This window comes from Cyclopterus lumpus, chromosome 25, assembly GCF_009769545.1.
Source record: "Cyclopterus lumpus isolate fCycLum1 chromosome 25, fCycLum1.pri, whole genome shotgun sequence".
Lineage (NCBI taxonomy): Eukaryota > Metazoa > Chordata > Actinopteri > Perciformes > Cyclopteridae > Cyclopterus > Cyclopterus lumpus.
The window spans coordinates 10,977,248-11,039,583 of record NC_046990.1 but is presented as its reverse complement, the minus strand read 5'-3'; the positions used below and the strand labels follow the sequence as shown (position 1 = coordinate 11,039,583).

The following is a 62,336-nucleotide window of genomic DNA, read 5'->3' as shown; positions in this document are numbered from 1 at the left end:
TTCATATGGGACTTCAAATGGGATTCATATGGGTCTTCATATGGGTCTTCATATGGGACTTCATATGGGACTTCATATGGGACTTCATATGGGACTTCATATGGGACTTCATATGGGTCTTCAAATGGGACTTCATATGGGACTTCAAATGGGACTTCATATGGGTCTTCATATGGGTCTTCAAATGGGACTTCATATGGGTCTTCATATGGGTCTTCATATGGGACTTCATATGGGACTTCATATGGGACTTCATATGGGACTTCATATGGGTCTTCATATGGGATTCATATGGGACTTCATATGGGACTTCATATGGGACTTCATATGGGACTTCATATGGGACTTCATATGGGTCTTCATATGGGATTCATATGGGACTTCATATGGGATTCATATGGGACTTCATATGGGTCTTCATATGGGATTCATATGGGACTTCATATGGGATTCATATGGGACTTCATATGGGACTTCATATGGGACTTCATATGGGACTTCATATGGGATTCATATGGGTCTTCATATGGGTCTTCATATGGGACTTCATATGGGACTTCATATGGGACTTCATATGGGACTTCATATGGGACTTCATATGGGTCTTCATATGGGACTTCATATGGGACTTCATATGGGACTTCATATGGGACTTCATATGGGTCTTCATATGGGACTTCATATGGGACTTCATATGGGACTTCATATGGGACTTCATATGGGACTTCATATGGGATTCATATGGGATTCATATGGGACTTCATATGGGACTTCATATGGGTCTTCATATGGGTCTTCAAATGGGACTTCATATGGGACTTCATATGGGACTTCATATGGGACTTCATATGGGACTTCATATGGGACTTCATATGGGTCTTCAAATGGGACTTCATATGGGACTTCAAATGGGACTTCATATGGGTCTTCATATGGGACTTCATATGGGACTTCATATGGGACTTCATATGGGACTTCATATGGGACTTCATATGGGACTTCATATGGGTCTTCATATGGGACTTCATATGGGACTTCATATGGGACTTCATATGGGACTTCATATGGGTCTTCATATGGGATTCATATGGGACTTCATATGGGTCTTCATATGGGACTTCAAATGGGATTCATATGGGTCTTCATATGGGTCTTCATATGGGACTTCATATGGGACTTCATATGGGACTTCATATGGGACTTCATATGGGTCTTCATATGGGATTCATATGGGACTTCATATGGGACTTCATATGGGACTTCATATGGGACTTCATATGGGTCTTCATATGGGATTCATATGGGACTTCATATGGGATTCATATGGGACTTCAAATGGGACTTCATATGGGACTTCATATGGGTCTTCATATGGGACTTCATATGGGACTTCATATGGGACTTCATATGGGATTCATATGGGATTCATATGGGACTTCATATGGGACTTCATATGGGACTTCATATGGGTCTTCATATGGGACTTCATATGGGACTTCATATGGGACTTCATATGGGATTCATATGGGATTCATATGGGACTTCATATGGGACTTCATATGGGACTTCATATGGGACTTCATATGGGTCTTCATATGGGACTTCATATGGGACTTCATATGGGACTTCAAATGGGATTCATATGGGTCTTCATATGGGATTCATATGGGACTTCATATGGGATTCATATGGGACTTCATATGGGACTTCATATGGGACTTCATATGGGACTTCATATGGGTCTTCATATGGGATTCATATGGGACTTCATATGGGACTTCATATGGGACTTCATATGGGACTTCATATGGGTCTTCATATGGGACTTCATATGGGACTTCATATGGGACTTCAAATGGGATTCATATGGGTCTTCATATGGGATTCATATGGGACTTCATATGGGATTCATATGGGTCTTCATATGGGACTTCATATGGGACTTCATATGGGACTTCAAATGGGATTCATATGGGTCTTCATATGGGATTCATATGGGACTTCAAATGGGATTCATATGGGACTTCATATGGGTCTTCATATGGGATTCATATGGGTCTTCATATGGGACTTCATATGGGACTTCATATGGGATTCATATGGGATTCATATGGGACTTCATATGGGACTTCATATGGGACTTCAAATGGGATTCATATGGGTCTTCATATGGGACTTCATATGGGACTTCATATGGGACTTCAAATGGGACTTCATATGGGACTTCATATGGGTCTTCATATGGGACTTCATATGGGACTTCATATGGGACTTCATATGGGACTTCAAATGGGATTCATATGGGTCTTCATATGGGACTTCATATGGGACTTCATATGGGACTTCATATGGGATTCATATGGGACTTCATATGGGACTTCAAATGGGATTCATATGGGTCTTCATATGGGACTTCATATGGGACTTCAAATGGGATTCATATGGGTCTTCATATGGGACTTCATATGGGACTTCATATGGGACTTCATATGGGACTTCATATGGGATTCATATGGGACTTCATATGGGACTTCAAATGGGATTCATATGGGTCTTCATATGGGACTTCATATGGGACTTCATATGGGTCTTCATATGGGACTTCATATGGGACTTCATATGGGATTCATATGGGTCTTCATATGGGACTTCATATGGGATTCATATGGGACTTCAAATGGGATTCATATGGGTCTTCATATGGGACTTCATATGGGACTTCATATGGGACTTCATATGGGACTTCATATGGGACTTCATATGGGATTCATATGGGACTTCATATGGGACTTCAAATGGGACTTCATATGGGACTTCATATGGGACTTCATATGGGACTTCAAATGGGACTTCATATGGGTCTTCATATGGGACTTCATATGGGATTCATATGGGACTTCATATGGGACTTCATATGGGACTTCATATGGGACTTCATATGGGACTTCATATGGGTCTTCATATGGGACTAGCTATAGTGGAGAACAGGGATCAAACCGCCGCCGACACCCTAAGTCTACGCTTCATGTGTTAAAGCTGCATTCTCTCTCCTGACCACCAGGGGGCGACTCCTCTGGTTGTATAGAAGTCTATGCTTTGTGTGTTAAAGCTGCATTCTCTCTCCTGACCACCAGGGGGCGACTCCTCTGGTTGTATAGAAGTCTATGCTTTGTGTGTTAAAGCTGCATTCTCTCTCCTGACCACCAGGGGGCGACTCCTCTGATTGTATAGAAGTCTATGCTTCATGTGTTAAAGCTGCATTCTCTCTCCTGACCACCAGGGGGCGACTCCTCTGGTTGTATAGAAGTCTCTTGATTTATTCCCTCAGTAAACCGGGACACAAAGCAGTTAGCTTGGTGCACAATGTGAGCGAGCGAAGGAACCAGAGAGTCGGGGGGTGGATGCTCATTAATGCAGTCAGGGGAAAAGGTTTGATACCTGAGGATTTAACTTATTTCCCCCAGAAATCAACCATTAATTAGCAATAAACAATTTCTCCTCACTTTCTAATTGGCATCACATTTGTCAAGATACAGTTAAAGAGACTGCTTAATTAATTAAACATGAAATAGCACCTTCCCTGAGTGTTTGAGAATACAGATGTAACCCGGGATTCTTTTTTTTTGTTTAGCTCCACACGCACCGACACCTTCACCCCGTTAAAAAAAAAAAAAAAAGCTCCAGATTCGATAAGATTTGTTCTCTTTATCACTTTAATTTGCACCTCCCTCCTGTCCCCTTTGCAAATGAGGGCTAGGTGGGGAGGGTGGGGAGGGTGGGGTGTGTGGGGGGGGGGGGTTTGGGATTTGATGACTTAAAAATGCACACAGCTAACGAGTTATTCATACCCTGCACAGCTGTTAAGGCAATTTAACTGCTTCTTCTCCGTTCTCCTCTTGTTCTTCCTCCTCGAGGAGGGAAAGGTTCCATTATCCCGGAAGAGAAGCTCTCTGATTAAAAAATAAATAAATAGAAAAAAAACGGCCACAATTTTCCATCATTCACCTGTAAACAGATTCTCAAACTCGCCGTCTTTCCTGGCCGCCCTGCCCAAAGCCGTGAAGAAGTAGGGGCGCGTGACGCAGGCGAGAAAAGGTGTCCAACCCCCCCCACGAAAAGCCCCACACCTGCCTGCTTTAAAGCTGTTCCTGTCGAGAGCTATGAGCACATTTCCATGCACGCCGTATACTCGCGCGCGCCGCCATTGCCCATCTGTCGCCGTGCAATTATGATCAGAGGAAAGAAGTGCCTGAATGAAATACCCGCACCTCGGCTCCCGTGCAGATTGCCGACCAGGACGTGTCAACTTCTCCTGGATCAGCATCCCCATGATTGAAAGATCACAACTCGCATCTACAAACACTGACACAGATGCGAGCGCGCTTTACTTAAATCCGCTGAATTAAAGTTCAGTACGGTTAAAATATTGCTGAGGTTCTACGTGGTTTAAGGACATTTAGGAAATATCAGAGCGAATGGGAGTCTTCTCCCGTCTTATTTGAAGGAATTTTATTGGAGAGGCCTTTCAGGTGTGTACAGCTCCAAGGAGAGGTGTGTGTGTGTGTGTGTGTGTGTGTGTGTGTGTGTGGGGGGGGGAGTTTGGCCACTGAGATGCTTTCAGCTCCCACGCTTTCAAAAACAGCCCCAAAAAAAATAGATTACACACAATTCAGACCGATGAGTGGTTCCACTCGTGTGTTTTGGTCAAACACACGAGTGGAACCATTGTGCCGAGTGGCGTCCGCCGAGTGGCGTTGTTCGTCGGCGAGTTATTGCTTTGAAATGAAAAGCGGTGAGACGGGTTTGGAGCAGGAAAACGGGTTCAACTAGTCCTTCAGATAACAAGAGGGCACTTCGGCCTCCACGGACAGATGAGTAGATGTTCACTGTGACGCTTCTCTCGCTGCAGGCTGCACAGTCCGTTATGTTTCGCTCCTCGATTCTTCTTCTGCTCTCCCCCAAACAAAAATGTTTGCAAAGACCTTCGCTTTCTGAAATTCATTGCAACGATCGCCTCCCGGGATCTCCCCGAAAAGACTTTAAAATCTTTTATCTTTTAAATACACGGCCGAGTGGACGTTCAGCAGATCGTTTCACAGCATCCTGAGACGCTTGGATGGCGAGGAGGCGGACGGCGTCACGGCCGCGTGGTTGAGTCTGAGCCGGAGCAAGAGGAGGGATGTGAAGCCGGAGAACGGGTCACCCGACTGGAAACGTACCGAAAATTACAAGGTGTTAATAATCAGGATAAGACTCTATTTTGTCCATAATCACGCGAGCGTAATGTTGCAAGATGAACGTGATCAGAAGCTTCGTGTTTAATCTTCCCCTCGAAAACCAGAAGGAGCGCGAGAGGAGGTGAAGCAAGTCGCTGATTCATGTTATTAATTTCCACACCTCCAACCTTCTGTTTCCGCTTCTCCACATGCGGAGGTGGAGGAACCCAGGGGTTTGCTCTCATTAGAATAACTTTATTAGGCTTTCTGCTGCATTTCCTGTTTGATTCACTGCGCGGTCCCAAGGGCTCATGGGAAGGCACTTAGGACTCCAGACCGGAGTGTGACGTCCCTGTTAATCAGGAGCCAAACGCAGCAGAAACATCAGCGAGGTGCTGCCCAATGAATCTCTTTCAGGGACTTTGACACTCAGGTAACGACCACTGGTGGTCATGCACAGGATTATGGGTATGTTTATGGTTGTGCTCTGTCTCTCTATATAGTGTCTAATGGCCATGACACGTTGAATAGCAGGACTTTGTTTGGGGGGGGTTGTTCTGTCGTTGACTTTCTTTCGGGGACATTAAGAGACTCCGGGATCCGGGGATGGATTTATACTTCGGGTTAATTGTTTGTTGTGCTGTTTGGTTTCTTTTATGACTATTTCACATTTCTTGATGGTTTCAAACATATATTAACACTCAATATCAGATCCGCCCGTTCCCTTAGAATGGCGTTCCCCTTAAATGTGATAAGGAGAATTGTTACGTCGCCATGGCGACGACCCTGGTCCAAGATGGCCGTCATGACTACTGACTGTCTCGTGGCACAAGACTAGAAACCAAAAGCGAACCATGTTTGTGGTCTTTACTGTCCGGTGTTTACAGACTACAAACACCAACCCCCACCAACATCTCGCTTTTATTTATTTTATTTTTTTTACAATTATATTTCTTTTCCTGGACTCTGCTGTAGTCACGGGTATTTAGCTCCAGCTCCCTTTTTTTTGTTTATAGCACATTGAAGTGATTATAGAAGAAATAAAATCAGCGGAAAATAAGAGTATCGCATGTTTCATTTCATAAAGTCTTTCGATATGACCGGGTCAGTTTTTAACCTCCATGTTTTTCCACATATTTTATGTCCCGATGCCTCAAAAAGCTGCGGATCTCCGCCATGAACGAGATCCCCTAAAATAATTAAAAATAAATATGGAGTCGGACAAAAAATAATGAACCCTCCAGGGTAAGAATAAAAAGGAAAATAAACAAATGTACAACTGTGAAACTCTTCTAGCATGTTTTTAAAGTTTAATTCTGGGTTGTTAAGTGATGTACAACACAGGCTGGGAATAAAACACACACACACACACACTCACACACACACACACACAATGTGATGCTCACTTGAAATCTGGTCTCATGAAGCCCAAACTGCTGTATTTCTCCAGTATTCCCTCAAGTCATCTGAAGTGTTAATGTAAACGTTGATTGACATCTTCGTGACTCCTCTGGGGGGGGGGGGGGGGGGTCGAGTGGAGCGTGAAGTGTGCGCTCATTAAGTGTGTGTTCTTTAAGTGTCTGTCCTTTAAGTGTGTGTCCATCCTGCAGACGTGCATCCAGGCAACGGGGGAGAAGAAAGGTGCAAATAAAAGAAAAATTAAAATAAAACACCAATGCAAATTATCGGAATAACTATTATTATTTCTATTCTATTTTTATTATATATTTAAAAAAACAAGTGCACCACTCATTTGTCAGTTTTTACTTTTCTTACTGTAAGGACTATTTTGTTAATGTACACAATTTGATATCATTACATTTTTATATTTTAGTGTTGCTGAATGATATATATTTTACTAAAACGAGGCATCTATTATTATTTATTGCGACATTACGAATTTCTACAAATATCTCGAGAAGATGTCGATGTCGTTTTTTCTCTTCTTGCGTCGTCTATGAACGCTTTCTGGGAAACTTGAATCTTGTGTAGCTAATTAAAAAGTCTGCGATTCATCAGTCGCCATTCTTTGTCGTAATTATGATTTCTATTTTGACATCTGGGGGAAAAAGTCTTTTGAAGTGTGTTTGATGCAGTGGAGCCGGCGAGCAGCCGAATGGAGGCCGCTGACAGTCAGTCGGTGAGCAATCACCCAGGTGCCCCCCCCCCACAGGGTGCCCCCCCCCCCCCCAGGGTGAGGGGAATACAGGTGAGGGGAATACAGGTGTTGTGTGAGGTGAATGAGAACGTGATGACGAGGAGGAGGACTTCCTGTTTGTTTGTCAGTGGCTTCTTTACCTTCTGAACACACACACACACACACACACACACACACACACACACACACAATGTTACACTCTGGCTTTTTTAATTTTTTTATTCATGAAAAACAGAAAAAAGAAAAGAGCAGAACATCAAGGGGTTCGCCGGCCAACATCGCTCAGGGTCGGTCACAGGTGAGGGGGGGGGGGGGTCACAGGTGAGGGGTAATGTCCTAAAGGGGCAGACGCCGAGGTCAGGACACCTGTGCGGCTTCTCTATCTTCACCCCCCCCCCCCCCCCCCCCCCCAGGCGAGCCGTGGCCATCAGTGTTCACGCCTCCGTTTTCCTTTATTTCAGATTCTCACAGGTGCGTCAGGTGCACTCGGTGGAAGTGGAGGAGCCCAGGTACAGTGGCGTCTGAGAGCGCCGCTCCCTCGCACACACTTCAAATATATTTACATTAATAAACAATCAACGATTCATAAGGTGTGATATTTACAGTTATTACAAATATCAGGTGTTCAGTCACGTCAGCGGCCGGAGACGATTTCTCTGAGCAGTGGATTTAAAAACAATTCATCTTTTGTCCGCAGAGGAGGAGGAGAAAAAAAAAAAGAAGAAGAAGAGGAAGAAGAAGAAGAAGAAGAAAAGATCCCACCCAGTCCGGTCAAGTTAACGCCAAGAAATGTGGAACAATACAAACAGTTTAATTGTGTATTTAACAATCAATCACCACTTCTAGTTAGAGCATTTCTGCAGAAAGGAACCGAGGAACACTTATAAAACAGTCGTAACAAAATAACCGGTGTTCATTGAAATAAACTGATAAAAAAAGAAACACTTTTATACAGAATATTTATACAGGAATAGCTTTTTTTGAATTGGATCGTGAACCAAAGGAAGACACATCGCAGACATCGATTTCCACACAGATTGCATATGTTTTTCTCTCTAAGGTGTTCTATAGGTTAGTCATCTTACCTAAGCTTATTTGCATGATAGTAAAAATTGCATACAACATTAAATTGTGAAGCTTGTAGCAATGAGTTGCTCAACATACAGCACTTTTTATAGGCAACCTTTTTAAAGCACATTTCTCCATTTAAAACGTTTAAGACACTTTTTGTTTTTACTGCCCATCGAAAAAATCACATTTATAAATAAAAAAGGAAGAAAAAAAAGTGTGGAATAAAAAAAAAAAAAAGATTAAGCCGTACATACATTTAAAAAAAAATAATAATAATATTAATAAACACTGCATGAACTGCAAATAAATAATGTCGGACAACATAAACGTGGGTGTAATTCACATTTCTAACTGTGTGGCTGAGTTACAGTGACAAAGGTTTTGCAAAATAATCTAACATCGGCAGTGCCGTATAGTACAAGGCATTTGTTGGCATAGTTTCTTTAAGACTGTATCTTTTTCTTTTTCCTTTTTCTTTCTTTTTTTTTTACACTTACAATATAATGTCTATATATATATATTTATATTTCCTCCCTAACAAATAATATGTAAAGACTGAGGCGGGTGATCCTCAAAAGAATAACTCGTCAACCGCTTGGTCCTCGATTTCATTCGTTATTATCAGTATTTATTTTTTTAATCCAGTTAAACATCACATACGTAAACACCTATCAAAGTCCAGGGGGGGGGGGGGCTTTTTCTTTTCTTTTTTTTTTCTCTTTTCTTTTTAAATATAGTCAGTAGCTCAAAAAGATAAAGTAAGTCAGTGTAAAACAACAGACATAGAGTGCAGTCAGCAAATATCCACGGCAACATACTTAGAATAATTTTTTGTGCTGATTTATTTAAACGAACGCATCAGTCTTTACAGTGAATAATACAAGTTTTACAAAATCCCCCCCCCCCCCAAAAAAAGTAGTACTCGAGTCTGAAATGGGCTTTCCAGTGTGTGAACCGTCTGCAGCGGATTTATATTTCGAGGCGCTCCTCGTGCGGCTAAAAACACGACTTCTCCGCTCAGCGTCTGCGAGGAGCTCTCGGCACGCGGCGGAAGGGGAGGAGCCTCCTACTCCTTGACCTCGCGCTCCGACCGGGCCTCCGCGCCGCGGGCCAGCTGCTCCTCGATCTTGATGGAGAAGATGGTGCTGTTGGTCTGCGTGCTGTCGTCCAGCTCCGTCAGCAGCTCTCCGCTCTCCCTGAAGTCCGTCAGCTCCTCCTCGAAGGCCGGGCTGCTGCTGCTGCTGGTGTTGGTGGTGGTGCTGCTGCTGTTGTTGTTGTTGTTGTTGTTGTTGCCGGGCTCCTTGGGCGCCTTGGCCGGGTGGTTGATGTAGAAGCGCTGGTTCTGGAAGAACTTGATGATGGTGAGCTTGGGCAGGTCCAGCTGGGCCGACAGGGTGTGGATGGCCTCCTCGTCCGGGTACAGGCCCACGTCCTGGATGAAGCTCTGCAGGATGCCCAGAGCCTCCAGGGAGATCTTTCCTCCGCAGGGGCGGGGCTTGATGCTCCCCCCGCGGCCGCCCTCGTCCTCCGTCTCCGCCGGGGAGGCGGTGGAGGGCTGGCGAGGCGGCAGGCGGGGGCCGGTGCAGGGCTGCAGATGCTGCAAGGGCTGCTGGGACAAAAAGGGCTGGGAGGGGTGCTGGAGGGACAGGGAGGGCTGCTGATGCTGATGCTGCTGCTGCTGCAGCGACTGAGCCTGCAGAGGCAAGAGAAAGGAGCCGGGGATGTTATCAGGGAACACTTATCGGCGCCTTAATAAGGCCTTTCATTCAAATCAATTGAGTTGTGAGGGAAAACGGGCCCCGCTGAGTAAAGAATACAGAACGGGCACTTTTCCACGAAATATCTCATTGAATGCAATCAGTTCTGCAGATACGATTTTATTTTTTTCACCCTCTTTTCTTTTGGTGGTGGGACATTGTGTGTCTCATTGTTGCACACACACACACACACACACACACTCGGGGGACACACTCAGTGGGAAACTGGCCTCTCTATTATAGCCTCTGCTGCTTATCGTTCTCTATTGCCAGGCAGCGATAAACAAGATCTCTGTGCACAATTCACGTCCGCGATGGTCCGGCTGATTTGCCGCAGTGTCGAGAACGCTATCGATGGCGTTCGCCGCGCCGCCGGACTCACGCGATTGTAAACACGTGACGCGCTGCTCGTAAAAAAAAAAAAAAAAAGCCTCATTGTGTGGTTGGAGAGGGAGCGAGTGGGCCACTCGTGGGCCCCGGTGACCCTGCGGAACGGGTGCTCTTTCATTCGCCAGCTGCTTAAATGCACCCAAAGATGTGATTCTACCGCCCCGATAAACGGAGCTATGATAGTTTCTTGTTGAGCGGAATGGGAGCTAATTTGGCTAACGCGCCGCGTTAGTGAAGGAGAGGCACCAAATATCCAAACACGAGTCTCTCGAGGACGGTGGAAACCCGCACCATTAAATCAGAAATAATCCTATTTCATCAATCTTCTGTTTGCATGCAAAGTAAAACTCCCTCGTTCCATATCTGCTGCTGAAACCGATTTGTTCAATAAATCCTATTACCTTATTTGAACGGACGCCTTTGTGAAACACCGGCCAGGGCTCCGAGTAACCAAATAACGCTGCGGCTCAGACTTTTAATAAAAAACACTTTGATTGTACTTTATTATTTCGACCGTTCAACCCACACACACACACACACACACACGCGCGCAGTCAGGCTCACCTGCGGCTGCTCGGCGGACATGTGCATCAGGTGCGTCGGCCGCTCGCTGTGGTGCTGCTGCCCGGCGCTGCTCTCCTGCTCGTAGATGGCGTCGCGTTCCACCTGGCAGAGGCTCAGGAAGCGGCGGATCATGGAGAGGTTCTCCCAGAGCGTGCGGTTCTCCGGAGACGGGTCCTCCTTCCAACGCAGCAGCTCGCAGAGCCAGCCCTGGGGGGCGAGAGAGAGAGAGAGAGAGAGAGAGAGAGGGGGAGGGTCAGCAAAAGAATGTATTATTAAATATGCTATCGCAGCTCAGGAGCTGCAGATGTGAATCATTCAAGGTCGAGCGACGCGGCGAGGGAGCAACGCTTCAACTCGAGGGAGCAACGCTTCATCTCGAGGAGCAACGCGTCATCTCGGGGAGCAACGCGTCATCTCGAGGAGCAACGCTTCATCTCGGGGAGCAACGCTTCATCTCGGGGAGCAACGCTTCAAGCAACGCTTCATCTCGGGGAGCAACGCTTCATCTCGAGGAGCAACGCTTCAAGCAACGCTTCATCTCGGGGAGCAACGCTCCATCTCGGGGAGCAACGCTCCATCTCGGGGAGCAACGCTTCATCTCGGGGAGCAACGCTCCATCTCGGGGAGCAACGCTCCATCTCGGGGAGCAACGCTCCATCTCGGGGAGCAACGCTCCATCTCGGGGAGCAACGCTTCATCTCGGGGAGCAACGCTTCATCTCGGGGAGCAACGCTCCATCTCGAGGAGCAACGCTCCATCTCGGGGAGCAACGCTCCATCTCGGGGAGCAACGCTCCATCTCGGGGAGCAACGCTTCATCTCGGGGAGCAACGCTCCATCTCGAGGAGCAACGCTTCATCTCGGGGAGCAACGCTCCATCTCGGGGAGCAACGCTCCATCTCGAGGAGCAACGCTTCATCTCGGGGAGCAACGCTTCAAGCAACGCGCCATCTCGAGGAGCAACGCTCCATCTCGAGGAGCAACGCTTCATCTCGGGGAGCAACGCTTCAAGCAACGCGCCATCTCGAGGAGCAACGCTCCATCTCGAGGAGCAACGCCCACTCGCACCCAGAGAGGAGGGGGAGGGACTCCCGTGTTTTAAAAGGCTCCAGCAGAGGGCCATGAAAGACACCACAAGGAGAACGGCTCCATTGGACCCCAGTCTGACCTCCACGACCTTGACGAGTGAGCGGCTCGTACGGGGGACTCGATATATTTACTATATATTAATACGAGCAGAAACGATTCAGGAGATCATTTTGATCCTCGTCTCGATCATTTCAGTATATTTTTAAACCCTTGTTGTCTCAGGTTAACTAAACAGTTTGTTTTTTGGACTTTTCACGATATTTGATTGATATTTTATAAACAATCACTTGAGAGAATAAAAGCTTGTTATAAAATGACAAGTGACCCTTTGAGCTTATAGTGTTCGACATTCGTTCATCTCCGTACTTGAGGGTGCGTTCGTGTTTTATCTAAAAGTCGGACTGGAGTGTGACTGGTGGTTTGGTGTGTGTGTGTGTGTGTGTGTGTGTGTGTGTGTGTGTGTTCACCGAGCTCGAGTGACAATCTGAGGATTCACGACTGTACGGACAGAAGGGCTCAGCAGGACTCGGGTGACGTGGTCTCACAGCCTCAGACGTGATGACCTAAACCTCAGCAGAGCGGAGCAGTGTGTGTGTGTGTGTGTGTGTGTGTGTGTGTGTGAAGGGAAATAACACACTGTAGTGCTGTGTGGGAGAGCGAAGAGGAGGTAGAGGCGGAGGAGGAGGGGTGAAGCTACAAGAGAGCTGTAAAGGGACAGAAGTGGATGAAGGAGGAGGGACGGCCGGGGAAGCGAGGAGGAAGCACAGCGTCAAAGTGAAGCATTGAGGTGTGTGTGTGTGTGTGTGTGTGTGTGTGTGACGGAGGGCTACTCGCTCAGCCGGGTAGTCTGTCCTGGCGCCGTGACAGAGCGGCGCTGTAATCTCCCGGCCAGTGCGCGGCAGCACCTTTCATTTCCACAGGATTACACCGCGCTGCTGGTCCGCACACACACACACACACACACACACACACACACACACACACACACACACACACACACACACACACAGAGGGCAGAGCTGCGCCGCCACACTGCATGCAAGAGATAACTCAGCAGTTTGGTTGTCCCCTGTTCCAACTCCTCCCATAAGCCACATCAAACCCAGGAGGGGGGGGGGCTTGGAGGAAGAGAAGATGGGGGAGAAAGAGAGGGGGAGCGAGGGGGAGACATAAAGAGAGAGAGAGGGGCAGAGGGGGCCATAAAGCCTGCATGCCCACCTTGTTCCTTTGCCACGTTTATTGTTGCGTTTTTAATTTGCATGCAGAGGGATTTGGACGGCGCTCCAGTTGGGCTGTCTGTGGTTTCAGCTGATTCGGTACACACACACACACACACACACACACACACGGCCCGCAAACAGACGCACACAAACCACCACACACCATCTTGTCAAAGCCAGAGAAACTGCACCCCGGCCCAACGACGGAGTAATCCAACTCAAACACTCCCAAAACCAGCAGGATTAAACCCAAAGTAGCAGAGCCAATCAAACAAAGGCACGACGTGAACTCCTGTTCAATGCCAGGAAGTCCATTTGATGAAATAAAGTACGGACAGTTTATTAGTGCGAATGAGTCGAACACACCGACATTTGACATAAAGTTCTTCTTCTTCTTCTTCTTCTTCTTCATGTGATCGTCGAACAGCAGTCAGCGGCGCTGTGGACAGTCAGCAGTTTCCATGGCGGTTTCAAGAGCTTTGTTTGTGTTTGTCTAATTGCATCGCTTCCACAGGCCAGGCAGCGGGGGGGGGGGGGGGGGGGGGGGGGGGAGATAAAGAGAGAGAGAGAGAGAGAGACTCCCTCGTTGTCAGTGAACTTTAAAAGAAGAAAAAGAACAACTGGCATATTGTGAACGGCATAAAACTTCATCCTTACGTGGCGTGATTATTATCCTACACGTCAGGTCTCTAGCTGGAGAACGGCTAAATCACCCGGGCTTCACCCCCCCCCGTTATTATTTAATGCGGCTTGTCGGAGCCTCTCCACTGGATCGTGGAACTTGCTGCTAAAGTGTTCCAACGTTAAACAAAACAAAAGCCGGGGCTCTTCAATCCGCCGCTCTGTGTGCTGTTGAAGATCATTAAGGGCTCTCTATGAATAAATAGAACAGGTAGTTCAGGAGAGGCTGTCGGCCAACACAGGGACTCCCACTGCCGACTTCATCGCGCCGGGAAGCCGACAGGTGACGCTCGCCAGAACGCCGGTGACGGACCGATGAGTACCACTCACAGCAGAACCCGCACGCAGCGCTAACGGGTTCTGTTTCACACAGATAGGACTGACGGTAGACAGCCAGAGAGGAAGAGAGTGTCTCACCGTAACCACTTAAATACACTGAACTGTCAACCCTTAAAAAACAGCGACTGGTTCAAGCTACTTAAGATCTCTTGGAGCGACCTTGTGAAGGAAACCAGCCTTCGACAGACCCTGGATCAGCCAGCCGTGAGCTCCAGCTTGTTTTGATGCTAAATACGAAACTCACAGATGCTGCACACGGGTTCACCGGAGCAATAAGCACCGACGGGCAAAGGATTATCTTGCCGTGTTGGCACACACCTGCGACAATATTGCACAATAATCCGCTGCCTCTAGGTCATTGTCCCTTAATTATTAATTAGTTTCCAACAACGGGACTGGCAATCGAGAACCGCTGGCCTTTCCTTGTTTTACAGCGGCCGCAGATCTGACCGGAGGCTAATGGGGCCTCCGGGGTCACAAGGTGCCAAATTAAAAAGGTAATAAACTCTTCAGCGGGCCATTGTATGGTCCCGGTATAAATAGCAAAAAAAATATATTTGTATATATATATATTTCCCTTCCCCAAACACAATAGTTGAATTCATGTGTGAGATTCAGCCGGCAATGCAGTGCGTCACTGCATGCGTGTGTGTGTGTGTGTGTGTGTGTGTGTGTGTGTGTGTGTGTGCTGCAGTCACGAGCTGCCAATAAGCGCATAGGCCTCTTCTGTCAGAGAACAGCACGGCATTCACCGCCCGACCCGTCCAGCCAGCGAACGACCGCTGCAAACACAGCCAACATGGGAGCTCAGGGATGAGCGACAGGCAGGCAGGCAGACAGACAGGCAGAGAGACAGGCAGGCAGGCAGAGGGGCCTGTCACACGGCCTGGCCAACACCTTCCCTCTAATCTCATTTGCTTGTTATCAGCCCCATCAGGCTGACCTCGGCCACTGCAAAATAAATAAATAAAATAAGCCAACAGATGTCCATCAATTTGCCATTTGAGTTTATTTTTCCCCTCCTTCCTCGGATTACTGCGTGACCACAAATCGTGCCTCAGTTAGCTGCCGCGGTTTCAACCCCAGAAGCAGACAGTGTGTACCGAGCACCGTTTGGATTTTGCATCATATGTATATGGAAAAAAAAATCGGATCAGATGACAAAGAAGAAGAAGGAAGAACACAACGACAACAAAATGAATGAAGACATGATTGCGGGTCGGAGGGCAGCAGACAAACCTCTTCTGTGTGTGAACAAGGGAGGCGGCTAAAAGGAGGAGAAGACAATGCGTTATTGTGTCTCCTCCTCCTTGAAGCTGGCAGAGGCCAAGCGCCGCCAGACGACGGCGTGCAGATAAACGCCGCCGATAGCACGCTGCCGATACCACGCTGCCGATACCACGCTGCCGATACCACGCTGCCGATAGCAGCTGCCGATACCACGCTGCCGATAGCACGCTGCCGATAGCACGCTGCCGATAGCACGCTGCCGATACCACGCTGCCGATACCACGCTGCCGATAGCACGCCGCCGATAGCACGCCGCCGATAGCACGCTGTCCGATAGCACGCTGTCCGATAGCACGCTGCCGATAGCACGCTGCCGATAGCACGCTGCCGATAGCACGCTGCCGATAGCACGCCGCCGATAGCACGCCGCCGATAGCACGCTGTCCGATAGCACGCTGTCCGATAGCACGCTGCCGATAGCACGCCGCCGATAGCACGCCGCCGATAGCACGCCGCCGATAGCACGCCGCCGATAGCCCAACTGCACGTTCAGCCCGCAAGCTAACGCGCGCTGTAAAACACCAACGGCGGCATTAGGCCGCGGTGGACGCCCATCTGCTGACGCCGAGTGTGGAAAACCTCCCCGATGCTCCGACATATGCGGATCTCCTGCAACAATAAGCAATAATTCACAGCGAATTGAGCCGGCAGCATCGGAGGGAACTAATAACAACAGCCTACAGTCCACTGAAGTGCCGTGTGTTTCATTCGATAACGGGGTCAGGTGACAAAAGGCCCAAACTCCCAAAAGAAAAAGGTCCATTGAGTCCTTTTTAATGGCGCGTTATTCCAAGTTCATGGTCTGTGGTCCATCAATGCTTCTAGTGTGAGGGTTGAATTGATGGTTTGACATCAAGATTATCGCAGCGACACTTTTTCTATTCATAAAGCCGTCTGGACGTAGTCTCACTTCTGGGAATTCATAAGGAAGAAAAAAAAAAAAGAAATTTACACTTCTCTTTATCCTCGTGGGTAAATTCTTCCCTGCATTAGTTATTAAGGAGCAGTGGGCTGCAGTGGGGGTTAGTGAAATCCCCCTCTCCAAGTACCAGCTCATGCCCGCTTTGAAAGCACTCAAACCTGGTTCAGTGCCTTGCTCAAGGACACTTCGACACGCAACTATGGGCAGAGCGGGGACCTTGTGGTTACGGGACGAACTCTCAGAAAAGGTTTTAATAGGGGGAAAACTATTATAGTATATACTATATATATATATATATATATATATATTGATTCTATTGCTTTGTTTACCTCTGAATTAGTTTTCATAACTTCGCCATCTGACTCTAATTCACACGCTTTGAGTATTCATAAAGGAGTCACACTCCCAAAGAAGATGGCGAAAACTGAAATGACCGACATGCCCTGCGGATGTTTGGATGTGTGACCGCAGTAATGGATGATGACATTTTCTACAGCTGCTTTTTTTAATTATTTTTTATCCGAAAGAAAGCTTTTGAAGATTTTTAAACCATTTGAAAACTTGCTTTGAAAAAGAAAATAATGTACATTTCTTTTATTATTAAATCCTCTTGATTTTGACTCTTGCTTCCCAGATTCTGGTTGCCAGATTGTGTCGCCATCCTCTTTTGTGAGTGGCTGAGCTTTAGGACAAAAATTATGCCAAACCATTAATCTCTATTCGAGAAGTCTTCGCCAAACGGCGAGCGTTTTTCTCCGAAGAGGGGTCGCGACCTCACCAGATACAATAAGCGAGTCGACAACAATAACAGACTGGCGGCTAACGCGGCGCGCATTGTGGAGGCGAGGCGTGACTGTGCAGGAAACGGCCGTCTCTGTGTCAGCGCTCCCACACAAACAATACCGACCAGTTCTGTGCGGCAGCTCACGTCACGGCTGCCGAACCAATAAAGTGTGTGTGTGTGTGTGTGTGTGTGTGGTGGGGGGGGTTGGTTTCCTGCAACCAAATAGAGGCAGATGGAGCATAAAGAATAACCAAAGGCAAATGACCAGTCCATCTAAAATGGAGCACATTAAACATCTGTGTGGTTGCAGCGTTTTCCCTTTTTTTCTTCCTCTTTCTAGCTGTACGTTTTGTTCTTTTTCAGCAAAGTTCTTCACACACACACACAGAACATGGTAACAATGGTGCCTTGCTCAAGAGACAAGAGAACATCTTTTCATTTGAATCTATAGAAGCCAGCGATGATGCTGCAGTCCGTGTTTGCAGCGTAATCCAGTTCATCCGGCTGATGTCTGCTCAGCTACACTGAACGTTCAAACACCACAAACCTTCTTCTTCTTCTTCTCTGTTCAATGCAGGCAGACGGAGGACGAACGCACAGACGACAACAAACACGCTGGAGATGAACAACAACAACGGCAGACAACATTACAAACACAGAAAGCACCTACATGCAGTCTGATTCCATCAATTATAAGGGGCTTGATTGAGATTTAATTCAAAGCTTGGTTTAATTGCTAATATCAAAGCATAATTAAGCTGATAAATCATGAGTGATCTTATTGAATTAGGGATTGAAATAGCAGAGAACCTGCAAATTGTCTGTGTCAGCTAAATACGTGTTCTTAATTGGCTTACAAGTTTGCTTCATATACTAATGAAACCCAACTAATCTTCTGGAATAGAAGCCGCGAGTGAACTATTTGAGTTTTTGTGTGGCAGCAAAGTAAACACCAAATCAAACGTCTCTGTGTAAGTGGCTGAAAAGGCAACTTGTACGTCCTCCTTCTAGATGACGAAGACGGAGCGACGGGGATGGTGAAGGTCTCCGCTCAGAGAGATGAGGAGACACTAATGCTCACAAGCACCAGCATGAGCACTTGGATAGGTCCTAATATCTCCCCATGCAATTCCCCTGGACTCCATCAAACCCACTCCTGTAATCTCTCTCTCTCTCTCCTCCCACCTCTCTCTCTCTCTCTCTCTCTCAGGCTGCATCTGCCGGAGCCAGTGGCTGTAGTTAAATTGAAATATTTCCCGGCGTGTGTCAGAAGCATGCAGAATGATAATTATGACAGATCTGATTAGGCGGGCCGTGGCGGGCGGCTCCGGGCTGCAGGTGCGACCTTGTGCATTCCTGAGTGTGTAAATAAAATTAATTACAAGCGCAGGGGGCGCGCGGCGCGTGACACCGGCGCGCACAGGGGGGACTCCCACGGGGGGCACCCTAATGGAATATTTTCCCCGAGTCTAATAATACAGTTGGTATTGACTTGAGGTAATTAGGGGGATCATTAAAGCCCTTTTCCCGGCGTATTTGCCTGCCTGATCAGATTAGCGAGAATGGGCCTCAGAACAAGCCCTGTGTGGTCTGTCAGGGGGAGTGGAGGCAGTGGGAGAGAAAGAAAGAGCTAGCAGAATGCTGCTCCTGTCACTGGGACTTAGGGAGCGCTTGCTAACAAGCGGCCGAAGGCTGGGGACTAGTAAAGTTCGGCACGTGGCTAGTAGGTTGAGCGAGGCTAGGCCTCGAGAGCGACCAGCAGAAAGGGGCTAGTGGACTATTAGCAACGTGCTAACTCAGTTAACGGGCTAACACCTGCTCCACGGCAGAAAACATTCGTCTTATAATAACGCATTAGGGGTGACGAAGAGACACATTTGGAGTGCTGACAGTCGGGGGGGGAAGATGCCTAGTTTGGACCCCCCCCCCGAGGAGGAGTGGGTTGCGCAATTGGAGACAGATGGGGTGAGAGGTGGCATGTAAGGCATAAGTGAGAGAGATGGCAGGAGGGACACAAAGTGCTCTGAGCATGCTCAGTGAGACCCCGGGGCCTCTGCTGAGAGGAGGAGGGCAGCGGAGAGAAAAACAGGCTGGTGGGAATTCCACTGTCCATTAAACAATAAAGGAAAGGCTCATTTCAGAGGGAGGGGGAAGACTTACCGTTTGCAAGATAATTCATTCGCTAAATTAATTATTCAGACAGCTGGGTCTCCAGTTCAAGAAATTGTGTCTTTAATAATAGAGAGGATCTGGCCTAGCCTGTTTCCCATGGCAACCTAATAACCAAGCAGGCGCATGAGATAAATAAATAAATCAATTAATAAACAGGCACGGCCCTTTTGGATCCCTCGGGGGGGGGGGTTGCGATATGCTCGCTCTGATCTGCCTAATTTGAGGGAGAGAGAGAGGTGTGGGGAACTGTTAATCTACAAACAAAAGAAGTAGAAGAAGAAGAAGAAGAAGACGTCTTGATGGCCGCCCTGCCAAAGTACAACTTGTGAAAAGTGGAGCAAACACAGTTCCTGATGGCGCGAGGCGTCTATGATGTCATTTAAAAACATTTGCAAACAACTCTTCATGCAAAAGACTTCCAACACCGAGTGGCTTCTCAGTAACAGACAAACCTCTGAGCGGTCACAACCCAGAAACAGACACCCGAAAGGTCAGCCATCTGCCCCTCTTGTTACGCAGCCATTGGATGGAGCCGAACGATGTGTGAGTGTGAGTGTGTGTGCGTGTGTGTGTGTGCGCGTGTGTGTGTGTGTGTGTGTTGGCCTGGTCTGGTTGGGCGGGTCATGTGCTAAATATCGGAGATTAAAGCGTTCAAGCCCCCATAAAACATGTACGACCACTAATGGGATTCAACCCCGAACAGGAAATTAGTCATTTTCCAAACATGAAGGAAGCGTTATTCTGTCACCCTCCCTTCCTACTCGTATCAGTGCCCCCCCACCCCACCCCCACCCCCTCTCCAGACCAACAAGGCACTCACCCCTCCCTCCCCTCTCACCACCCCCTACCCTCCACTCCGGGGACTGCGGTGCCAGGCGGGTGCAGGGTGACAGATGGCATACACCAACCTCCCTCCTACTGCACCAGCCCCCCCCCCCCCCCCCCCCCCCTTCCTCCTCCCCGCCCCCCCTGGTGGCGCAGCGGCGGACCAGATCAGTGCCATTCTGTCTCATTAGAGCCTGGCTAATTAGCGTAGCCTCTTCCAGGGGAGACTGGGCGATGTGAGAGAGAGAGAGAGAGAGAGACACTGCGCTCTGCAGTCTTCTGGTCATTGAGGAGTCGGAGGGCTTTGAGCCCCGTGGCGTGCGGCGCTCCCAGGGCGCTTGTTTTGCGACAGCGGGGACTCTTGATTTTTTTTTTTTCTCCAATTCCTCCCAGGAAGATGTTTGGACATAACGGTCGCGTCAAAGCCCCCCCCCCCCCCCCCCCCCCCCCCGACCCTCTGCCCACCTCCCATCGCTCATCTGAACATGAGCCGCCCTCTCTGTTAACGCGGGTGAGAACAAAGCCCAGTAGCCCGCTAGATGGCTGCTCGAGCCCCACTGCGCCGGTTAATAACGTTGACATCCAACTCCGGGCTGTCCGGCTCGCGGCTCCGCGGGGGCTCAAAGCGAAGCGGGACCCGCTTGGCGAGCGGCTTCTGGCGCCGTCCTCGATGGATTCGAACCAGCGACAAACTGTCCTGGAGCTAAAGGGATACGCAGCATTCGATCATGAATAGTGATTCTTTTTATCAAACACTGGGTGTAATATCTGTCCTAATAAATCAGAATTGCTGCATGGATTACTTAAAAAATATGTTGTATGCATAGACTCGAAGTGAAATGGCGACCATCAATCTGATGAAGTAATATGGCTCGGGTTAGATTCACTGCTCTATGGTTACTACTTTGAATACGTGGCAGTAAAAGAGTGATTGAAATGCAACATTGAATGTGTGAAGGGGGGTGGAGGCCTGCAGTGGTTACGAGCCCTAAGAGAGGACGATGGCTGCGTTCCAGGAACCCCCCAAACACACACATTCAAATGGGCCTGCACATAAACCCGTATCTATATGCAGAATACAGAAATACACACAAATAAGCAAACACTGAGTGGAGCGTGCACCAATCAGTGAACTCCTTTTTTATGGCGTTTCCACCCAGGAGGACCACTACTGCCTTTGACCTCCTTCAACTCCACACCTCTTATTTCTCTCCTCTTCATCCCTCTGTGAACGAGGCCAGCGTGTCGCACACCAACACACTTAACCGGTCACCTGATCCTGTGCCTAAGCATGCTGGGAAATCCTGAGCTGAAGAGGTCGAACTGCACACCGAGCCGACGGGACGGTGCCTGTGCCTCCTTCCCTTCCCCCCGTGATTATATCCCCCGGACCCCATATGGGCACCCTGCCAGTCCGGCCCATCCTCCACACTCGTCACCAACCGCAGCCACACTGCACTCCAACCCCCAGTGTACCAGCAGGCTCTGCTGGCATGGCGCTCCACCGCAAAGCGTGGAGGGCGTTGTTGGTGCTCCTTCCACAGGACGCTGTGGGCCACATGAAGCACGTGAAATCTAATGTTAACCCTTAAACACCTTAAAACGAGACCATTTTATGAAATGACCTGGTGGATTAATTCAATAGTAATTGTTGCAGCTCCACTGCCATCGACATATTATAACAATGGCTCCGATGTCGGGGGAGAAGACATTTCAGCACAAATAGATTTTTAAAGGGAAGCAGCCGGTGAAAAGTGGGTGCCGGTCACTGTTTTTTCAGGGTTTAGGGGTCCTGATGGGGAGGAGCAGGCCTGGCCTGGCGCTGCCGGTAGTCGTGGCGATGCCGGCTGGGTAGTAAGGGGGGAGACCAGCTGCCCGGGGAGCGCCCATTACGAGATGGAGCCAGAGATAAGTGCTCTCCCAGGCCCCCTTTCACAGGCATAATTAGCACACTTCTTATCTGCTGCTCAATTCACATTCACACCCGCCTGCCATGAATGGAACGTGAAAGAGAGGCAGAAATCGTGGGTTGTGTGTGGGGGGGGGGGAGAGAGAGGTAGAGGGGCAAGACAGAAGGATAGGAGTGAGGTGGAGAAGGCACGGTGGAAACCTGTTCCCAGACAAACCTTCATTTGAGACGAGGGGGGCGAGTCAATGCCACCTCGCTCGCCCCCTTTCTCTCTCACCAATCCTTCCAAGGAGTCTTTGAACTCCTGAACAAAAACAGTGGTTTGTGCATCAAACTGCAATTTGGTAAAACAAAGCTATCTGAGGGTATAATCATCCTAATCAGCAAGAAAAAAAATAAAGCCTTTGCAGATATTTCAAGATTATTCCGCCCTTGGTGATCTATTCCACCCCCCCACCCCCCCACCCCCCCACCCCCCACCGTCTTCATCGAGCACAAACTCCTCCGACAGACACGTGAAAGAAAAACTTTAATAATAACTTCTTAGTGCTACAATTTAAAATTGCTTTTAATGCACAGCTAAGTTGGTGGTGTGTTTGCAGCACACACACACACACACACACACACAGGCTGGTATTGTGTGAGCGCGCTGCTCTCTGGGAGAAGATAACCGGGGCCCCATCGTCTTACTGAGCGCTCAGCTAATATAAACAGGTTTGTTTGGTGTCGCAACAGCGTTGACGGATAAACTCCGAACCCACAATAAAGACGACATGTGTGTCATTAAGTCTCGCTCGGGGGGTTCGGCTGGATTTCTACTGTTTGCATCTAGTATCAACAGTTTGAAGAGCGCTGATGGATCTATATTCTTTTCAATTTCGTGTGTGTGTGTGTGTGTGTGTGTGTGACTATATGACACGTCAATACTGCTGTAAGAGCCTCTTTACAAAGTCAGATCGAAGAAGTTGTGATTAACGGCATTTACACATTATTTCTCAAAACGGTAGATACGCCAGCGTTTGAGAAAAAGAAGACACGTGTCATCGCTGAGAGAAGAAACACGGCGTGTAGCTCGAAGTGGGAGGAAGACGACGAGGTGCGGCTCGGGTCCCTACCTGGCTCTTGGAGGCGGCCACCTTGGCGAACAGGGCCTGGGAGACTTTGGCCCTCTTCATCTCCTGCTGGATCTCGTCGTAGATGGTGGAGTTGATGTTGAGGATGCAGCTCTCCGTCTTGCCGTTCCACTCGCTGGGCAGAGGCGACGGTTTCACCTGGTTAAAAAAAGGGGAAGGTTACCAAAAAGAACGTGTTTTTTTATTTCTAATACTTTGTCAGATGTTGGATTCTCAGTTGTGTGTATGAACTGGATCAATGTACTATTTTTTAAACCTAATTTGCAACATTAAATGTATGTCAAATCTTAATATTAGTGGTATTAGACATTCTTTACACACAAAAAAAGAATATCAGCCTTTCACTCAAAAGATAATAGCAATTAATTGCATGTTAGAGGATAATAAGCCTCAAGTGTGCGCATTGTCTCTGATAATGCGTTCAGATTGGTGGAGGTGGAGAGGTGAGGTGGGTGGTGTTATCTGCTCACAGGGGAGAGGCCCACGGGGATCCTGGGATTCCAGTCCTCGGGCCTCACGCTGTTACAGTCTTCCCTCCGGGGCTGCTGTGTCGGGAAAACAACACAAAAACGTTATTTGCTCAGGCTCACACAGGGGAAAGAAGAAAAAAAAGGGTAATCTGGCTAAACACACGCACACACACACACACACGCACACACACTGGAGTGTAGACTACACCCACGCTCGGCTCCAGCGCTACTTTGCTCAAAAACACTTGGACGTGTTGTGAGGAATGTTATTATTCTTATGTCAAGCTGGTGATTAAAACATCAATGCAAGTCAAGTGAAATCAAATCATCTTCATTCAGCGGCTTGTTGCATCTTGACAAAAATCCTTTGACAAGTTAGCAAGTATCCTAATAAAAGCATTACCCACCAACCATTAGCATATGAATCATTCCATACGAGCCCTTTTGAAAGGAGACATCGGCAGGGTTGGGTATACAAGCGCATAGCATTCAAATAAATCATAATAACACCAACAGCTACTAACGCACGGCACACAGCCTGTGATCAAAAACACACACACACACACACACACACACATATATATATATGTGTGTGTGTGTTTAAGTGTTTTGTCTAGACGCCGAAATACGAGCTCCTTTATGTGTCAAAGACAATCGCGTAGGTGAAACTGGAATGCCGGAGCATTCGTGGGCCTTTTCACGGCGTTCCTTTATTTGTTTTTATGGCATGGACTCGTCAGTCGGAGCGGTAGGTTGCCATGTCGAGCTAATTGTTAAGGCCGGGACGTGCGCTAACTGGCTTTTGGAGGAGTTGTGCCGAGCCATCGAGCCCACGTGAGAGAAACATACCTCTGCATCTGTTTTTACGAGGCCAATAAAAACCCTCCTCTGTCTCTGGCTCAATTGCCACCCTGGCTGATTTATGTGCTTAAATTCACACCGCATTGCTCCATAGGAGAGGCTGGCAGATGGCCAGGTGTACGAGTTGTTTGTGAGAAGTGCCTTGTGTAGGAACGGGTCGGCATGATGAATGTTGACGGGTTTGAGTCATGCAGGTGAAGTATATTAGGGCCTCAAGATATGCCATGGATGTGCCAACAGCGGTATATATAAAAAACAACAACAACCACAAACTTGAGTTTGTACGCCGTGTACTCGTCTCTGTGTTTGTTGTTCCGTTGTTATGCATCTCTGCAGCTCTGGAAGCTGAAAGGTTTCCTCTGTACGTTCATTCTGAGAGGAAAGTGGCCGACGTGATTAATGAAAATATAAAACGTAGTTCCCGATGTTCATTTCTGCATCTGAGACGTCAGTAAAGAGGCGAAAGCTGCAGCCGGAAGCGTAAACCTGAATGCAGCTCAGGAGAAAGATATCGGCTCCCTCTGATTGGTCCTCCCAATGGCATACGTACGAAGGAAATACAACCAATCAGAGCCAAGGAGTCTCCCACGCAGCTGTCAATCACAAGCTCATACTACTCGTCACAATGTTGCACTAAAATATTAACAGGAATTATGTTCTTGCAGTGCCTCTTTCCAGAAAACATATTTCACTCAAAATGAGGAAGATTGTGACGCGGTCGCCATGGTGAAAACCCAAAAGCTCCGCCCACCGGCGGCGATCGTCTGATCGGAGTTAGAGCTTCTAATTGACAGCTGTCAGAATATAATGACAAGCAGTTACTCCGGTGGGTTATGAAGCCAAACAGAGGCCCGCTCTCTAACTCTGAGCCTCCGATTGTGAAGCCCCGCCCCCGTTTAAAGTTCAGCGCCGCTGCTTCAGAATGCGTCGTTCTCTCTTTAGAGTTGGCCTCCTGCTGAGCACTTCATCTGGGGGAGGTTTACACTCTGGAGACGTCTGTCTTTCACCTGAATAAAAAAGCCGGATCTGCACCGGCGAGCGGACAGAGACGGCCTTTGTCGGCCCCCGTCGCTTTCAGATGCGGCTGACCGCTCTCACAATCGGCTTAAGTGGTGGAAAGTCGCCTCATGCCTTTCAGATGAGGGCCACAGGTTTGCTGCGAGGGTAGAACGCTGTGCTCCGGTTCCTTTGGTGACGGGTGGGACCGACTAAACGATGCTTGATCTTTCTCGGAGCTCGCCGCCGCTGAGTGAGCTCCATTTTATTTATTTTTTTAAACGGGAGGGCTGTTAATGCCGCCTAATGCACGGTAAAAGGTCAGAATTAGCACAAAGTCATTTGTGCATCATTCTCACCTGCGTGGCGAGCGTCGGGGACGACGTGGGACTCATCGACATGCGGGGAGAATGTAAAGTATGCTCTCGGGTGCAAATGGGCTTTTATTTATTACACGACTCCCCCCGACAGGTAGCAGCCTGAGACAATGCAGGGGAATGTGAGGTGTGGCAGAAAACAATGCGCTCGCGTCCACAACCTGCTGTTGTCACGCGTAAACAGGCGCCTGCCGACCAGCGAGCGGCGCGTTGTTTCCCCTCTTGTAGCCGACAGGTGTCAGGAGGTCTTACGCGCGTCTGGATCGAGTCCAGGACGCCACCGACAGACGGAGTCTTAAAAACACTCCTGCAGGCCTGTTCTCGAGCCCGAGCGCATGGAAACACACGGAACCAGATCTACTAGTTCTAAAAAAGTGCATTGAACAAACGCAGCCTTTGTCGTCTCTCCTCTCGCTGCGTTTCCGAACTCTGGCTGCACTTTTTGCTCCATCTCCGATATGAGACATTTGCATTTGCAAGTCTCTGTCATTATGCAAATGATGCCAACGACAACTTGTTTTTTTTGCATTCTGCAAGTTAGCAAGCTGGCGAACCTGGATTGTGTGCGTTGGGCCAGTTCGGTCACACGGTTGTACTTGAGTATTTCCCTCTGTGGCTACATCATCAGATCAATAACGACACATCTGGGCTGCTGTGATCCGCCACTGACTGCATTTGTTGATATTAATAAGAGAACAAACAAAGCTTTTCTTCGTTCATGATTGTTCTCTTTTGAATACAACAAGGTGTGATTACTTTGAGGTGCACAGTAGATGCATAACACTGCGTAATGAATGCACATTCATCTCGTGTTGCAGCGGTGCGTCGGCTTAAATCCAAATAAAGCCTCTGGTACCTGCACGGGTCGGATGGGCGGGGTGCTGATGAGCGGCGGGGCGCCCATCGCCGAGGCTGCCGTCAGGCTGCGCTCCCTCTCATCCTGGTAGATGCGGTCGCGCTCGGCTTCCAGCAGCTGCAGGAAGTTCTGCATGGCGCGCAGGTTGACCAGCAGCGACTGGGAAGCCGTTTTAGGGTCCTCCTCCTTGCGTAGGATCTCGGACAGCAGGCCCTGCATGAGGGGGGGGGGGGAAAGAAAGAGGGGAAACAGAAGGAGAATAATCACATTAGAGGATTCTTAAACAGTAAAGGAGAGCCATGAGTGCAAATGGAGACTCTAATGACAATGGAGATGACACTCAGACTGCCTTTTTAGGGACTTCCTTCTAAGCCTCCCCTTCCCTCACACCGTCCCTACGGTTCCTCCCTGCCTTCCACCGTCGACCCCCGCGGAGCGTATTGGTCCATCATTCTGTTCCGTTGAGTGGCAGCGCGTCATCGATCGTATTTTTGTGGAAACGCTCCTCGGCTGCGATGTGAAAGTCGTGTGCGGCGGGGCAATCAGCGCGTCCTCTGTTTACTTTTCAATAGCGCTGGATTCCGTCATTACGAGTCGGCGATGACTCCATTATCAGAGACGCGTGATTGGGCCTTTTCATCGGCTCTTGGCCACACGCTGAGCAAACCGCCGCTCCGCTTCTCTCACCATCAATAGGTGTGATTTGGTAATAAAACAAGGTGATGGGGGGGGGGAAACATGCTGATGCTTTTTAAATATTTTCTTCTTTCTTTTCTTCCTAAAGCTGGCGAGCAGAGCTGCAGACATGTGCCGTGATTCAACTGTACGTGTCATGTTTAGATGAAGGTGGGTCCGTGGCATCCCAGACAGGTATGGACAGATACTCGCATGAAATATGAGTCAGAGTGACGTTGTTATTTACGCGAGTGTTCAGGCGAAGTCGTGTTTCATCCGCCTGCATTCTCCAGCGGCTGCATGCTTATCATTCTTCGCCATCAACTCCTTTCTGTCTGTCTTTTCGGTCAATTATTTTCCTCGTAAAAAAAAAAAACGAACTCGGCTCCTCCCCCTTCGTCTCCTCTGATCCCCCCCCCCCCACCCCCACCTTCATGTCACCACTCGACAGCCCCCTCTCCCCCCCCCCCCCTTTCTTTTATTAACACTGATTCGTGGGAACAAAACATAGGCCTAATAAATAATCCTCCTACGGCACATCGGCCACGGATAAGACTGTGTGGGAGCTCGCATGAGAACTGTCTTAACCATATCACACACACACACACGCACACACACACACACACACACTTATTTTGGGTCGCGGTACGTTCTAATTCTGATAGATCTTTATCAGTTGACGTTCTTTTCTTTTTCTTTCACAGCGACTTCAAAGCAAATGGACTTTGTTCAACGTTTGTTCACCTCCCTCCGCCCCCCATGTGCAGACGGTGCATCTTAAGACACAATCGCTGCCTTCTGCGTGTGTGTGTGTGTGTGTGTGTGTGTGTGTGTGGCCTCTCACTAAGTGAAACCACATTATTTTGCAGGGAGGGAACGCACGCCATGACCGAGCCGGGTTCTTTGGACTCAAGGCCTTGAAGTACAGTAAAAGGTGCTGAGAATTATGAACTGTAAAAATAATAACAACAAAATAAATACTTTAGTAACTTCCTTGATGTGACGTATTTCCTCATCAAACAGGTTGTTGGTGTGGACTCTTACGGCAGAGAGGAATGCACTTTGCATGTTTGTGCTATGGGGACATTTTTGGATGGACACCATGTCGCTTTAGTTTTTAACCTTAAATGACATTATCATGTTTCACGTGGCACCTTCTGCCAATTGCATATACATTTGATTGATATTAAAGTTATTACAGCAGAAAGATAAATGAGGCTTTTACTACTGCTAACGTCAGTGCTGCCAATGACTGGACGTAGTCGTTGTCTTCTTAAAGTTAAAGGCTCCTCACCTGGGTTCTGTTGAAGGCCACGCGGGCGAAGACGGCCTGTGAGATGCCGGCCCGCTTCAGCTCGTCCCTCACCCACTGGTAGATCTCGACGGACACCTCGGTGTTGGAGGACACCTGCGGCTCCATGGGCTTGTTGTGGGAGTTGCGGTTGACCGGCGGGTGGTTGAGGTACTGCTGCGACAGGGACTGCTGCGCCAGCAGCCGGTTCACCGCGTACTGCTGGTTGAGGATCTGCGCCATCACGAGCTGCTGGTTGACCAGCTGGGGGCTGATGGGCGTGGACACCAGGCCCGGGTGGTGCATGCCGGGGAGCTGTGGCTGCCGGCCGCCGTTCTGGCCGCCGTGCGGCGGCGGGGCGTGAGGCAGCGGGGGCACCGGCGAGGAGGGAGTCTGCTCCGCCGTGCTGCCGGGGATGGGCTGCTGCTGCTGGGAGAAGCCCAGGTGGTTGTGGTTGTGGTTGTGGCTGTGATTAGAGCCGGGAGGAGACAGGTCGGACAGGCCGTCCATCTCTGGCGGAGGAGAACGAACGAGCGAAGAGACGGAGAGAAAAACAGAATCAGTTTCAAAGTCTTCCTGGAGGACCAAAAGGTTGAACCTCATGGTCTTAATGTCACCAGAGCCATAATCTGCATCAGATCACACTGTAACTTCAGGTGAAGCTTAGCCCGTCAGCTAACATTTACTTTCATAACTTATGGAAAGGGTCAGCACATATTCATGAATAGAAACCCAAACCCACCCACAGATGTGCACAGAGGTTTAGTGTCCTGGTCCGAACCCAGTGTCCGCTTACTGGTCTTGAAAACAGCTGATCAAAAATGGAAAGAGCCTCGTTGTGTTTTGACCTGTGTCTTCCACAAGCCACGCCTTCGACATTAAGTCCAGAACATCTGTGGCCTCATCATGTGAATGAATAAAAAAATGTCTTGGAGAGACAGTGGAGTGAGTGTAGGTGCAGGATAAATGTGTGTGTGTGTGTGTGTGTGTGTGAATCTGATTCTCTCAAAAGAGAGATTGTTAATTCTAAAATAGGAAACACAAGCTAGCCAATATAAGAATTTGAGGGGCGGCCGGTCCGAACATGAACGCAAGGAGCACATGGGAGGACACAAAATAAAGAAATCTCTGTGCCGTCATTTAATGGCGTTTTGGGAGAGTTTTGAGGCACCTCTTGCTTTGGGTGTCTTTAAGTCCATAATGGCTGCTCGGGAATATTTTAAGGCCGGTTTAAATGATGTGCTTAGAGGGTGAAAACAATGATTTAACGTTCAAAGTGCTACCCACAGCGTCGCGAACGAGCATTTGGAGCAGCCGGACGGTTTTTCGGGTTTCCGCCTCCCTTGACGGAGCGAGGGGGCAGTAACACCTTACGAGTGTGCTGCGGCCTTCACGTCCCACAGAAAGGCGTCGCATGAGATTGCGAAAAAGCGTAAATTGCTGTTATGGGGGACGAGGAGGCGGAGGGGGGGGGAGAGTCTTCAACAAGCTGAATTTTTCAGCAGATGAAAGATTAAGTGTATGGATGTTTTCCAAAAATACCCACAATAATCGTGTGTTTCTTAACTGTCAGCAAGCACAAAACACCCGGCCAAGACGGGTCTATTGAGTGTTTGTCCAAAACAAATGATGTTGGTGTGCAGGGGGGGGGATACAAAAAAATCTTGGTAATAATCACATCTCTTCCCATAATCCCTGGCATTCCCCGGCTCTGATGGTATGGCGTTTCTATTCACTCATATGTGAATGTGTGTGTGTGTGTGTGTGCATATGCTCCCTCGCACGGACTGCTGGGGGGCATGCTCACAAACACACACACAAGCACACGGAGAGGCATTTCCATGCAAATTGAAAAGAGAAGGGGGTGACAGAGGAGCATGGCAGGCCCTGGGAGAAAAAGGCTGCCACAGAAGCCGGAGTCCTCGTGTGGAATCCTGCCACAAAAGAGCCCCGGATTAAACACACAATGGGAATGGGATGTGGGCTGAGGGAGGGGGGGGGGGAGGTGTGTGTGTGTGTGTGAGAGAGAGAGACATACAGAGTGACCCAACGCTCTCTCTCTCTCTCTCTCTCCTGCACTGGCGTTGCCGCCTCAAAAGAAGACACGCCGCGTTCGCTGGCGGCGCGGCGAAACGCCACTTCAGCTGGGGGGGCGGCGCCCCCCCCCCCCACCTGCGCCCAGGTACTTATTCCCCTTGACTTGCGGCTCAAACTGCAGCGCGTCGAAGTAAATGCAGAGTCACATGTGACGCCGCATGCCAAGGCACAAAGGGATGACCGTGCCTCTCGCTCTCTCTTCCAGCCCCCTCAAACTTGGCATTTCCCCAGCTCGCTCTCTTCCTGCCGTTTCGTGGCCACGCACAGCAGACAGCAGCCCGTCATGAATATTGAGGTCGTGGGCGGGGGGGGGGGGGGGGGGGGGGGGGGGGGGGGGGGGGGCACCTGAGGCTTGTGTGCCAAGGTTTTCTGTGAGTTTGTGCGAATGCATCTCGAGATGTTAGCGCATGCTCGTGTGCGTCGTAGACATCGGTGGACTCGATGTCCCCGGAGGGAGCGACACAGGGAGAAAAAAGAAAAGCCCAGTTTATGCTCCTCTAGAGCCAAAAGGAATCGGCCTTTAATTGTATTCCAGTCTAAGGAGAGACGTTACGACGTCGGTTGATCGGGTGAAGGATTGTTTGAGCAAACGATGCAAATATGGGATTTTTAAGAGCCGTGTGTATAGAGTTAGATTTTAAATTGCGATTGAGTTGAGGCAAGAAGACAGTCAGTAAGATTAGGTATCGAGGAATGTGGCTCCAAATCAGTGTGTTTGTGTACTTTCGTCAGGAACCTATAATTCATGTCAATGTAATGTCCTCCAAAGTGTGTGTGTGTGTGTGAGAGTGTGTGTGTGTGTGTGTGTGCGTGTGTGTCCATGTTGCGACATACCTAGTGCATTGGCACGCGGGCTCTCTCGGAGGACACACGTCCCCAGGTAGCCCTCCAGCTGGGATGGTTGGCGCATGCCTGCACAGCCGGATGGTGGAGCACGCACACACACACACACACACACACACACAGACAGAGTTGTGAGAACAGAAACACGCGGTGAAGTCGCCCTACTGTACTTCTCTCTCTGAGCAGAATCACGACATTTAAAAACACCGAGAATAAAAACCACATCGAGAAGTTTTGTGACGGAGGAACGCGTGTGAGTGCACGTGGGAGTGCACGTGGGAGTGCACGAGGACAGCGGGTCCTGGAGTAAGTAATGTCTCTCGGCATATGCTGCCACTTTAACAGAAGCAACAAAACAAAAAAAACATCAGATAAGATATGATCACAACGCGCTGTGAAAACATTTTTGATACAATATCTCATCTGTCATCACGGCGAGCACTGGCAAAGACAAATAAAAAGAAGATGGTTCAACAGATTGTTAAAGCTAATATCTCAACATTACACTGAGCTTAATTCAAAAAAATAAAGCGGAATTCTCCGTGCAGCTGGGGGTGCTCCGAGTATCACATAACCTCATTTCCTGGAGGGTCAAAGGGGATTTCTTCTTCTTTTTTTTTGGTGGTGATAATATAAAGCGTGCGTTGATAAGAAAATCTAATTGAATTTCAGGCGAGGCGGTGGCCGTTCTGAAGGCATTGCTGCCTTTTCAGTCGTGAGGCAAACACGACAATTAAACAGTCAGAGGCCTCAATTTGGCTCTCGCTGTTAGTTAAAGCAATAAATGGATAAATCAGAGATAACGCAAAACTGCAGAGTAATCTTGAGTTATTAGATAACAAGATAAAAATGTATTTCTGCTTGACGCAACAGCAGGAAGACAAAGAGCCGCTTGGTTAGGGAACATATTGTAATGACGATTGGTGTGAATCCGTGTGTGTGTGTGTGTGTGTGTGTGTGTGTGTGTGTGCCATACTTTGCGCCCCTCCGTTTTGCTTACCCATCATATCTTTTGTCTTCTTGAAATGTTTATACCAGCGCCCAAATTCCTGACACTTCGCCGCCGACACATTTGCATAGTAAGTGCTGTTCACAATGGAGGAAATCATACTCTGAAAGAGAGAGATTGATTGAGAGAGAGCGAGAGAGAGACTTTAGATTCTCATTGTGGAGAATGCAGACATAATATTAAAGCTTGTGAAACATGCAGTAACACCGTAGCTTGTCAAAACAAATAAAAGATAGGGGACACGGTAAAAAAATTAAATAAAAGGAAATAAAATACCAACAGAAAAAAGCCAACTGAAAAGTATCAGACATGCAGTCATTTTGGATCTCGTCCTCTAAAAGGTGAAACAAATCAAATCAAACAATATTTTTTTTATCTGTTCTTCTTTATCAAATGCCGTTGAGTTTGTCGGGAACATTTTTTACTTTTGGGTAAATCACGGAGGTCAACCGAGTCCCGTCGGCGTGGAGAGCACACGGACATGAAATATACGTTTACCTTCAACAAAACAAAAATGTACAAAGAATTATTGGATATGAGCATCTGGGGGAGCCGGGCGATGTAAACAGACGAAGCTCTTTCATTTTATTCCGCTCTGTATTTATGCAATCTGTTGACGACAACGACTTCATTCTCGGCCTCTTCCCCTTCAACCGCCTCGGAAAAAAAAAAACACACAAAAAAAAGGAGGCGATATTTTTCTTTCCCTTCCACTTTCATTAAAATTAATGTTTTTAACACCTTGCCGGCCCTCCGGGCGAATAGCGCAGTTGGTGTGCGGAAGACAATGTTTTTTGATTGTTATAAATATTCAAAAGAACCAAACCATCTGCTTTCAAATTACAGGTATGCCATCTTTATCATTTTCTATAATATATGCGCTTGGAGGATGGCGGGTGGGGGGGGGGACCTTCTGGCAGAGCTGCACGGAGGTGCGAGCACAATGATCGGGGAAGGGGAGGATTCTGGTTCACAAAAGGAGGGCGAAGGGTGGAAGCTGTGCCTTCAGAGAGGTCGACCGAACTCTGACCTCTTGACCTCTGTCAGCGCTGCGGTCGAACTGGAGATCAATCGATCCCAATTTTTCTTTGCCGATTCCGATTCCGTCGCCAAGTCGGCGTAAACCATCAACACGTCAACAAGTTGTCTTTTTACTTCGGCATCAAATGATATCGGTGTGTTAAGGAAATAAAAGATTGGATTCTTGTGCTTATAAAATAACATAAGCTTCAATACTCGTAATTACGTAATAGAGCTTTAGAGCTTTAACGCATCATATTGAAGGCCAATGCAACCTCCGGTAACGTTAGCCGTTTAGCCGCGTGCTACTGGCAGAATACTGTGTGTGTGTGTGTGTGTGACGTTGCTATCGGCGGCAGCAACAACAAAATAAATCCTAAAGATGAGACTCAATGCTCTCAAAGGGGTCCGTGAGCTCAACTGTTCTCACCAGCTTCATGGGACCCCTCAACGCTTACGGGACGGACGCGAGAGGCCCAACAACGGCGCACAGGAGTCGATACTCAAGCCGTGGCTTCGATTGGCCGAGAGGGAACGCAGGCAGCGCTTCTTTACGGTCACGAAAAGGAGTCCACAAAGTCCCGGCGTGTACCCGCTGGAGCCCGGGCCGAGCTCTTGTCACGCCCGCTCAGCCGTCGGGGCGAATTTGAGCAAACCGTGCTGTGGTGCATCATGCCGTCATCACCGGGGGGTGAAGAGGTCTGCATTTGGACTTGCATGGTGTAACAAAGCAGCCTTTAATAGATCCTCTGAAAAGACTTCATTCAACGAGGAGCGCCGATAGAGTTCAGGTTAGGGTGAGGAAGTCAGAATTGCCCTTTTTTAATGGGTCATACATTTATGCATGAAGCAGCTCCTTTCTTTTGGATTTATTACCGGCATCAGAAAATAACAACTGCAACATTCTATGGTCTTAAAAATGATAATCCCTGTTCATTCATTATGATCGGCGTAAGTCAGTGTAAATAAGAATGAATGGATTTTTGTTCGTGATTTATTGAGCTTGGGAAAAAAATGTATAAATTGGTAGAGCAGCAAACCACATGTTCCAGTTCAACCTGGTTCTGGTAGCCGACTCCCAGGCCGAAGATCCACTGGGAAGAAACAACATGTATTTAAAGCAAGAAGAGTTCCCCTTTGAGTCGGCGGGATAATGAACTCCTCTCCTCCAGCCTGCCATGTTTTATTTACAGTATATCTGGGCTAAGGCGGCTCCAGGCAACAACACCAGAGACCTGCAGAAGACGGCGTGCCTCTCTCTCTCTCTCTCTTTCTCCGCCATCTTTGACACAGATGTTCTAATAAACGCTCCTCATTAATCAGCCCTCTCCCTCAATACATCACTCTACCTCTCACAGGGGGCCCGGCGTGTGTGTGTGTGTGTGTGAACGAAACAATACACACACACACATTCTCTCTCTCTCTCTCCCCACTGCTCTGTCACACACACATGCATACTCACTAAGTGAAATCAAGCAGATAACCAGAGCCTCTGCTGCTACTGCGGTGCCAGCAGGAGGGCTGTGTAGGGCTTGTCAACAGGTAGCATGGCCGTGTGTGTGTGTGTGTGTGTGTGTGAGCGTGTGTGTGGACCCTTTAAGTGATAGCCATCTGCAGCACAGAGAGCTTATCAGCAAGACCAGGAAGTGGCACTGGGCTACAATCGGTCCCCAACATCTACTCCACTCCCCATCATGGGAGACAGGAAGAGAGAGAGCCTACAGTGTGTGTGTGTGTGTGTGTGTGTGTGTAAGAGAATAGCGGTGCAGCAGGCAGGTACTGTAGGCACCCAGCTGCCAGCGTAAGAGTGTGGTGCACACACTGGCAAAGGCAAACACACAAAGTACAACCCCTGCAGACACACACACACGGCGCGGTTACAAGAACGCACAGCAGAGCAACACTCGCGCACGCACACGATTAAATACACACACACACACACACATTCCAACTTAGCCTGATGTCTTGAATCAGCTGGGGAAAAGCGCATCACATTTGCAACACTGCGCCTCGTCTCTCGCCAACATCTCACACAGCTCAATTATGGCACACATTCATCTCATCTGGGATGACCCCCCCCCCCCTCCCCCCTCCCTTCAATCTAACCCACACACACACACACACACACACACACACTGGCAACCAGGTTGCCCCTATGGCTGCCGAGGTGGTGAAGGCCCGCTAAGATGGCATTTTGATGACTATTTGCTGCTACGCAACGCAGCAGCTGGTGCATCAGGGGCCGCCCAGCGAGAGCGAGCAGGGGGTGGCAATGGGAAAGAGTGGGGTGAGGTGGTGGTGGTAGGATGGGGGGATCTCGTTTGTTGCCATAGTTTCTGCGAACACGGGCAAGGGGGTTGCTAAGCTCGGTAGCTCTTAGCGAGCTTGGAAGAGATAATAAGCCTGATTGGCTGATGGAGGAAGTCGAAGTCAGGTCGTGAGTCCGGCCCCCTCGTACCATTTGAAGCTCGAGCACACAAAGCGTGACTCGCCCCTGCTACAAAAGAGTCAAACTAAAATGTGTTCGACAAGACCTCGCACAAAAGAAGAGCTCCCCCCCCCCCCCCGGCCCTCCTCTCCCCACTCTGCTCCCCCCCCTCCTCTCTGTTCAGAGGTGGGCTAATTCTCTTTCACTCACTCATCCGTTGACCTCCCTTCTCGGTCTGGGATTACGCAGAAGAATATCAAGGAAACACTAATCCTTAAAAGGTGCCAATCTTATGCCACGCCCCTTTTCCTCCTCCCACTCCTTTCTGTTTCCCCTTTTGGTCAAGTCAGAAAGCTCGGAGGGGTTCATCACTGGTCAGGGCGTCCCCTCAATAACGACAACCGGTCCACTGAAGGGGGGTTTTGGGGGAAGAGCGAGCCGCCGCTCTGCAGGCCACACGAGGCCCCCCCACGGAGTAACAGATGTCAAACACCATCATGGCAGCCATGTTTGAACAAGGCAGACTCGTGTGTCATCATCATCGGGGCGCGGAGAGACTGCCAGTTCCTCTCTCTCTCTCGAAACCGCTTACAAACCGGATATCGCATTGTTTGAATCCTTAAAAACAAGACATGGCGATAAAATAAGGCAATAAAATAATGTGCAGGTAGAAGTCGAGGCTTAGATTCGGGACTCGTGGACTCTACGTGAAGCGAAGAGTCTCATCTCTCATCCTCGCTGGAAAGCCACAAGAAGAAGCTCCAGTTTTAATGTGAGCCGTGTGCGTATTTGAAAGCAGTGTGAGGAAGGCTGTGTGCGCCTGTGTGTGAGATCCTCTGAGCCGCCTTCACATATGGACCGTAAACAGGGTGATTACCAGACCGGGCTGGGCTGCGCCTGAACGCCACCCAGGGACTCTTTACATCATCAGCGCACTGCTCATGCCCGGCTAAACACACAAACACACACACTGTGAGAGTCACACACACACACACACACACACGCAGTGCAAATGAGGGTCTCCAGGTGACCATACGGTGGCCTGGGAGGAGCGCTGGCTTCATACTGAAGGCACCGACGCACACGCTCGGATCCAAACACAAATAACACTTTCGCATACGCGTCCCGTACGTTGACGTGCGTTTCACAAACGTACTCTAGACACACACACACACACACACACACACACACACACTGTGGCCCTTGTGAGAGATATACTGCCGTTTCATTCCATTCACTCCAGAGCTGCCTCCATGATATACTGACTGCACTGCCTGTTAATACAATATCTGCGCTAGTGCTTTCTATACAACGTCCCAGCACACACACACACACACACACACACACACACACACAATACAAGGCCTGACATGTGGACGTGCGTACACGATGTCCAGCCTGAAATGTTGTGAATTAACTAAATGGGGGGGGGGGGGGGGAGGAAAGAACAAAAAAGAACAGAAACAATCCAGATCGTTCTGGGTTCGAGCCAATGTTTATCTAACAATAACCATACGTTTAACAACACCTCTGCTTTTTGGCTGCCGTTGCATACGTGTGTGTGTGTGTGTGTGTGTGTGTGTGTGTGTGTGTGTGTGTGTGTGTGTCGGAGGCGCTAAAAGAAACCGGAAAAAAAAATCATGCGGCAAACAAATGACAATAAGCCATTGATTTTGATTTTCTATGCCGATTCTCTTTCCCAATGGATCAAACTCAGGGCATTTGATAAGCACAGGATAAAAGACAGTGGTGATGGAGATACGGGTGTTTGTTTGTGTATGGTAGCAAGGGGGGGGTGGGGTTGGGCGTTAATCTTTTTTTTATTATAATTTTATTTTAAATAAGCAGACTGGGCTTCAGCACCTGTGATAAGGGACATTCTTTAGCCAGAGAGCTCTGATTCATGTCTTTGAGTAACTCCTTGAGGGCGTTTCTTACTGTAGAGTGGCTCCATTGCTCGGGCGGCAGGTCCTCCAGCTTAGGACAACTGTGGAGAGAAAGAGAGGAGGGGAGGGGGTGGGAGGGTAAGATAAGGGGGGAGGAAAAGGGGTGGGGGGGTGTAGAGGGAGAGAGGGGTGAAGAGAGAGCATGAGAAACAATTCAGATGGAGAAGAGACAAAGATAGAAAGGAGAGCCAGCGGCCCTGATGGTATCAAATACAGCGAAATGATCAAATACACAGGTCACAAATTCAGCAACGCAATATCTAAAAAATGTTATCACAAATTGTGACGGTTGGGCATTCGGGCAATAACACCAATCTTTGAATCGGGGAATACATTTGACCCAAAATCCCAACGGGAAGTTGTCCCGCAGCATCCTGCAACACACCGCTGCAGAACAGACTCATTTCTGGCACAATTACATGATTAAACAATGTGATTATTTCCTTGACATTGCTTGTTGTCCTGCTGTGACCAACAGTTCGAACATCAACGAGATCTAAATGAGAGAAAAGCAGCGAAATCCTTCATTCTGCCATTAAACCGTCGATTCATACACTGCCAGCACCACTCAAGTGTCCGACTCAAGAACCGGCAATTAACTTTGCCCGAAAACCGAGGTTTAAAACCGCCGAATATCTAGTGATGAAACGGCAAAATGACTGGAACAATCAAACCCTCCTCGCTCTCCGTCGGTAGAGATGAGCAGACCAGAGCGAGCGAGAGCTGAACACACGGCTCGGTTTTTTTTCTTCTTCTTCTTCTTCCTGCTGCAAGCGCCCCTCCAAGACAGACAGATTTCATTTGGCGCATCAAGCAGATGCATCTGGAGATTGCTCTGTCTCTCTCTCTCTCTCTCTCTCTGCCTGCCTGCCTCGCTCTCTCCCTCTTTCATATTCTCTCTCTCTCCTGATTGTTCTGATTAGTTAATTACTTTATACAACACATCTGCTGGATTGATGCATGAATTATACATCAGCTGCATGTGGCGACTATTATTTTGTGTTACTTCTACCTTCCTGGCTCGTTGTGCTCGGCGAAACAATTTAAGGTGTTACTGGCTAGAGTTCTGCGTCAGTCGGTGGCGGGGGGGGTGGGGGGGGCTTGAAAGGGATGGCGGGGACAGATAATGGGCGAGGAGGGGGGAGACAAATACAAAACAATAACAATACTGACAACAATATGCAGCAGAATCAAACTATATTTATAAATCACATGGAGGTTGGCGTTGACGTTGGGCGTGTGCGGAGAAACTCATACACGAGACGTATACACGCGTTCGGCACGTGTCGCAGAACGACTTTTTTCCCCGTTAAAAAAAAATCGACACTCGACTTGACGAGAGCGATGAGGCGTCGATCGAGGGGCGACGAGTGCACGAGACGCCGCGCCCGTAAATCTGGGTGTGTTGTAAATGAGCAAAACGGGGGCCGACGGGGAGAGCGGGATAGGCGGTCGGGGCTAAACATCTGCTCGTAACGAAACCTCACACACTCGCTCGCGCACAAACAATGGATTTGCCAGAACACCTTAAACTGCTCCAGCGGGCTAGAGAGCCTCTGGGGAGAAGGAATGAGGGAGGTGGTGGAGAAAGACAGCTATCCGTGCAGTCAAGGCTAGCACGCCGGAAATAAACACAACCTTCTGTGTTCTGGCTGGTGGACGTGTTCACATCAGGCAGTGTGTGTGTGTGTGTGTGTGTGTGTGAGAGCACTTCATTGGTGAAGGTGGGTGGTGGCGATGGCGGTAGGGGGGGATACACAGAAGAAGAGGGGAGAGAGAGGGAGAGCGAGGTAGAAAAAGAGTCGGAACAGCAGCTGGTGCAAGCCTCCACAGCAGCGCCACTTTGTGTGTGTGTGTGTGTGTGTGTGTGTGTGTGTGTGTGCCTATGAGCACATATGAGGCTGTTTGCGTCTGTGTCTATAAATGCTTGTGTGCTCTCGCTGTGTGTATAAATACAGCGAAGCCTCACTCCTACAGAGTAGCATTTAGCATACAATATGGTGAGTGATGGCACCAGGCAGCTAGCGGTGCTCGAGTGTGAGAAGCTTGTTAGTCTTCGCAAGTCCAACGCGACGCAGATTCAGAAGGAAAAACTGTATATTTGGCTTAAAAATAGCCGGGTTTATTTATGGAACTATTTCAGGTGAACAACCGCGCATTCATCTGCTGCATTTTTAGCCCTGCACAGTCTCCAGTTGGCCGTTCCATTCATTTGATAATTTTAAAGTGGTGTTTTTTTAAAAATCTGCCGTGTTTTCTGAACATTAGTTAACATCTCAAACTATTTAAATATGTACTTGATCGCACAGCGCAGAATAAGTTACATTTGTCAGCACCCCCTCGACCCCAACGTCACGTCAACGAATGGAAGGGACTTTGTGTGACTCCCGAAATGCTCCCCCCCCCCCAAATCTAATATACATTTTCATATTCAAATGATCCGTGTGTTTTTCTTTTACTATTTACATATATATTTGAATGTAGAATTTGTTGACAGCCCTTGTTCCCATCACTTGTCGGTCAAACAGATCTCTGTGTTTCTTTAGCACCGCCAGACGAGGAATCTTTCAGTATTCAAACGGGTTTTTTCCGCATTTCCTGGGAAAGGTCAGTGTGTTATGTGTGTGTGTGTGTGTGTGTGTGTGTGTGTGTGTGAGTAACAGAGCTATTCTCAGTATCAAACATGCAGAAGGTATCGTCAGATTGGCACAAGCCTGTGGGCATACAAGACATGCTCCGTGTGAGTGTGAGAAGCAAAGAATAAAAAAGGTAAAACTGTGCTTCAGTGTGTATTCAAGGAATCCAATACTGCTGTGTGTGTGTGTGTGTGTGTGTGTGTGTGTGTGTGATTTAGGTTATGACACTGCATTTTTGTAGGCGGTAGAACAACTCGTTGGTACTCATGTGTGTTCAAGTGTGTTAGCTTCGAGTAGACACTGTGAAGGGAAGCGCGACTGTGTGTGTGTGTGTGTTCAAGTGTGTGTTCAAGTGTGTGTGTGTGTGTGTTCAGTACCTGTGCAGCTGGATCTTAAGCGTGACCACGTGGTAGACGTCCTGCAGCATGTCAGCCACCGTAGCGTCCGGTGCGTCTGTCACGTATGACAGCGGGACAGGGTTCCACTTCCCCACCTGAATCATACCTGGACGACGGGAGGTCACGAGGTCACGAGGTGTGGACGGACAACACACACGAGACCAGACAAGTAGAAACAAGTACAAGAGAGCACCTTAGCACAAAGTCCATTTTAGCATCTTTGCTCGATGTCACTTCAAAGAATAACTTCATCATGAATATATATATATATATATATATATATATATATATATATATATATATATATACACACACACACACACACACACAGAGTTTACAATTTGTCACAATTCCTCCGGAGACTACCTTAAATTCAAGTGGCACACCTCGAGGAAGTAAACTCATGGGAGAGGTGGACTAAGATGGTTTGAGTGTGTGTGTGTGTGTGTGTGTGTGTGTGTGTGATGGACAGGCTATAATAAAAGAGCCCGCTAAGAGGCACCTTGAAACAGCCAGCCACCCTCGGCCAGCGTGTGCTCAAGTGCAATTAGCAGACCCTTTCCTCCACCTGCCCCTCCCACCCACTGAGAGTGTATATAAATATATGCTGTTCGAGTGTGTGTGTGTGTGTGTGTTACTCTCTTATATGCACAATACACAATGTACATGTACAGTATGTATAGACTTCCGTGTGTGTGTGTGTGTGACCACCCGAGAGACTTGAGCATCTCCTGTGTGGGATCAGTGTCACGGGATAGAAGCTACTGCGGCTTCAGATCTGCTGGCGGGAGGCTATTATGGGCACCCAGTGTGTGTGTGTGTGTGTGTGTGTGTAACAAAGAGATATAAAGCTATATAAGCAAGGCGGCGGAGAGTCGATGAGTGACACGTCACTGGTTACCTTTGGCCTGGGCCGCTGAGCTGTGGGAGTAGCCCAGCGACAGCAGGGCCATCTCGATGAGCTGGTTGAAGAGCATGTCCTTGCGCACCAGCACGAACTCGGCGTGCTCCTCCTTGCTGTCGAAGTCCATGGGGTTCTCGTAGTGCTCGACCACGCAGAACACGGGCAGCATGTTGCCTGAAAACACGGGAGGCACGAGTCAGGGGGACGGGCAAAGAAAAAGGTTCACACTTTGACCTTGAGCATTCTGAGCGCTCGCCGAGGGTTACGAGCGGTGTGATTAGACTGCTGCCGAGTGGAAGACACAACGTGAGCTAAAGGATGGGTTTGGACCACACGGGCATCTTTCATCTTTCATGGGACGATTTCTACCTGAGCCCTCTCACCTTTCTGTCTCGATGCCAAACGCTCACATCGACGAGGGGGAATCAAACAACAACCGGCCCAATCTCGGAGGCTGCTGTTGTTTTTAACCTCTTTTTTGATTTGATTAATTCTCTTTTGTCATGTAATTTCAAACGGGTTTTTCCCAAAGTTACAAGAACTGCCGGAAGATTACTTTTCTTTCTTGAGACGGGCGTCACGGACATGTTGCATGTGCACGTGTGAGCTTAATAAGCGGTGCATTACGGAGTGAAGCATCACCTTTTAGCTCAGCGTGAACACCACTCCTTTTGGCACAATTAACTTGTTTGTTCCTCCATCGAGACTTTTCCCCTCTCAACCGTCATGTTCCCGTGAAGCGGCGCTTCACATGCCCGAGGTTCACTAGCCTGTGTCAACAGTGGCTCTGCTATTAGGTGGAATGAGCAATCCTTGTCCAGAGACTGCGGAACGTCCTGCAAAAATCACCCAGCATGGCATTTTTATCTTGAAATCGCATCGGCGGCGCTGTGAGAAGGTTGAAGTGCGTGGGGGACGACTCGGCCTGAAGGCGTCGGCAGCTTCTCGTGCCCTCGCTGCCCTACTTCCTCCGCTTGCCTCCCCTCCGCCATCACCCCAACACGTTTCTGTGCTTCGCGTCGTCCGGGCCGATGGAAACCATTTCCGTTGTCATATTTTTTTTTTCCCGATCCCCCGGCATTCCAGAAGATGCACACAGCTCTGGCAAAACAATCAATAAGCCGACAGATGCCAGGGAATGTGCTGAAAGAGCTGCTTTTCTCCTCCCCTGATTTTAATAGATAAAGATCTAACAATAAAGACTGCTGTGTAGGTTCATTTGGGGGGGGATCAATACCGGCTTTGTTTCCAGGGAGCCCGGAGAGGGCTGCGGTAAATATTGTTTCGGGCTCGGACACAATGCCCACTGTGAGGCCCTCGGCGAAGCCTCCGCGGCCGCTTTGCTCCGAGGGAAGAAACTTGACGAGAGCGCACAGGAAGGCTTCGGAGGGGGGGGGGGGATGGCGTCGTAGGGAGCCGCGAGAAACGTAGATGATGAAGGCGAAAAAATTAAGCTCTCTCAGCTGGAGAGCGACGCGTAGATTAAAGGAGCGAACAGGAGAAACGGCCCATCGGAGGACACTCACACAGCCGCGTTCCAACAGTTCCCGAGTCCCTCTTGCCCAAAGAAAACCAAACCAGCCAAACAAACAAACAAACAGAGGCGCTGTCACGGGCACCGAACCTGCAGGTTTTAAACTCATTTCCAACGCCGAATGTAAAAACAACATAGAAGAAGAAAAACAACAACATAATCATAAAAAGCTTCATTTTTTTTTTTGCCCGCTGCGTTTTTCACGAGACGACACCGGTTTTATTAAAAAGCTTTGTCATAATCTCAAAGTAAAGGCTCCCTTTAAACAAGAATGGCTCTTAAAGGACTGAAACCTCTCCTTAATAAACAAATGTCGGAGCAGGAGGGCGGCGGTTGGAGCGGCGACACGGCGCGGATAAGGGAATAACTCTCACAGCGCTCCTCTATTAGCTATTGTCTGGGCAAATAAGTGGGAGTGTGTGAGTGTGTGTGTGTGTGTGCGCGCTTAGAGGACCAAAGACACATTGTAAGAAGCTTTAAGAGTTTTGGAGAGCATGCAGGGGGTGGTGGTGGGTGGAAGGTGGCGTGTGTGGGAAGGCCCCTCCCCTCCCACACACGCTATTTAAAGTGCATTTAAATAGCCTCCCTCTATTTGCATAGTTTATTCTTCTCATATTCAGACAGTTAGTTCGCCAATATAAAAATATTCTTTTATAGATTTTGTACGGCAACTAATGATTCTTTTCATCAGCAACTGATCAGTCGATTACTTTCTCAATTAATCGATTCCGTCTGTAAAATGTCCGAAAAACGTTGTGCGGAAAAACAACAACTCAGTCTCAGTTCGTCATATCGCTCGTTTTGGCCCCTAAAACCATTACGTTTTCTGTCACAGGAGACAAATAAAAGGGCCAAATCTTCACATTTTGGGAATCGGATGATGGAAAAAAAACGAGCGTATCTACCAATCAATTTATCGACTAATCGATCCCCTGCCGAAGTCTTTTAAAACCGACTGTTCTGTCCCAACAAACAAACAAAAATACATTTACAGACATAAAAAACGGAGATAATCTGCCAATCTTCCCATTTAAGGAAGCTGAAAGCAGCACATGGCACAGAGACTCCCCTCCCCTCCCCCTCACCTCTCTTGTGGCAGGTCTTCAGCAGGTGGCCGGTGGGTTTGTACGGGACCCCGGCTAGCTTGGCCCCGGTGCTGCCCAGCCTGGCCCGGCCTAGGGGGCTGCCGTTCTGCTCCAGCCGGGGCAGCTTGGCCGGCGGGGCCTTGGCCTCGGCCATGCTGTTGACCAGGTCGGAGTTCTCCTTGCCCAGACACGCCTCGCTGAGATGGTCCATCATTCTCAGCTCCTCTGCTCACTATCACCTGGGGGGGAGAGACACACGGCAATGAACACAAAACCCTTTTTGTGTTGACGTCACCGACGCGTGCAGACGTGACGTTTTTATAGACCGACACCCCCCCCCCCCCACAAAGAAAAAAGTGCTTTAAGTAATTGAAAGCTTTGAGAACAGACCCATTACGGCAATAACTGTCAATTCGCTTCAGTTATGGCGACTCGGGCCGCGGTGACGTTTTTTTCGTGCCGCTTGTAATGTTCCCATTTCTCAACGCATGTATTATGTATGGCCGTCCGTGGCAAACAAGCCTTTTCTTTTCTTGTGTGCAAACACATTCATTTGCGGAGAGATTCCACTTGAATGACTACAGTGCAGTTCAAGGAACAAGGATCTTCTGCGGCGCACGCGGAGATAAGGGGGGGGTAAACGTAATTCTGTTTCTGAGTCACTTCGCGTGGCTTCACATTCGTGACGCAGCTCGGAGGCGAAAGGCCGCAACGTCACACACATCAGTTACATGACGACTTTACAGGAGTGAACTTTATTTATAAGCTAGAACTTTACAACTGTGGGAGGGGGGGGGGGTTAAAGGCAGCTTCTAGAAACTTCAAAAACACTTGCTGACTCATGATTAACGGAATTAGGAGAAGAGATGGAGAGGAGAGAAAGATGGGGAGCTGCTTCCAACCACAGGTGCACAACGCCTTGAGGGCCGAAGCTGACAATTCCCACGTTATTTGAACTTTTAAGATTTTATCAAAGCCCTATTGTGTAAATAAAAATGTTTTTAAAAAGCAACGCAGGTTCTGCATGCAGGTTAACGCGCCGTGCTGATGATGAACATGAACCGGAATGTACACCCCCTCCCCCAAAACCAAAAGATCAAGAACTACCCCCCCCCCACCCCAAACCCATTCAAAACATGCAATGAGGCAAATAATTCACCACAAATAAGGGGGCCATATAGAAACCAGACCCGCATACAGTCTGGATCCAGGGCAGGATTTAAAAATGACACACACACACACACAGTAAGCAATAGTTTAAATGGAAGCATCATCACATGGGGGGGGGGGGGGGGGGGGGGGCAGGAGGACAAGTTGAGTGACAGATCTTCCAAACCAACCTGAAACGCAGCACTTCCGCACTGAGGAGCATAAAACAGTCTTCTTCAAGTTTGGCCAGGGCTTAAAAAAACAACCCCAAACAACTCCTGATCCCGGTCTCTCTCTCTCTCTATCTACGTGTGCATGACAGCGAAACGGTTATAACAAAAATAATAAAATGTAATTTAATTTAATTTAATTTAATTTAAATGTAAAAAAGAAAGACAAAAGCTTTCTCCGGCTCTTGTTCGCGGAGGACTGACAGGCGGTGCGAACCAACAACAACCCGGGTCTGTGCGAGAGGCGGCGAGGTCGAGATGGACCGCGATAGGCGAACATTGGGAAGCGGTTATGTCCTATGTGTGTGTGTGTGTGTGTGTGTGTGTGTGTGTGTGTCTACGCGCGTGCGGCGTCCGTTAGTCGATTCCGTCCGACCGGGAGGAAACACACGGCCACGGGAACCGTGAGAACCGGCGACATTTAGCCCAAAGTGAGCGGGTTAACCGCGTCCATCGGTCACAAGTGAGGGCGACTTCTGCTTCACTTCGCACCGCAACATCCGAGCCGACCGCATCGGCCGCCCGCACGGCGCATTTTGAGCAGCCGCACGGGAGAAGAGAGAGAGTGAGAAGAGAAACAAACAAAAAAAAAAAAAAAGCAAAAGCAGTTATAACGATATTTATTTAAAAAAATAATAATTAAAAAAAAAAAAAAAAAAAAAAAAAAAACTTCCGCCGCGCGAGACCCCCAGAAAGAGACCGACCGACGTGCTCAACAACCGCCCAACGGCCGCTTAGCTCGACGTGACTGCCGGCGGACGGACACTCATAACAACCGCCAGTGTGGGCTCGCGTGTCGCGCTGGAGGCGGACCGGGGAGGACGAGGTGCGGACGGCCGGAGCGGCTCCGCGGAAAAAAATAAAACAAGAAGGAGAGAAAAGGGGGTCAAAAAAGTGCGGGTTTACTTTCCGTGCGTGGAAGAGCGTGAACGCGGCTCGGAGGGCTGCTGCCCCGCGGTAGTGAGAGGAGGAGGTGTCCTGGCGTCCGGACGGAGAGCTCCTCTTTCTCTCTCTATCTCCCTCTCTGGCTGTCTCTCTCTCCCCCCCTCGCTCTCGCTCCGTCTCTCCCTCCTCTCTGTCCCCATTAAATTATTAGTTGTATTGACTCATCACTCCCCCCTCTCCTCTCCTCGCTGCTGGTGCCTCCGCCGCTTCGCCTGCGCCTTCCCTTCCTCCGCCTCAATTCAAATGGCGTGGTGGCGAAAAGGGGGGAGGGGGGGGGGGGTATTTAGGAGAAAAAAAGAAGAAGATAGCAGAGATGTGTGTGTGTGTGTGTGTGTGTGTGTGTGTGAGGAATAAATAATCCCGTAAAATTAATAATAAATAATAATCCCTCCGCGTCTCAGGCCACAAAAAGTCCTCGCGGAGACAAATAAAAAGTGGAGAAAGTGGACACGCGCGCGCGCACGTACACGGTCAAACACACGTGCGCACGCACACAACACACGCTGAGAGGAGGAATCGGTGGTGCGATTTCCGGGTGTGCGCGCAGGAATCTTTAATCAGCTTGATTGGAGTGAGGTGGTCCTGCATTTATTACCGGGGAACACGCACACACACACACACGCACACACACACACACACACGCGTCTTAAAGAAGTGCTTTTTTATTTTATTTCACTACATATTTTACATTCAGTGTAAGTTAAGTCGAGTTAGAAATTGATACATAAATAAATTATAGACATCACAATAAACTAAATGGAACCCATAAAATACATTTTAACTTACAACTTTTAGAACATATGAACAGATTGTTTAATAAAAAAAGAGATTTTCTTTGCTTTTTTTTAAGAGTTTGTTAGACTTGAATCAATATCAGAAAAATCACAGGTCAGAAAGCCTTAATAGCTTTATAAATGGCCTCATAATACAACAAAATTGAATATTAATACATTTAAATAGGTATTAACGTATATCTTGAACTATCAAAAGACCATATCATAGCAATAATTTACCATTTTAAACGTGGGACGCTCTCTTCTTCTGCACAGTAAAGGAGCTTCATCTCTGCTGCATGTCAAGCTGTCTAATATTTAGTTATTGCATTGTAAATATTGCATACAACATAGGTCTTTATACTTATTTAGTACTACAGGATAATGTTAGTACAATAAAAAGACCGCAGGCATTTTCCCACCTCGCAAACCTCCCCTCCGTTATGTCAAAACTGGATTGTACCAAAATATTAAGACGAGCTAACGTCTGTTGTGTCAACAGAACCCTGAGCTGTCAACGGAGGACGAGCTGAACCGAGGGAAGAAAGAAGAGAGGAAAGGGGGGATGACACCGTGAGCTGGGAGGTTTTCTCTCTCGCGCGCTGACGCGATTGTCGTGTTTTTGTCTTTATTTTTGTCTTTATTTTTGCCCTCGAGCACACGGCGAAAATACCACACGCGGTAATCTGTGTTTATTGTCAATAAAAGGACCTGACACGCTGTCTGTGCTTGACCTTAAGGTGGCCGTTTAATAACTGGTTCCTCTCACTTCACGAGCAGAGGCCGGACTGGACACACACACACACACACACACACACACACATGAGTGACAATAAATGCACCGATGCTGAGGTGTAGATGTATTTCCATCTTTCGGTTTCGTCACGAGCAACAGAGGTGAGCGTGTGAGGCAGAGTTCACGGCCGAGGTCACGGAGGAAATGTTGCTTTTCTGTGTGTGTTTTAAAAAAACATTTTTTACACGGCCTGTAAATGCACCGATATATAAATAGTAACGTAAGCAACGACACACAAGAACCAAATAAGTGTCCATTAATCACACTCTCAGCGAGCTGTAGGCCGAACACTGAGCTCCTGTCTTCGAGGCATCTAACCGAGCGAGGCGGGGGGGGCCGACGTGACCCCCCCCCCCCAAACAGAAGGCCCGTCTGTCCCGGTTGTTGTAAGAACAAAAACAGGAAACCCACGTACAACAGGAAGTGTGTGTGTGCACCAGAGGTGGTCGGGCGCTACATAACGCTGCTCACTAATAAATCTTGTCAGTGTGTGATTGGTTCCTCGTCCCACGCTCAAAGCGGTCGTTTCGTAAACAATGCGGCATCACTGCAGACCGCCGTCAGGTTGCATGAACTTTTTTTTTTCTTTTTCAAACGCCACGGAAATGACTGCGGAGAGAAAATCATTCAGGTTTACGGAAGACGCTTTAAAAAGGAAAAGTCCCTTTCAATTTTTTTTTTTTTTAAAAAAAAGACAAAAAAAAGCTGCCGAAACTGGAACAGATCAAAGAGCCCAAACGCGGCGCCGTAGAAACAGTGCCGTTACTACGCTTCTCATTCAAGCCGCAGTCATTGTTCACGCCCACCAGCGTGAGGTCAAAACGTTTGCTCATTTGTGTACCCCAAAAAAAAAAAAAGCAAAAGGCCGCATTAAGCTTTTAACGGAAATAAAAACACACCCCTCGGGGGCCTGAGATGGAACTATGTCTCATGCTGCTGACGCCGAGTGACGAGGCGTACGTGGATTTGAGGCTGCGTTTTGAAATAGGGTGCCAGGTCTGTGTTTCTTTTTGAAGATATAACAAGAAACGGAGGAGTTGTTGAAACTAAGACCCCGACGCGTCTGAATCCCCGAGCGGCCGCCGCCGCCGCAACAGATCCAGCGATCAATTCTTATCTTAACCATTCTCGGGGTTTCAGTGGCGCTGCCAACACTGTGTGCTAAACACAGCTGCGGTGTGCCGCGTGGTTAAATGGCTCCGCTATGTGTGTGAATAAAAAAGGCCCCCGACTGTGGAGTAATTACTGTATTTCCAGAGATTCACCCCGACGTGAGATATCGTTCAGCTTTGGGAATACATTTAAAAAAAAAAACAATTCCCACGAAGTCGGCGAAAGACATGAAAGTTGCAGTGATGCGATGAGGATGAATTTTTATTTAATGATATTGAATATTGTGCAGCATCTCAGATGTGTGCTGTTCAGGTTCACTGTGATACGTAGTGACATTAATCCTACCACACACACACACACACACACACACACGCACCAGATCGCTCTGCATCACCTGCATTCTGCACGTTGGTTTCCACGTCGACGTGTTTTACACGATGTTCACCGCAGCTCCCGTTTCTCTCAGTAATTTTTTTTTTTCCTTCCTTGGCCGCGGTTAGCAGCGCTCGGGAAAAAATAAAATAAAATACAGGAGCGACGGTGAAAGCAAGCCATTGTCGGCAAATGCTCTTTTCTCTCTGGCATGACGCAAGCAGCCGCAGTCATTTCCACTGTGATTGTCGGGCACCATCAGAGAGCATCGATAACCCCTGCCAGGCCCTGGCAGCGCCAACAGGTGCCGGCGCTGCCAGATAGGTTGGCACCGACGCGGCTGCGAAAAACCCTCTGACATCCAGAAGGGCACAGATTTGCACTGAATGCACCACTGAATCAACACCGCTGATTATCAATTAACATATACCGTTTTGTATCGCACAGAAAAGAGGGGAAAAATGCTTTTTTTCTTTCTTTCTCCTCCCTTTTTTTTTGTTGGAAAAAGCAGAAAGCCTGTTTAAAAAAAAAATGCTAGCAGTGTGCCGTCATAATCACGCGCTGAATACAGATTTAGCTCTGTTCAAGGTGGGTTTTTACAAGCCCGCGCGGCTTTGTGTCGGGGAGATATATACAGTGCGTAATTGTTCAGGCACAATTTCGTGCCTGTTGGCTACATTTGTGCAGGAAGCATGGGGAGGGGGGTGGGGGGGGGGGGGGGGGGGGACACACGAGGAACATGACAGACTGGATGTTAAAATCGCAACAAAAGACACCTCACGTGTAAATGTGAGGAGTCATGGCGTCACACCGCAGGTAGGTTACACCTCCGCTGCACCACAGGTACGCCTGTGTGTTTACACCATAAACACACTTATCACAGATATCACATCTGGGCTGCTGCTGTTTTAAAACCGCGTGTTGACGTCTCGGGAGGAATTAAACGTTACGTCTCTATTCGGACACCGGTGATCAACACACAAAGGGGGGGGGGGGGGCTCAAGGCGTCAATGTGGCGCGTCAGGCGAAGCCGGCTCCATCACTTCGCTGCACGTAGGCGTTGTGATGTCTTGATGCTCGCCACTTGTGATGCCTCTAATGGGCATTAATAGGATTATTTGGATTACTAATACAAATTAGTCTGCGCATCCAGTCTGGGCAGACAGCGCGCAGGCGGGGGAGGGGGGGGGGGGGGGGTTGTCACCACATCGACTTTGAGCTCTTTCTGCGAGTGTCTCCCACAATGAAAACACACACACACGTAAACATAATGGCATTATTAGAGGCTGCAAAGGATTTTAATAATGCGTCTGGGAATGTGTCAAAACACGCCGGCGTCACTGTGGGTGAACCTCGGCTGACATGAAGCGGGGAGGAAGTGCACGGCAGACGGCGAGCGTCTTTAAAGTGAGGAGAGAGTCGTCTGAACTGGAGCGCCGCGCTGAGGCAGCTTTTCCATTATGACTGAATTGACACGAATGGGAGGCTTTTGTGCCCTCAGTGCCGTTGGCATTTTGTAGGTCACCGTGTGGTGAAATGAGTTTCACAACGTGTTACGGGCTCCAGGCCGAGCCCGGCGCGAAGACTAAACAACAAAACAATCCTACGCGTCCAACCTGAGGATTCCTTGAAGCACGACGCGTCACCGCTCATCGTCTTCTCAGAAACGCGGGCGCTTTGCTTTCTTTGTACTTCTTCCTGCACAACTGTTGCACAGAGCTGCAGAGTTCAGGGTCGAGGCGGTTCATTAACGCTCCCCCTCGCGAGACATCCGAGGACCACGAGAAATTGTCTAATCAGTCGTTACGAGGTAAGCACACAGATCGACTAAATATTCCACGACGAGCGTATCCTCCGAATCAAATTAGTTCCCTGTTTCCCATTAGCCTCTCGCACAGCCAGCGTGGCTTTCAATTACTCGCCAAATAAGGTGATTTCTGCATTTCTCATACGTCCGCATCCTCCCGTGTGGGAGGAGGAGAGAGAAATAAAGAACAAAGAGGAGGGAGGGAGGGGGGGGTGTAATGAACTGAGTGTCGACTCCTAAGTGTTTAATTGTTTTATAATCACATGAAGTCGACAGAAATAGAAGCGGAGTGGTCTGCTGACAGGAAGGCCTCCACGCCGGCCGGGCCTTCTGAGGTACTCTGCGTCGCCGCGGTGGACGCAGAAAGACAACCAGCTTCTCACATCGTAACCTCCCCCCCCCCGTTATACGCTGTGTGGTGTGCACTGTACACAACACGCCTCCCACGCAGACGCACGTACGTGAGCGCGCCTCGGTGTCGGCGCGAGGCCTCGCTGAAGCCTCGCCGCTGCAGTCGGCTGTGATTGACGCAAAGCCGGGTCGTCTTTTTTAGTTTGTCCTCACCGGGATGAAGCTTCAAAGCCGCCATATTTATTACGCCTTCCCTCTCTCGCTGTCTTTATCACATTATAATACCAATCAGTCACAGGACAATCAACGGGCGACAGAAGCGGGTTCTTTTTTTTAAATAAATCCCTTTTCCGTCAGCGCCCGCTGGACTCCGAATCATCACACGACACGAACAATTAGACTTTCTACAAATAAACAACGCAGAGTTGGAAATACAGACGTGTTTCATGTGTGAGAGAGAGAGAGAAAAAGAGATGCTGAAGGTGGATCTGTAGGGGCGAGAGGAGGAGGAGGAGGAGGAGGAGGAGGAGGAGGAGGAGGAGGAGGAGGAGGTGAGAAAGGTCGCCTCATCCCGCTCGCTGAAGGGCACGGTAACCCCGGCCTTGTGGGGAGTTCTCGGGAGTGTTAAAAAGAAACGGAGGCAGGTGACGAGGACCGTGTTACTCTCCTCTCAGCGTGCGAGAAGTGGAGCTCCAGCGATGGGATGTGAGCATGCCGAGGGAGGTGGGGGGTGGAGGCGGCGGGGGGGGGGAGGGCTCTTAATATTGAGGCTTCGGCAGAAGTATTGAATGAGAGGTGGAGACTTAAGGATGTGGCTCTTTATCTACGTATTTTCCTTTGCATATTTAATCCCTTGTCAAAGGATGCATCATCCGTCCTCTGACGAACAAAACAGTTGATAAGGAAGGGTGTGTGTGTGTGTGTGTGTGTGTGTGTGTGAGAGAGAGAGAGAGAATACAGTATCTGTTGAAATTGTTTCATTGAGTATGTGGGTGGGTATTAACAACCTGATCTTAGCGGGATGCGCTTTGCTATAAATCGCTCTCTTTTTCTTCGTCTCGCCGAACAAAGGATTCAGAAAAAGCTCCACAGATTGGATGAAGACAAGCATCGGAATAAAAGACAATGACTTGGTTTTTGTTGTTGTTGTTGTTGGGTTGCCCCCCTCCCCCCCCCCCCTAAAAAAATAAAATAAAATATGAGAAATGTAATAATGCGATTTGAATCGTGAAAACTTAAATGCATTTGCTTCCTTAAATTATATTTGCCACGGTAGCATGAAGCGCGCTAAATAAGAAGAAATAAAGAGAAGGAGAAAACAAAGAATCGGGAGGGATGTCATTTTGTGAAGAAGAAGAAGAAGAAGATAAAAAGCGTGACAAAACCGACATGACGGACTTGGGTTTCTTTCTTTTTCGTCTCCCGGGGAGGAGACGCCAACCGGCCGATTGTCAGGACCCGAAAACAATGAGGCGCCTTTATCACTAAGCCCAGGAATCTGGATCAACAGTATGCAAAGCATATGCCAGAATAAATGCAGTCTCGAGCATGCCGGGACAACATTACTACCCCCCCCTCCTTTTCATTTTTTATAAAGAACTTTCCAGATAATGACAAAATGAGCTGTAGCTCCCGTATCACACACACAGCACTCACCCAGGGTGGTATGTCTGTAACACCTTTTTTTTTGCCCTGGAACGCAGCCGTCCTTATTAACACACCAACCATTTATTTTTCCAAAACCAGTTGCAACACGTCACCCAAAAAGAAAAAAGAAAGAAACGCTGGGAATCATTGTTATCTCTCTTCTCTATTAGCAATCATAACAGAGCTATTTCATACGGAGGAGAGGTGGGCGGTTCGGCGGAGGGGCGAATCCCCGAAGAGCCACACATTAAAAAACGAGACAGGCCTCTTATTTACTGGCGACAGTCTAATAAATACATTTGCTGGCAGCTAAACAGGTATTTACTCTGCTCCCTACCACAGGTATAATTTCACTGTTTGCTGAGCTGTTATTTTGCTACAGAGATAATTATCGAGGTGGTGAAGAAAGACGATTAATGGTTTTAGCCGAGATATCGAGAGAGGAGGCGCAGCCCAGCGCCGAACACCCGACAGCGAGGGGGTTTCAGAATCTGCATATTTCGCTGTACAGGTTTCTTTCTTTCTTTACACTTTTTCTGGACATTTTTTCATTTTTCTTCTCCTGTAAGACCCCCCCCCCCCCCCCCAAAAAAAAACCTAAATAAAATAAAAAACAAATGATGCTGGGTAATTAAAATGTAAACTGCAAGTGACAAAGCTTTTCTGGATATCATGTCGGAGTGCAGCGAAGGAACAACAAAATACATCGCGTCCCCCGTGGCCCAGACTAATTGGTCTCTCGGGGGTCACGGGGCAAACTTTGTCACCCTTCCACACCCCCCCCCCACACCCTCATCCGACAACCTGCTCGTTAACCTGAGAGCCGGCTGAGCGAGCCCCGAACACGCAGCCGACTGATCTGGTCCCCACCAGAGGGGCCAGAGGTCTCCCCACCGGCACACAGAGCCCGCCCCCCCTCCCCGTGGTAGTTTCCACGCCGCCGACCTGAAGAGACGACTGACGGAGTGTCAACAAGACAAGTTTGTGGCCCTTTTCCCCACAAGTACACTACTACAGCACCGTAAACGCAGCGTGGGGGGGGGGGGGGGGGGGGGGGGGGGGTGGAGGGGAATGCAACGAGGTTAAACCTGTAAGTTAGAAAGGTAGAGAGGTGGAAACGCGTCTGTGTTTTCCGAGATCTCATCCTGGTGGTTATTGTAAGAAGCGTGAACGTTCAAATGAATTAATTACACACTAATAAGCTGCGACAGATGTTTAGGCGCGCCTGTGCGTGTGTGTGTGTGTGTGTGTGTGTGTGTGTGTGTGTGTGTGTGTGACCTGCCGCTGCCACCATCCTCGCACGCCGATTCTTATCGCTGCTGCCAAACAAGTTCATGCTGAGGCATCTACGCCAAGCAGACCGACAGCCGGTTCTAGAGCAACTTCTCTCGTGCCACTTTTTAAAACGACCGCAAACTGCTGAAAAAAAAAACAAAAACAAGAAGAAGAAGAAAAAAAAAATAAAAAGTCTTGGGCCGAGGAGTAAAACCGAGAAGTTCTCTCTCAACGCTCTCTGGCTCGCCGTTGACGCGTTCGGCTTTGTCTGAGGACTTTTACAAGAAGTGTTACGCGGCAGCCCGAGACAGGAAAAGGGCTGTGTGTCATTGCTGTCAAGAGACGGACCGGATCCCCCACAGCGCCACAGATCTGCAACCATTAAAAAGGGTATAACTAGTTTTTCTTCTTCATTTCTACCCCCCTCCAATGCAGAGGTGCCATGCTTGATGACAGATTATTTCGGGGACGGTTGCCCTTTAATCATCCGATCGGTTCTTTGGATTTTATGTGCAAACTTCTACTTTATTTCTTCTACTGTAGCATCATGGCTGAATTAGCAAATATATATATTCTCCCTGACAGATTAAACCTACAATATAAACTCAGGTCTATATATATATGAATATATATACATATATATAATTATCAGAGTGACTGGCCATGCTGGTGCGTGAAATGTCAGCTATTTTCTAAAGGAGCAGAAAGTGAAGCCTTTAAAAACCTGTTAACCACAGAACATCAGTGCCCACGCAGTTTTAAGATGGTAATATTCTCATAACAGCTCTCTCTCTCTCTCTCAAACACACACACACACACACACACACACACACACACACACAGGTCTGGTTGTACCTGAAATGACTTTATCAGCACAGTGACAAAAGCCACAAGGCGGACCAGACAGCATGACTGCACCTACTCTGTATCATGGCCTCCGAGTGCCTCCCACCAAGTCATGCGGAGAGAAGAGCAATACATTCTTTAACTCTTTGTTTCCTGTGTGAGTCGCACCTTTTTCTTTTGTCATTAGTATTTATTTATTTGTCACCTTAACCTTTATTTGTGTGAGAAGTTACACAAAGTGCCTCACGCTATACAGCGGTTAAAGTGTTGAAAGCAAGGCTGACACGTAATTAAATAGTTAGTATACGGAGAGAATAAATGAAGTGGCTCTAATGGCCTAATAAAAAGTAGTAAAAGAAGATGGGCAGTTGGGCTGCAATAGCTTCAGCATTTCAGCTGTCAACACACACTTTATTCTAATGAGATAAATATATAAATATATAAATATAGGTTTAAAAAAAAGAAAAGTTAAAGTCCTTACGAACAAGATGATAACACATAAGAACTTTATTCCCCCCAGAAGAGCCTGAACCCACCGGGGTCAAGAGCAGCATCACTTACTGCTGCTCCGCTGTAAGTTGTTAAATGAATTAGAGGAGATGGATGTGCTGAACATCACGAGTGCTTTGCTTATTCGTGCAGAAACCACACAGGCCCGTTTCTGCACGTTTAAAATTAGATGGCAAAAAATAAATAAAAAGTTCTAAATGCGTGCGTGTATATTTACCACGAGGCGTGACATTCAGAGTCGATATTAAATTGTCTTTATAAATATTAAATGCTATCGCGGCCGCTTTTTGGTCTGCTCGCGTGTTTTCAAGTGATTTCTTTTTTTTAAAATTATTTCTTTTTTTTTTTTGGAAGATGGATTTTAATGGATGTCTTTGAAATAATTCATTTAGAAGCGACTCGCTCATCGAACTCCAACCGGAGGTGCTCGTCGTCTGTCGGCCGCGCTGCTGATGGGATGAGCGGCATTTAAACGCACACACACACACACACACACGCACACGCGCGCGGACAACCCGACGCACGCGGGGCAATGACACACACCGTACCTTTAAGTCAGCGGCAGCCCGACCTCTTGTTTTCCATCAAAAGTTGAGCGACCTCTTGTCTCTCTGCTCCTCGACGAGAGATCCGGAAAAAAAAAATACAAAATGAAAAATAGTGCCGCGGAGGAGGAGGAGGAAACACGGCTGCTTTTTTTCTTCTTCAAAAAGTCAAAAGTCCCGTGGATGAAGAGTTTGGTTGAGAGAGAGAGAGAAAGAGAGAAAAAGGGGGAGAGGAAATAGTCTTGCAGAAACCGCACCGGCGGAGGTTGAAGTTTCTTTTTGGGGTGGTGGTGGGGTTGGAGGGGCAGGGGGCGGGGGGGGGGGGGGGGAAGAGAAGCGCACACGGCGGATGGAGCGCAGAAAACAAACGTGAGCAACCGTGCGCTGCGGGCGGCGGAGGTGAAGTAGCGGAGAGGAGCGGAGAGCAGCGGCATGTGAGGAGGTGCTGAGAGGAGCGGAGGGGGCGGCAGGTAACGCGGCGGACCGCCCCTCCCCGTTTCTGATGCTCGAATCGATGATTTGCCAGCTGTGGCGCAGCTTGTCTCATTGCCCCACTTTGGTTTTTACAGCCGCTCCTCTCCGACGCGCAGCTCTCCGGGGACACCGAGGGAGGGGGGGAGGCAGTGCCAGTGCCAGTGCCGGGAGAGCTCTCACACTCATTCGTGTTCATATTTACACGCCACATGTTTGCATGTCAAGAAGAAGGAGAAGAAGGTTGGTGGTGGCGCCGTGCGTCGTGCGTCGTGCTCGGTACAGAGAGTCAAAGTGTGGAGCGGAGGGCGACGTTCCAGATCCGCTCCGACGCGCACCTGAGCCGGGTATGAAGCCGGAGTCTGCAGCGCGTCCGGGGCTCTCTCCGGCCGGCACGCGGAAGCCGTGTCCATAATAATAGAAAGTTTTCAAGAATAATTAATTAATAAGTTTTAAACAATGAGATAACGACTAATACTCCGCCACCCTCCCCCCCCCCCCCCCCCCCCCCCCCCCCCCCCCCCCCCCCCCACACACACACACACATTAATTTCTCCAATTTAAACAGCTTTATCGACGGCGAACATTTTTTTTTTTTTAGTGAGCATCATCATTGAACCAGACTCACTTTTATTTCATCAATGCAAGCTGCTTTTTTTTGTTGTTGGAACTTTAGTTTATCTCACACACACACACACACACACACACACACACACACACACACACACACACACACACACACACACACACACACACACGACCTCGCCATCACATTTAAGAATCCTACCGCGGACCTATACCCTATTTCACCCCACAAATAAAAGCATTTTAAAAAATCCACGCTTTAGGAATGCAAATTTGTGTTTCAACAAATCCACGAAGAGGAGAATAATTCTATGTGTCCTCTTGTTCTTTTCTTGGACATCTTTAAGAACACAGCCTGGAGCGGAATCATCCGAGGTACAGAGGACGGTGACAGATAACTGAAGAAAACAGCTTTCATTTTGGCCCTCAAGGTGTCTAAATGCACTTCAGCCATTCCCATTGATTCCCAGCTGTAACTAAATATGAATGCTGAATATTGCAGAAGTCGCCAATGTTTTTCTCCTGCAAAGTCTGATATCAGAAGGGGAAAAAACGTCAAGTTCCACAGACGGGTACATTAAATTTATAGTCTTAATGTAGAACATATTATATGAATGAGGGACGTCTATCCACAACGATTTAACCTTGATATGTTCCTATGTATATGTATATATATATATATATATATATAATATATATATATATATATCAATCAAATCATAAAAAAGGAAACAGCTCCATGCACGAGTGAGTATTTCCTGTTAGATTTGATCATGTGTGAGCAGCTCCTACACATGCTGTACACACATATAAATATATATTTAAATATGAGCCTATATGTGTGTGTGGTTTGAATGCACTTTTTTTTTTATTCGTGTCATGTGTTTTCTTTGAGGCATTTGCGCGCACCCTTGCACATATATGCTCGTTTGTTGTATCTTTGTGTGTGTGTGTGTGTGTGTGAACATGATTGACAGTTTGCATCTGCACACAGGCTAACTGCTCTGCTCTAGCAGGTGTGCAGGAGCCCACAGGTAATGCAGCTGTTTACTTACAATGTGAATGTGTTTCTCTTGCCGGGTTTAGCATAAATAACACACTGATCCATTTACATTTACACTTAATTTACACATCCCATTGAAAATAGAATCAGTGTGTGTGGGGGGGTGGTGGTGTGTGTGTGTGGTGGGGGGGGGGGTTAAAAGAACAAAACAACGGAGGGGGAGAGCGGATGAAAAATTCCTTCAGATTGTCGGAGACACAGAAGGACCGGAGGAGCCCTTATCGTAAGCTGGTGTACAAATACTTCTCAGAAAAAGTTCATTTGTTGTGGTTTCGGGACTCCACAAAAGTTTCATTATGAAGCGTCTGAGATCTGCATTTAAAAAAAAGAAAAATAGAAAGAAGAGTGACAAAAAAACAACACACACACACGCATACGATTCACACACACCGGCTCTCTCCCGGGAGATTGACTGGGAATTGAAAAGTTCCAGTAAAAGAGATTCAAATTTGCTTTCTGCATAATTATAAATTCATGCTAAGTTTGGGATGTTTTCATCATTACGGACAACAGCTGGTGATTTCAGTGAAGCCTGTTTTATTCAACATTTCATGTGGCTGCCTCCGAAAGCCCCTGCAAGCACGTGCTGCAGTTGCCACCTTGACCACAAGGGGGACCGGTGAGTCTCATCTTAAAGAGGTCCAGAGCTAGAGAAGAGGAGGGCAGCCAATGATGACCCCCCCTCTCTCTATAAGTCACTTTTCATACGTTTGGGTTCAAACAAGCTGCTCGCGCCGATGTTTAGAATTAACTCGACTGAAAAAGCAGCGAACTCTGATCCCTGAATTCAAAAAACGAAGAGAAGATTATTAGCGTGCTGGAGCTGTGGACACGTTCCAAAAACGTTAATGCAAAATTGATAATGTGCATCTATGTCGCTGTGGCAGAGGGCACGTGAAAGCATGCACACACACACAGATCCAAATGTGTGTGAAGCGTAAAGAAATCAAAGCAGACCTTGAGCGGAGACGTTTCAATCGTCGACACTTTTTCTTTTTCTCAACAATAAACAGCACTTGGAAAATTACAAGGGTTGTACACCCCAGAATTAATCTTTTCCAACCCATAACTAGTGAGACACTGTTGCCTCTCCATCAAGTGGGTATATTTTAATTACAGGTTATTGACTACTGAAAGTAATTTGTCTCAGAAAGATGCCCAAGAGCTAAAAGACAGACGTCTCGTCTAAATCTGGAATGCTCCGCCACTTTTCTTTAATTTTCTTCCCCCCATTCCCTGCTCTGGTTTTGTGGTTAGCCTTTGCAACTTTCTTCAGTAGCTCTTTTATAATTGCTCACCTTTTAAAGATTAACAAGGATTCCAGAGGAGACTAACACTTTATCCGGGGTTAGCAACGGGGTTTTCTCCCCCTCTGATCACCTCGGCAAGAAATTTAAATTAAAGTGTGGATTTCTCAGCCTTTGAGTTTTATTTTCGTGGAACTGAAGCACTCCACCTCTCGAATGGAACGCTATTAATCCTCGTTCGCTCCAAGGAGAGACGGTGGGGACGAGAGCCAATCGGGAAACGATGGAAGCTGACCCTCCAGACGTTAGTGGGGTGTCAAGTCAGAGGAAGAAAAAAACAACCCGCCCCCGAAGTGTAATTACTGTCTGGTGTGAACTCTCCCGTCAGCTGTGGCAGCTTAGTGTCACTTAGTACACTCCGGCACGTGGAGCGCGTCCGCTGCCCAGATGTGAAGAGGACTCTGCAGAGAGGAAGGTTTGCTGGTTTCCCTCTTCAGGTGTTTCCCTGAAAACTCCCCCGAGATCGCCTGTCAATCAGATCGAGAGTTTTGGTCAAACCGTGCGTGGCGTAAAATAGAAAAGTTATCGACAGCAGTCTTGATTGGTTAATTCATTATTTATCGGGTCCTCAGGTCCTCTAAATGAAATGACAAATCATCACCACGAAGGATCAGCTCTGCAAAGACGCAGTGAAGGTTAGCCGCCGCCATGTTGAGAGCCACGCGGAGGCAATGTGTTCTGGACGGTGCGTTCAAGGCCCGGCCGTCCACCCCGTCCTCCTTTCCTTTGTCTCTCTGTAACGGCTTCACTTGATTTCCTCCTTCGCTTCTCGAACCACTCGACGTTAGCGTTCGTCGTTTCGCGGCGCGACCAAAACGACGAACGCCTGCCGCTCTTCTTTTATATAGTGACAAAACATCTAATCCCAACCAACTTCATACATTTCTGTAGTTGCCATCTTTTTCCATCCATCCTTCCGTCTGTCTTACGGAACAGATGCACACAAGACGTTACAGTCTGCTCCGAGAGACGGAGTTAGAGTCACTATTTGATTTCACATATTTTCCAATAGATTATTTATTCTTTGGAGATTATTATTCCCTGTATAATATTTGTTTGTGTATAAAGAGCTTTGGCGAAATACATGAAATGAAGGCGATTTGAGCCGGTTGAGTTTCAGTGTGTCCAGCTGTTCTGAAGTTATTGACGCGGTAGCGGAGGTTAGCGTGGATCCAATGGACCGACAGACGCCTCAGCGGCTCTTGTGCTCCGCTGACGTCACGCGTCTGGTGTGAATCTGCAGTTAATTTCCAAACAAACTGCTTCTGATGCAACATAAAAGTCTCAAGTACGAAGGGGAGCAACCAGACAACAGGTGTTAGGAACCACTAAGCTGAAGGGTTTCATGAAGTGACAATATGTCGAATCGTTAAAGCAGACATTTCCTTTTATGCGCACACAGATTATTTACTTTAAGAGCGACGCTCCCTGCATGCGAGAGACGTTCCCGACGTCTCAGAGTCTCTGTCGCGCGAGGCTGGAAGAGCGTCCGGCGAGGTCGGTCACTGTTCGACACTTGTAACTGTATCTGTAACCTGTATTTGTCACGCCACGTAGCCGTGGCAGCGATGCCGGGCCTCCCGTGTTTGACACAGCGAGACACCTT

General features: G+C 48.2%; 1 protein-coding gene across 8 annotated transcripts; it reads right to left on the bottom strand.

Annotated features, from left to right (window-relative positions):
• Positions 1 to 8,169: 8,169 nt before the first annotated feature.
• LOC117728186 (DNA-binding protein SATB1) lies at positions 8,170 to 57,570 on the bottom strand. 8 transcript variants are annotated; one of them, XM_034528970.1, is made up of 13 exons: positions 57,308 to 57,570; positions 44,946 to 45,184; positions 42,324 to 42,500; positions 41,402 to 41,528; positions 38,306 to 38,429; positions 32,986 to 33,097; positions 31,977 to 32,054; positions 29,049 to 29,557; positions 27,080 to 27,292; positions 23,990 to 24,064; positions 23,502 to 23,657; positions 11,157 to 11,363; positions 8,170 to 10,138 (listed from the first exon to the last, which is right to left on the bottom strand). In XM_034528970.1, exons 2-13 carry the CDS (start codon positions 45,157 to 45,159, stop codon positions 9,512 to 9,514), a joined length of 2,619 nt encoding a protein of 872 aa, XP_034384861.1. In that variant the 5' UTR covers positions 45,160 to 45,184; positions 57,308 to 57,570; the 3' UTR covers positions 8,170 to 9,511. The 8 variants fall into 8 exon arrangements, with proteins under 8 accessions (XP_034384861.1, XP_034384866.1, XP_034384867.1 ...); XM_034528975.1 differs by having other exon boundaries at positions 23,990 to 24,061; XM_034528976.1 differs by having other exon boundaries at positions 38,381 to 38,429.
• Positions 57,571 to 62,336: the final 4,766 nt, after the last annotated feature.

What these genes read in the sequence shown, in the direction of transcription:
- LOC117728186 (XM_034528970.1), bottom strand. Translation starts at nt 45,159, where the DNA reads ATGATGGACCATCTCAGCGAGGCGTGTCTGGGCAAGGAGAACTCCGAC. An exon ending in CTTAAGATCCAGCTGCACAG is followed by an intron (nt 38,430 to 41,401) that starts GTACTGAACACA and finishes TTCTCTCCACAG; the next exon opens with TTGTCCTAAGCTGGAGGACC. An exon ending in AAGAATGTCCCTTATCACAG is followed by an intron (nt 33,098 to 38,305) that starts GTGCTGAAGCCC and finishes TCTCTCTTTCAG; the next exon opens with AGTATGATTTCCTCCATTGT.